At 42.1% G+C, this 72,089-nt stretch overlaps 6 non-coding genes across 6 annotated transcripts; 3 read left to right on the forward strand and 3 right to left on the reverse strand.

Moving 5' to 3' along the window:
- Positions 1–15,831: 15,831 nt before the first annotated feature.
- LOC140280507 (U2 spliceosomal RNA) lies at positions 15,832–16,022 on the forward strand. The gene has a single exon (XR_011909468.1). It is a non-coding gene; the product is annotated as a U2 spliceosomal RNA (small nuclear RNA).
- A 387-nt stretch (positions 16,023–16,409) lies between these two features.
- LOC140280730 (U5 spliceosomal RNA) lies at positions 16,410–16,523 on the forward strand. Its single transcript, XR_011909661.1, has one exon. It is a non-coding gene; the product is annotated as a U5 spliceosomal RNA (small nuclear RNA).
- A 275-nt stretch (positions 16,524–16,798) lies between these two features.
- Positions 16,799–16,984, forward strand: LOC140280551 (U2 spliceosomal RNA). The gene has a single exon (XR_011909504.1). It is a non-coding gene; the product is annotated as a U2 spliceosomal RNA (small nuclear RNA).
- A 5,582-nt stretch (positions 16,985–22,566) lies between these two features.
- Positions 22,567–22,754, reverse strand: LOC140280808 (U2 spliceosomal RNA). Its single transcript, XR_011909727.1, has one exon. It is a non-coding gene; the product is annotated as a U2 spliceosomal RNA (small nuclear RNA).
- Positions 22,755–23,029: 275 nt separating this feature from the next.
- LOC140280768 (U5 spliceosomal RNA) lies at positions 23,030–23,143 on the reverse strand. Its single transcript, XR_011909695.1, has one exon. It is a non-coding gene; the product is annotated as a U5 spliceosomal RNA (small nuclear RNA).
- A 411-nt stretch (positions 23,144–23,554) lies between these two features.
- LOC140280519 (U2 spliceosomal RNA) lies at positions 23,555–23,745 on the reverse strand. The gene has a single exon (XR_011909479.1). It is a non-coding gene; the product is annotated as a U2 spliceosomal RNA (small nuclear RNA).
- Positions 23,746–72,089: the final 48,344 nt, after the last annotated feature.

Genomic DNA, 72,089 nt, shown 5'->3' on the forward strand with positions numbered 1-72,089 from the left:
GTTAAGTGGAAACCACGTTTACTGTATGTCTGCCTCAGGCCAGGTTGTGAAGGAGAAAATGACAATGCCCATTGCGTGTTGTCACTCCCGATGAGCTCTCCTTCAAACACTCATTTTTGTTATCAGAGTTGTGTCCCATTAACCTGATGGGCTGTGATCTCATGTGTAAATTAGGCATTATTTTAACTTCTACACCAGAGGGTGTTAAGGTTATGTTACAGCCTGACAAAGTTTTCACAGCAGTGCAGTTTGATTCATCGGCACTTACATATGCTTATGAGTGGAAACTTCCCAGCTCTCCTTTTTCACAACAACTAGTGGAAGAAGCAAAAGCGTTAGTTTCACCCCTTTCTGATTTCATGCAACCTACTGATTTGCACTGCACATCACACATTTCTTCGGGGCCTGACAATGACTATGAGAAGAAGTGAAAAAATATGTGCGCCTACTTTATTGGCTGTGTCGCTCACTCCAGAGCACTTCGATTTTTTTAATGTTTGTGGTACTCGCCCTCACATTTCCTTGGCCAAACGTACACACTGGCAGTGACAAGGTGTGGGAGAGTTTGTTGCTACATGTCAGAAAGAAATGGAGTGGACCGTTTCACCTGCTGATCCAAATTTGATGTTTTCTGAACGATTGTCAGCATACAAAAAAACATTTTTGAGTACAATGCATTGTCAAAGAACTGTGGACTTAATTCCTACCACAGAATCACATTTTGAAGCATGTTTTTTATCTGAAACAGATTTGTCTTTGATACCCATGTTGGCTGAAGTGCCCAATGATCTTTGGGCTAAGAGCAAATATGATGTGGGGTTGATAAAAGGCTGTGAACCAGTAATTGTCACCCCTAAATCAGACTTTTGTCCATGTAAAAAACAATACCCTTTTAAGCCTGAAGCAATTAAAGGGATTAAACCTGTTTTTCAATCTTTTCAGAAAACAGGCGTTATTGTTCCTTTTGAAAATTCACCTGTGCTTACTCCATTGTTTCCTGTTAAAAAGATTAAAGATGCTGGCCAGCCAGATGAATGGCGTTTTGTACAGGACCTCCAAGCGGTGAATGCTGCAGTTCAGCCACATGCTCCTACTGTGCCCAACCCACACACTATTTTGTCTCAAATTACATCAGATGCACAGTTTTTCTCAGTGGTTGACTTGTCGCCAGTGCACCCTGATAGCCCATTTTGGTTTGCTTTTTAGTTTGAAGGGAGATCTTGGACTTTTACCCGGTTATGCCAGGGGTACTGTGAAAGTCCCACTATTTACAATGCTGCCCTCAAAGCTAGTCTGGATTAACTTCAATCAACCACAGGCTCTGCTCTTTTGCAGTATGTGGATGACATCCTTTTATGTGGTCCATCTAAACAACAGTGTGAAAAAGACAGTGAATCTGTTGAAACATCTTCCTTCTTATGGCCATAAAGCCAGCCTTTCTAAGTTACAGTTTGTACAGGACGAAGTCACCTTTTTGGGTCATGTGATTTTTAAGGATGGGCGCTCACTTTCTCCTAAACGTGTTGCTGCAGTTCAGATCATTCCTAAACCGGTTACTAAAAAACAGCTTATGTCATTCTTAGGTATAACATCTTACTGCAGGAACTTTATTCCTAACTATTCTTTTCTCGAAGCTCTCTTAGGTGCTCTTATCCATGGTAAAGGCAGCTGCAGTTCTGACATGCAGCTCCAGCCTTTAGTCAGCTTAAGCTGGCTCTTCAAACAGCACCAACACTTGACATTCCAGATCCTCATAAACCTTTCATACAGGCAGTTGATGAGAAGCATGGTTGTATGACATCTGTTCTTATGCAGGAACATGGGGCAGGCAAAGGCCAGTGGCTCATTTCTCAGCAAAACTGGACTCTGTGACTGCAGGCCTGCCTGGTTGTCTTCGTGCTGTTGCAGCTGCAGAGAAAGCTGTCCTGGCCTCCCAAGATATTGTGGGCTACGCTAATTTGACTGTTTTGGTTCCTCATGCTGTTGCCTTTATTCTTCTCGAGCAGAAAACTTCACATCTTTCAACTGCTCGTTGGCTCAGATACACCTCTGTGATATGCCAAATGTCACTGTTAAACGTTGTACTGTTCTGAATCCTGCTACTTTGCTTCCGACTCCTGAGGATGAGGAGCCTCATGACTGTGAAGCTGTTTTGGAACAAGTTTGTACACCCCGACCTGATCTTTTAGAGACTCCTCTTCCAAACTCTGACATGATTCTTTTTGTAGATGGATCAGCTTTGCGTGATCCAGCCACAGGTACTAACTGTGTTTGGTTTGCAGTATGTTCTTCACATGACACTTTGTTGTCTGGTTCTCTTCCTAAACATTTCTCTGCTCAAACTACTGAGCTTATTGCACTTACTGAAGCTTGTAAGTTGGCAGCTGGTAAGTCTGTCACTATTTACACAGATTCCAGATATGCTTTTGGTGTTGTTCATGACTTTGGTGCGCTGTGGAAACACAGGCATTTCCTTAAATCAGATGGTAAAACTATTCTGAACTCCAAGCAGGTTTCTGATCTTCTTGATGCGATCCTTTTGCCTACAGCAATCTCGGTCTGTAAGTGTACGGCTCACACTAACTCAGACGATCCTGTTGCTTGTGGCAATGCCAGAGCTGATGCTGCAGCTAAGCAAGCAGCTAATTTTTTCCTGTTTTCGCTTCCCTCTCTTTGCAGGCAGAAGACTCCCTCACAGATCTCCATGCTTTGCAAACTTTTGCCTCTGCAGATGAAATTTGGTCCTCTGGACGCATTTGGTCCTCTGTGGGTGCAACTCATACGGATGGTGTTTGGATGGGACCTGATGGTAAACCCTGTCTACCTAAACATTTTTTTCCTCATTTTTCAAAATTGACACATGGGTTGGACCATGTGTCAAAAGGGGGGATGCTGAATGCACTCACTGCTCAGTGGTTCACAAAAGGGTTCAGTTCATATGCGCAAAAATACTGTCAGTCATGTATGGTTTGTGCCACACATAATGTAGGAAAGGCATTACACACATCGCAAGTTGCACACCCTCCACCAGAGAAACCTTTTGAACATTTGATGATGGATTTTGTTGAACTCACACCAGCTGAAGGAAAGAAATATGCACTAGTAATAGTGGACGTGTTTAGTAAATGGGTTGAAGTTTTCCTTGCAAAACATGCAAACAGTAATGCAGTGACTAAAGCACTGCTAAACAGAAATCATTCCTAGATGGGGCATTCCAGAGAAGATCAGCAGTGATAATGGCACACATTTTGTAAACACTGCATTGACTGAGGTTGGTAAATTCCTGGGAATAACCTTGCGCACACATTGTGCTTATCATCCACAGAGTGGAGGTGCTGTGGAAAGAGAAAATGGTACATTAAAGTCCAAGTTAGCCAAATGTTGTGAAGAAACAGGTCTGCCATGGACAAAAGTATTACCTATTGTGCTTACCTACATGAGAATGAGAATCAGAGCTCAAGTGAATCTCAGCCCATTTGAAATTTTATTTGGCAGACCTCCTAACCTGGGATTGGGACCTGTAACCAGACCCCTCCCTTCCACAACTGTTTGTGATGATGCTATGTTGTCTTACTGTCGAAACCTTTCCACTGTTCTATCTCAAGTTTCACAGACAGTAAAAGCAGCCCTTCCAGCCACAGAAAACACACCACTCCAACCAGATGACAGGTGGTGAAGGAACTTCGCAGGAAACATTGGAAGTCCAAACGTTGGCAAGGCCCGTTCCAGGTGCTACTGGTCACTCATACAGCTGTTAAAGTTGCAGAGAGAGCAACCTGGATTCATGCCAGTCACTGTAAGAAGGTACCAGAACCAGTAGATGACTTCCACCCTGACATACATCAGCCTAACCAACACGCCCGGAAGGACAAAGATAAGAGTCAGCAGTAAAAGCTGTACTCCACCGGTGTGTTAAGTGCTAGTAACCTCTGACACCGAAGATTGAAACATCCTTACTGAGACCTGCGATGAAGATGATCATACACATGCTGTGAACCATGGAAGAAACTGTTTGTTGTTTGTATTTTCTTATTTGTAACCAGCATGTGCACATTGTATCTTGATTTCACAGGAAGCAATAATACAGGGCTGCTGTATTTTTCCCTGTGTGAAAGGCCTCATTGTATGTATCTCACCAAATGATTCAAATGACTCAAAGAACTTTTTTGCTTTCAAAATTTTTCCTCTAGTGACGCTGACTTAGAGAGGGATGAAGATAATCATATTTAATTGTTCATGTTTTGATTGTTTATCATTGGACCCTTTATCACTATGATGCCTGCATTTTAAACTCACGTTGTGTGCAAATGCAGGCTGATGTTTTACAGATAAAGTTATTATTTTCCTTGTTTCTTTTGGGTTGATTAATATAATGGTATTATTATAATCAAAAGGGAGGAATGTAATGGAAAATAATTCTTATATGCATTGTATTGAGTGTTACTGTGTATAACCTGCAAATGACCGAGCTGCAAGGTACCACCCTGCCCTGTTTTCTTAAATTCCTCTTTACAATGGTGGGCTTGTTATTATGAGATAGCTGCACTTTAGGGGGGACAGGGTTAGGCTGGTATTTACGAGTGTGTCTGGGTAACCTCAACTAATGGTTGGGGAGGAAAGTTAGAAGAACAATCAATTATACCCAAAAACAGATGACGTGATGAGTGGGCAATATAACTGTGTGTTTTTGCTTCAGTGGTCAGAGCAACTCTGTATTCTGTACTGTGTTGTTCTCTCTTGCAAGATATTATTATTAAAGCCTCTTATCTCCTCAAAAGAAAATAACTGACTCCCCAAGTGCAAGTGTCAGGACAAATGATCAAACTTCTCCAAGCTTCAGTCTGCAGAGAGGTACAAGACAGGGTTGCCCAATCTCGCCCTCACTTTTTGCTATTTTCATCGAACCTTTAGCAGCTGCTATCAGACAAGATAGAAATATTAAAGGCATCCAACCCCAAAATATTGAGCATAAAATAAGTCTTTATGCTGATGATGTATTACTTTTCCTTCAGAACTCACAGACGTCTCTCACTCACACGATCACACTCATAAATAAATTCTCAGCACTTTCTGACTACTCTATCAATTGGTCTAAGACCACAGTTCTGCCCATTAACTATAGGGACCAGAATATACCTTCGATCACTTTACAGTCAGGAAATATTAGATATTTAGGCATAAACATTTCCTCCAGGCTCTCAGGGCTAACAAAGCTAAATTATGTGCAATTATTAAAGACAGTAGAGGACGATCTCTCTCGTTTGAAGTCCTTACCTATATCACTTATGGGGAGAGTTACAACCATTAAAATGATGATACTACCAAAAGTTAACTATTTGTTCTCAATGATCCCCATAAAACCATCTGCTACTTGGTTTAAGTCACTAGGTTCATGCATCTCCAAATTTCTGTGGAAAAACAAACCACCACGTATTAGTTTAAAAACCCTACAGAAGACCAAGGACAGTGGTGGATTAGATTTACCTAATTTTCAGCACTATTCCTTAGCCAATAGGTTACAGTATATATCAAAATGGTTTAAACCTAGCCCAATAGATGAACCATGGATAAATATAGAACAAGCATTGTGTGATAATCTGGAAATCTCTGACCTGCCACTTATTAGTCAAAACGTAAAAAATCACAAATGTTTCAAAAGCATTAACATCAGCACCTCTCTGACAGCCTGGTAGGAATTTCTTAAAATAACAAAGTCTTCACTTGTCCCGTGTAAGCTTACACCCATCTGGAACAATCCTGACATCCTGCAAAACAAAAAAATGCTAAACTTTACTCTGTGGAAGATCAAAGGAATCAAACATCTGGAACATATAATCCAAAATGGACATTTTATTTCATTTGATGAGCTCATATCACAACATGAGATAGGCAGCAATAAATTCCTAGAATATCAACAACTTAAGTCTATAATAACAAAGAAATATATCCTCCACCAACCAGACTTACAACTCCCGATTAGGGTAGTAGAATTTCTAAGCATCTGCACCCCAAAACTACTATCAAAAATATATAAATTATTGTCTAAGATAGATGACACAATGTCTCTACCGTCCTCAAAATGGGAGGCAGATTTATCCATCAGTTCTAGTCATAGCTTCTGGCCACATATATGTTTGAACACCTTCAGAATGACTCGAAATCCTAATTTACAGCTCATACAATACAAAATTATTCATAGAACACACTATACAGGACAAAGGATGTTCAGGATGGGTCTAACACACTCAAACATCTGCTCACATTGCACAGATAACACACCTGATGATTATGCACACGCTTTGTGGTTTTGTGCGCCTGTCCAGAGGTTCTGGCTTGAAGTCTTTGCGGACCTATCAACATGACTAAAGTGTAGCATTCCTGCATGCCCCACACTGTGCATACTGGGTGACTTAGACAACATCAATGTGGAATTTAGCTTAGCACACATGATCCTCACAGTGTTATGTATAGCAAAGAAAACTATTCTCATGAACTGGAAAGCGAAGAACAATCTGTGTATTAACCAGTTTAGAAATTTTCTTTTAGATTATATTAGCATGGAAACAATGTTTGCTTCCTCAAAACATCAATTGGCTGAATTTCATTCTCTCTGGTCCCTTCTGATTAGCTTGATCACATAGTGGTGGTGGTGGGTTGCTGTCCCGTCGCTCTGGGCGGTTGGGTTTGTGCTGGGGGGGGCTGTGTGGCTTCGGGCGTCTGGTGGTCTCTCGGGTCGTGGGGAAATACAGCAGCCCTGTATTATTGCTTCCTGTGAAATCAAGATACAATGTGCACATGCTGGTTACAAATAAGAAAATACAAACAACAAACAGTTTCTTCCATGGTTCACAGCATGTGTATGATCATCTTCATCGCTGGTCTCAGTAAGGATGTTTCAATCTTCGGGGTCAGAGGTTACTAGCACTTAACACACCGGTGGAGTACAGCTTTTACTGCTGACTCTTATCTTTGTCCTTCCGGGCGTGTTGGTTAGGCTGATGTATGTCAGGGTGGAAGTCATCTACTGGTTCTGGTACCTTCTTACAGTGACTGGCATGAATCCAGGTTGCTCTCTCTGCAACTTTAACAGCTGTGTGAGTGACCAGTAGCACCTGGAACGGGCCTTGCCAACGTTTGGACTTCCAATGTTTCCTGCGAAGTTCCTTCACCACCTGTCATCTGGTTGGAGTGGTGTGTTTTCTGTGGCTGGAAGGGCTGCTTTTACTGCCTGTGAAACTTGAGATAGAACAGTGGAAAGGTTTCGACAGTAAGACAACATAGCATCATCACAAACAGTTGTGGAAGGGAGGGGTCTGGTTACAGGTCCCAATCCCAGGTTAGGAGGTCTGCCAAATAAAATTTCAAATGGGCTGAGATTCACTTGAGCTCTGATTCTCATTCTCATGTAGATAAGCACAATAGGTAATGCTTTTGTCCATGGCAGACCTGTTTCTTCACAACATTTGGCTAACTTGGACTTTAATGTACCATTTTCTCTTTCCACAGCACCTCCACTCTGTGGATGATAAGCACAATGTGTGCGCAAGGTTATTCCCAGGAATTTACCAACCTCAGTCAATGCAGTGTTTACAAAATGTGTGCCATTATCACTGCTGATCTTCTCTGGAATGCCCCATCTAGGAATGATTTCTGTTTAGCAGTGCTTTAGTCACTGCATTACTGTTTGCATGTTTTGCAGGGAAAACTTCAACCCATTTACTAAACACGTCCACTATTACTAGTGCATATTTCTTTCCTTCAGCTGGTGTGAGTTCAACAAAATCCATCATCAAATGTTCAAAAGGTTTCTCTGGTGGAGGGTGTGCAACTTGCGATGTGTGTAATGCCTTTCCTACATTATGTGTGGCACAAACCATACATGACTGACAGTATTTTTGCGCATATGAACTGAACCCTTTTGTGAACCACTGAGCAGTGAGTGCATTCAGCATCCCCCCTTTTGACACATGGTTCAACCCATGTGTCAATTTTGAAAAATGAGGAAAAAAATGTTTAGGTAGACAGGGTTTACCATCAGGTCCCATCCAAACACCATCCGTATGAGTTGCACCCACAGAGGACCAAATGCGTCCAGAGGACCAAATTTCATCTGCAGAGGCAAAAGTTTGCAAAGCATGGAGATCTGTGAGGGAGTCTTCTGCCTGCAAAGAGAGGGAAGCGAAAACAGGAAAAAAATTAGCTGCTTGCTTAGCTGCAGCATCAGCTCTGGCATTGCCACAAGCAACAGGATCGTCTGAGTTAGTGTGAGCCGTACACTTACAGACCGAGATTGCTGTAGGCAAAAGGATCGCATCAAGAAGATCAGAAACCTGCTTGGAGTTCAGAATAGTTTTACCATCTGATTTAAGGAAATGCCTGTGTTTCCACAGCGCACCAAAGTCATGAACAACACCAAAAGCATATCTGGAATCTGTGTAAATAGTGACAGACTTACCAGCTGCCAACTTACAAGCTTCAGTAAGTGCAATAAGCTCAGTAGTTTGAGCAGAGAAATGTTTAGGAAGAGAACCAGACAACAAAGTGTCATGTGAAGAACATACTGCAAACCAAACACAGTTAGTACCTGTGGCTGGATCACGCAAAGCTGATCCATCTACAAAAAGAATCATGTCAGAGTTTGGAAGAGGAGTCTCTAAAAGATCAGGTCGGGGTGTACAAACTTGTTCCAAAACAGCTTCACAGTCATGAGGCTCCCCATCCTCAGGAGTCGGAAGCAAAGTAGCAGGATTCAGAACAGTACAACGTTTAACAGTGACATTTGGCATATCACGGAGCACAGAGGTGTATCTGAGCCAACAAGCAGTTGAAAGATGTGAAGTTTTCTGCTCGAGAAGAATAATGGCAACAGCATGAGGAACCAAAACAGTCAAATTAGCGTAGCCCACAATATCTTGGGAGGCCAGGACAGCTTTCTCTGCAGCTGCAACAGCACGAAGACAACCAGGCAGGCCTGCAGCCACAGAGTCCAGTTTTGCTGAGAAATGAGCCACTGGCCTTTGCCTGCCCCATGTTCCTGCATAAGAACAGATGTCATACAACCATGCTTCTCATCAACTGCCTGTATGAAAGGTTTATGAGGATCTGGAATGCCAAGTGTTGGTGCTGTTTGAAGAGCCAGCTTAAGCTGACTAAAGGCTGATTCAGCCTCAGGAGTCCATGGAACACGATCAGCTGACTGGAGCTGCATGTCAGAACTGCAGCTGCCTTTACCATGGATAAGAGCACCTAAGAGAGCTTCGAGAAAAGAGTAGTTAGGAATAAAGTTCCTGCAGTAAGATGTTATACCTAAGAATGACATAAGCTGTTTTTTAGTAACCGGTTTAGGAATGATCTGAACTGCAGCAACATCCATCCATCCATTTTCTATACCGACAGTCCGTTAATCGGGTAGCGGGTGGGCTGGAGCCTATCCCAGCAGTCATCGGGCGAAAGGCGGGGTACACCCTGGACAGGTCGCCAGTCCATCGCAGGGCCACATAGAGACAAACGAGACAAACAACCATGCATACTCACACTCACTACGGACAATTTGGAGTCAACAATTAACCTGACATGCATGTTTTTGGATGGTGGGAGGAAGCCAGAGTACCTGGAGAGAACCCACGCATACACGGGGAGAACATGCAAACTCCACACAGAAAGGCCCCAGGCAGGGATCGAACCTGGAACCCTCTTGCTGTGAGGTGACAGTGCTAACCACCACACCACCGCGCAGCCCTGCAGCAACATGTTTAGGAGAAAGTGAGCGCCCATCCTTAGAAATCACATGACCCAAAAAGGTGACTTCGTCCTGTACAAACTGTAACTTAGAAAGGCTGGCTTTATGGCCATAAGAAGGAAGATGTTTCAACAGATTCACTGTCTTTTTCACACTGTTGTTTAGATGGACCACATAAAAGGATGTCATCCGCATACTGCAAAAGAGCAGAGCCTGTGGTTGATTGAAGTTAATCCAGACTAGCTTTGAGGGCAGCATTGTAAATAGTGGGACTTTCACAGTACCCCTGGCATAACCGGGTAAAAGTCCAAGATCTCCCTTCAAACTAAAAAGCAAACCAAAATGGGCTATCAGGGTGCACTGGCGACAAGTCAACCACTGAGAAAAACTGTGCATCTGATGTAATTTGAGACAAAATAGTGTGTGGGTTGGGCACAGTAGGAGCATGTGGCTGAACTGCAGCATTCACCGCTTGGAGGTCCTGTACAAAACGCCATTCATCTGGCTGGCCAGCATCTTTAATCTTTTTAACAGGAAACAATGGAGTAAGCACAGGTGAATTTTCAAAAGGAACAATAACGCCTGTTTTCTGAAAAGATTGAAAAACAGGTTTAATCCCTTTAATTGCTTCAGGCTTAAAAGGGTATTGTTTTTTACATGGACAAAAGTCTGATTTAGGGGTGACAATTACTGGTTCACAGCCTTTTATCAACCCCACATCATATTTGCTCTTAGCCCAAAGATCATTGGGCACTTCAGCCAACATGGGTATCGAAGACAAATCTGTTTCAGTTAAAAAACATGCTTCAAAATGTGATTCTGTGGTAGGAATTAAGTCCACAGTTCTTTGACAATGCATTGTACTCAAAAATGTTTTTTTGTATGCTGACAATCGTTCAGAAAACATCAAATTTGGATCAGCAGGTGAAACAGTCCACTCCATTTCTTTTTGACATGTAGCAACAAACTCTCCCACACCTTGTCACTGCCAGTGTGTACGTTTGGCCAAGGAAATGTGAGGGCGAGTACCACAAACATTAAAAAAATCAAAGTGCTCTGGAGTCAATAAAGTAGGCGCACATATTTTTTCACTTCTTCTCATAGTCATTGTCAGGCCCCAAAGAAATGTGTGATGTGCAGTGCAAATCAGTAGGTTGCATGAAATCAGAAAGGGGTGAAACTAACGCTTTTTCTTCTTCCACTAGTTGTTGTGAAAAAGGAGAGCTGGGAAGTTTCCACTCATAAGCATATGTAAGTGCCGATGAATCAAACTGCACTGCTGTGAAAAAAGGCTGTAACATAACCTTAACACCCTCTGGTGTAGAAGTTAAAATAATGCCTAATTTACACATGAGATCACAGCCCATCAGGTTAATGGGACACAACTCTGATAACAAAAATGAGTGTTTGAAGGAGAGCTCATCGGGAGTGACAACACGCAATGGGCATTGTCATTTTCTCCTTCACAACCTGGCCTGATGCAGACATACAGTAAACGTGGTTTCCACTTAACTTTGGAGGACAATCAAACTCCCCTGACGTCACTACTGACGAACATAAGTTCCTATATTCTGAGAGAAATATCTTTGCTCTAGGACGGAAATAGCATGCAAAACTTTACTACGTGAATCACAGTCGGCAAGCGTTGCTTCACTACACAGAGCAGGAAGAATGTGTGAGTGTGTTTGTGCTATCACCCATTAGTGGAGGCTCCGCTGCCGCGTGACGTCCAGAACCTGCCTCCCACCCTCAGTCAGCCTTTTGCCCAATTTCATCACTGTTTAGCTGTGGACAGTCCTTCTTCCAGTGTCCAGTCTGGCCACAGTAAAAACAAATATTCGGATCATAGCTCTGGCGTGGCCCATTTCGACCTCCTCTCCCACACGTCCACGTCTTCGACTTCGGCCTCGTCCTCTGTTTACACCAACTGCGTAATACATGGTCATTGTTGCCAAATGCAGCTCCTTTTCACACTTGTCCCTTTTGGTTGTCTTACGCGTCTCAACTTGGTTCTGAGCATGGCGAGCATATCGGCGAATGTCAGCCAAACGAGGACCCTCACACCATCCCACGTAAATGTTCTTTACTTCAGTGGCGACATCTATATAATATTGTCTGGGTCCCGTTAAAACATGTATTTTTCCCATCTAATTCCTTGTTTGCTTTAAGTATTCCCCATTTTCTATCCCATCAGTTGCCAACCAGTTTGTATGGAGTACACTGGAGCAACTTGACTGATCAGTAAAACACTGCTTTTGTTGTCACCGCAAGGCTTCCCCCGTCGGTTGTTTCACTGAGACACTACTGAGTAACTACAACTCAACACAGTTTATACACATAACATTCATATACATACTAACAAACAAACAAACAATAATTTATCGCAATTTTCTCATCTCTGTTTGAACGTACACCCAGGTAAATATTCCTGTAGTCTTCTCATACCGACTATGGACCCATTCATTGTTTAACTTCACTGTTTTGCAAATCCTAATTGAATATTACACATTGACATTGAACTTTACTGGATAAGCAGGTCTTCATTGCATTCAGCAGCCTATATGTGAGCATCTATGTGTAAGCTGTTCTTCTTTGCATTTATCAGCAGCAAGCAATTCTTCACTGCACATGCATATGTAAATAGTAAAACAATTCCAATGTGTTAGCGAAACCTTCTATATCACAGTGGTTTCTAAGATCTATTTTAAGTTCTTTGCCATCAGTGAGATGACATAGTTTACAAAGTGTGTCAAATTATCACTGAAGATCTTTTCAGGAATTTCAAATCTAGAAATGAGTTATTTTACGCGTGATTTTGCTACTGAGAGTGCATCTGCTTGTGCACATGGAAATATTTCAGACCATTTGGTAAAAACCTCTGTTGTCACTGAGCAGAATCGTTTCCCTTAACATTAATTTAGTTCAATGAAATCTACACAATAATGAAATAATGAAATCCAAACAAATATGTTGAAAAAGATACACTGGCTTAGGGAATTATCTTCGTTTTGGTCTTAGATTGCCCTGTGGAATGTATTTTGCACATATTTGACCTGCTAGACAAAACTTTATTCATTTATTTATTCTAAAAAAAAAAATTCAATAATTAGTAAAACCATATGCTGTAAAAACCTTGTTCATTATTGCTTCCATCCCTCCTGTTGAGACATGACATGGTCCGTGGCTCAATACTGCAGCATATTTAAACAAATTCTTTGGCAGTATGGTTTTCCTTCCGGTCATTCATACGAGTCTATTGTAGATGGCAATTGAATAACATCTAATAATGCTAAAATATTTGTAGTTTATACATTTAGCTGTGGATGTCAACATACCTGTTTTTCCAATGCTGTGTTAACACATGTACAGTTGAGAAGGCATACTGACTGTCAGTGTAAACGTTAACAACCTTTTTGTTATTTAATTTACAAGCTTCAGTTAAAGCTACCAATTTGACTGCTTGAACAGAGTAATTTTTTGGTAGTGGTTGTTTTAAGAAAACTTCAGTTTCTGTTACTACTGCAAATCCTGTAGCATTTGTGCCATCAGGGTTTTTTGCTTGACCTGTTGAATAAATATAGTTATTTCTGCATTTTCATAACGTATATCAGTTAAGTCTGGCCTGGGTAAAACACTGATGGTTATTTCTGACATGCAATCATGAGGCTTTCCATCTGTGGGGTAGGTAGCAGTGTGGATGGATTAAGTGTAGCACATCTCTCGACAACAAGGTGTGGCTGTGAAAGAAGAACTGTTATGTAGGAGAGATGTCTGGTAAAGATATTTTGTTAAGTAACCATATCACAGCCACTGCATGAGGTACCTTAAGTGTTAATGGGTGAAATAACACCATTATTGTTGATGCCTGCACTGCCAATGGCTTCTGGCCATTGATTCAAAAGTACGATCTCGTCCCTGTTTCCCCCTTTCAGTGGACACTGGCCCCTAATTACCGCAATTCAGCAGGGGGTCTTTCATTAGGAGTACTGGACTCCCCCGTGCACGGTTTCAGCTCCGAGCCTGGAAAGCGGAAAAAACGTTGAGATCTGGTTTGAGGACCCAATTGTTGAGAAAAGTCTCTCAATGAGACTCAGAGTTGCTGGAGTCAGTTAATGCAAATGTTTAATCTTGCAGCAAGTTCAAGAATGTGTGTGTGTATGGGTGTATGTGTGCGAACGTGTGTGAGTTTGTGTGTGTGAGAGTTTAAAGAACCTGTTATCCACAGGCAGGTCTTAACTAGTATGGCACAGGTCCAGCCTGTCTCATCTTTTTTGGAAGGTCCAGCGCTCGGCCGTAACCCTTCTGTCTGTTTGGACTCTCACATACATTCGGTTAATCATAGAAAAACGAGAACAAAACTTTTTAGCCCCTTAAATTCATAAAACAGACATGGTGCAGTTATTTCCATTCTAGAAAATAAGAGTAATCACCACCATTCCTATAAATTCTGGATATTCTAACAATCTGAATCTTTTTTAAATGTTCGATGAAGCCCTTTGCTGTTCTGTTTAGAGACTCAGCTGATCATAAACCAAGTTTTGCTCTTGAACCAAGCTTCTAAACTCTTCACCTTTTTCATTTCTCAGTTAGTATTCACTTTAAAACTGATTAAAAGAAAAATTAAATGAATGCCTATCAACAAATGTGGGATCTAAACTCTAGTGCTTTCTCTAAAATAATTTCCTTTCTCAATTCAGAAATGTGTGTGTGTAAGTCACAACACCCGTGACACCAAAACGGCTTTCTTTTCTCTCTTTTCTCTACACTCTGCACTGTGAGCACACACACCAAATCAGAAAGGCTTTTTTCTCTCTTTTCTACATTATGGACTGTGGGGACAGTCCATAATGTGTGCCAGGGCGTTGTCTCACGTATTAGATTATGCTTAAGATACGAATGGGTTTATCAGTCACATCAGAATCCATACATACTGATCCTCCCGTAATAAAATGGTCGGATCTTATCAAACACACTTTGTTTCTTGTGACAAGTCAGCGAAACAGCGTATACACGTCAAGACACTGAATCAAGTTTGCCACAAGAACTCATAAGTTTGGCAGTATTGCTCTGCCGTCAGCAATCATACACCCATTTTATTTTCATGAGACATGTGCAGGCACCTGTTCATCTACTGTTCTATCACTATGAATTAGTTTATCTATTATCAATAAGGATACTTCTACAACTACTATCAAAGTATGTCCAGACTTCTTATGTTGTCAGTTGCTATATATGAATAAGTGGGTTGCTACTGAAAAGCATTAAGCATGTCACACAGCCCAAACATATAACATTTCAGGACACACCACACAGTTAACAACCACAGTGAAGCGTGTCAAAGCCCAAACATGTAACATTCAACAGGACACTTACACAACACATTCAAATCAAACAGTCAGACAACATACAAGAACATATACCCCAGCCGGCATTGCTCCCTGCCTATTTTCCTACAACTCACTATGTGTGCGCACACCTTTATTCACAAACTCTTCAACTTATACTCTTTTACCGAAGCTGCTACAGCTCGATTGGCCAAATACCCTTAGATCCTATTTCGGTGAATTTGACATCTGCCTTGTATGTAACAGATTAGCGGTTTAGCAGTTTTAATTTAGTTTGAGTGAAGGAATTCATTTTATAGCAAAATCCGAAATCGTGAAGAACTCATGAAAGTAAGCTTATTCTCGGATTCCTGAAACTTTAGATTTGCTCTTTCTTTTACTGCAAAGTACAACGTTGAGCAGCACTAATGAGTTGTTTCTATTTTTGGCAGGCTTTACCTTTGCGGATGAAGCCCTTTCTGTCTGTGCAAAAGAAATCTTGTTACTGTGCAGAGTGACTTCTCTGAGTAGAGTCGCCTTACTTGTTGCGACTGTGCCGATGTTCGAAGCTGGAGTGCAAAGTTGTTGCTTGAATGGTGCTCGCTGGAGCGTGTGGTAGTGTAAAGTTATACCATTTAAAAGGGCTGAAGAGTGCTCAGTGCAGCGGGTGGGCGGAGGTGCAAAGTGACACTATGGCCATAAAAAGAACACCGCTACAAGTGCGCATTTTGCCAGGAAGGGCCCTCGGACGTGAACCAGTGGACAGTTATCGCTTCTCGGCCTTTTGGCTAAGATGAAGTGTAGTATCTGTTCTTATCAGTTTAATGTCTGATATGTCCTCTATGCGAGGACTACATATTAAATGGATTTTTATCAATAGGAGTTGAAAAAGGAGCTTGCTCCGTTCACTCCAAGCATCGACCCGGTACTGCAGTGCCGCTGGGAACGGTGCGCTCTCCTCTGCTCTTGTGAAAAAGCAAACAGCGGTGCAGGATGGAACTTTCTTTTAATCTGCTGAGAAAAGAGAGTGAATGCGAAGCAGACTTTAACACGGCTCTGGGAGCGAGCCGAGTGCGGGCTAACCGGGACAATTGCTTGAAAGAAACGCGACACCGAATGAGCAGTCAGAACAAAGCCTCAATACGGTGTTCCTGTGTTGTTTGTGGCTGCCTTGTCTTTTGCACAGAGTAAAAGACAAGGCAGCCATCGAATAGGGCCCGATTGTTCCTACTTGGTCAGCCGAGGAGCAAGGGGGGGAGCAAGCGTCTCAACCAAGCAAAGCTCACCATGGGGAAGGTGGCTATGCCAACTAGCCTGATGCCCTGCTCCCGCAGTGATGGATAATCGTACACTGGTTTCTCTTCATAATGTACAAGTCTTTCGCCTTTTACTAAAGACTTCCGTGGAGAGCAGCACTAATGAATTGTTTCTATTTTTGGCAGGCTTTACCTTTGCGGGTGAAGCCCTTTCTGTCTGTGCAAAAGAAATCTTGTTACTGTGCAGAGTGACTTCTCTGAGTAGAGTCGCCTTACTTGTTGCGACTGTGCCGATGTTGCTTGAATGGTGCTCGCTGGAGCGTGCGGTAGTGTAAAGTTATACCATTTAAAAGGGTTGAAGAGTGCTCAGTGCAGCGGGTGGGCGGAGGTGCAAAGTGACACTATGGCCATAAAACGAACACCGCTACAAGTGCGCATTGTGCCAGGAAGGGCCCTCGGACGTGAACCAGTGGACAGATATCGCTTCTCGGCCTTTTGGCTAAGATCAAGTGTAGTATCTGTACTTATCAGTTTAATATGTGATATGTCTATGCAAGGACTACATATTAAATGGATTTTTATCAATAGGATTTGAAAAAGGAACGGTGCGCTCTCCTCTGCTCTTGTGAAAAAGCAAACAGCGGTGCAGGATGGAAGTTTCTTTTAATCTGCTGAGAAAAGAGAGTGAATGCAAAGCAGACTTTAACACGGCTCTGGTAGCGAGCCGAGTGCGGGCTAACCAGGAGAATTGCTTGAAAGATACGCGACACCGAATGAGCGGTCAGAACAAAATCTCAATACGGTGTTCTTGTGGTGTTTTTATAAAATGCGGTGTAAAAAAAGGTGTGAATGCCCCATAGAAAACTAAAAGGTGGAGCGGAAGTGTTCGGCTGCAAGAAGGTGTGAATGTCCGACTATATTTGGTGAAAAGCAGGTGAAGCAAGGTCTGAATGCCCAACCTTACATCATCAAAAGCGAGATAAGAGGTTTTTGGCTGCAAGAAGGCCATAGTTTGCCAAAAGCGGGTAAGGTGCGAATGATCGGCTAAATATCAACAAAAGTGGGGGCGGAGGTCTTCGGATGCAAGTGGGTGTGAATATCCCACCATACAAGTATGGTGGAGAGGAAGCTGTGAATGGCCGACCATAGTTTGCAAAAAGCGGGTGAGAAAAGGTGCGAATGTCCAACCATACATGATCAAAACAGGGAGCGGAGGTGTTTTGCTGCGACAAGGTGTGAATGTCCACCCATAATTAATGAAAAGCGGGCAACAAGTAGGTTCGAATGCCCAACCATACATCATCAAAAGCAGGAGTGGATGTGTTCGGCTACAAGAAGGTTTGAATGTCCGAGCATAGTTTGTAAAAAGCGGGTAAGAAAAGGTTCGAATGCCCGAACATACACCATCAAAAGAGGGAGCGGAGGTGTTCCGCTGAAAGACGGTGTGAATGTCCGACCATAGTTGGTAAAAAGCGGGTAAGAAAAGGTTCGAATGCCCGAATATGTACCATCAAAACGGAAGCGGAGGTGTTCGGCTGTAAGAAGTTGTGAATGTCCGACCAAAGTTTGTAAAAAGCAGTTAAGAAAAGGTTCGAATATCCAACCAAACATAATCAAAAGTGGGAGCAGAGCTGTTCGACTGCAAGTAGGTGTGAATGTCCACCCATAATTCCTGAAAAATGGGTAAGAAAAGGTGCGAATGCCCAACCATACATCATCAAAAGAAGAAGTGGATGTGTTCTGCTACAAGAAGGTTTGAATATCCGACCATAGTTTGTAAAAAGTGGGTAAGAAAAAGTTCAAATGCCCGAACATACACCATCAAAAGAGGGAGCGGAGGTGTTCCGCTGTAAGATGCTGCGAATGTCCGACCATAGTTGGTAAAAAGCGGGTAAAAAAAGGTTAAAAAACCCGACTGTACACAATCAATAGCGGAAGCGGAGTTGTTCGGCTACAAGAAGGTGTGAAAGTCCACCAATAATTACTGAAAAATGGGTAAGAAAAGGTGTGAATGCCCAACTATACATCATCAAAAGCAGAAGTGGATGTGTTCGGCCACAAGAAGGTTTGAATGTCCGACCATAGTTTGTAAAAGGCGGGTAAGAAAAGGTTCGAATGCCCGTACATACACAATCAAAAGAGGGAGCGGAGGTGTTTCGCTGCAAGAAGGTGTGAATGTCCGAGCATAGTTTGTAAAAAGTGGGTGAGAAAAGGTTCGAATGCCAGAACATACACCATCAAAAGAGGGAGCGGAGGTGTTCCGCTGTAAGAAGGTGTGAATGTCCGACCATAGTTGGTAAAAAGCGGGTAAGAAAAGGTTCGAATGCCAAAATATACACCATCAAAAGCGGAAGCCGAGGTGTTCGGCTGCAAGTAGGTGTGAATGTCAGATCATAATTTGCAAAAAGCTGATGAGAAATGTGTGAATGACCGACAATAATTGCTGAAAAATGTGTTAGAAAAGGTAAGAATGCCGGACCATTCATCATCAAAAGCGGGAGAAGAGGTGTTCGGCTGCAAGAAGCTGTGAATGTCCAGCCATAATTACTCAAAAACGGGTAAGAAAAGGTAGTATTGCCAGACCATAAATGATCAAAAAAGGGAGCGGAGGTTTTCCGCTGTAAGAAGGTGTGAATATCCGACCATAATTGGTAAAAAGCGGGTAAGAAAAGGTGCAAATGCCCGACAATGTATGATCAAAAGAGGGAGCGGAGGTTATCGGCTGCAAGAAGGTCTAAATGTCCAACCATAATTTGTAAAAACCGGGGAAGAAAAGGCTCCGAAGCCCAACTATACACCATCAAAAGCGGGAGCGGAGGTGTTCAGCTGCAAGAAGGTCTGAATGTCCATCAATAATTGCTAGAAAACATGAAAAAAAAATTTCGAATATCCAACCGCACATGATCATAAGTGGGAGAAGAGGTGTTCAGCTGCAAGAAGGTGTGAATGTCCACCCATAATTCCTCAAAAATGGGTAAGAAAAGGTGCGAATGCCCAACCATACATCATCAAAAGAAGAAGTGGATGTGTTCTGCTACAAGAAGGTTTGAATGTCCGACCATAGTTTGTAAAAAGTGGGTAAGAAAAAGTTCGAATGCCCGAACATACACCATCAAAAGAGGGAGCGGAGGTGTTCCGCTGTAAGATGCTGCGAATGTCCGACCATAGTTGGTAAAAAGCGGGTAATAAAAGATTAAAAAAACCCGACTGTACACAATCAATAGCGGAAGCGGAGTTGTTCGGCTACAAGAAGGTGTGAAAGTCCACCAATAATTACTGAAAAATGGGTAAGAAAAGGTGTGAATGCCCAACTATACATCATCAAAAGCAGAAGTGGATGTGTTCGGCCACAAGGTTTGAATGTCCGACCATAGTTTGTGAAAAGTGGGTAAGAAAAAGTTCGAATGCCCGAACATACACCATCAAAAGAGGGAGCGGAGGTGTTCCGCTGTAAGATGCTGCGAATGTCCGACCATAGTTGGTAAAAAGCGGGTAAGAAAAGGTTAAAAAACCCGACTGTACACAATCAATAGCGGAAGCGGAGTTGTTCGGCTACAAGAAGGTGTGAAAGTCCACCAATAATTACTGAAAAATGGGTAAGAAAAGGTGTGAATGCCCAACTATACTTCATCAAAAGCAGAAGTGGATGTGTTCGGCCACAAGAAGGTTTGAATGTCCGACCATAGTTTGTAAAAGGCGGGTAAGAAAAGGTTCGAATGCCCGTACATACACAATCAAAAGAGGGAGCGGAGGTGTTTCGCTGCAAGAAGGTGTGAATGTCCAGCCATAATTACTCAAAAACGGGTAAGAAAAGGTAGTATTGCCAGACCATAAATGATCAAAAAAGGGAGCGGAGGTTTTCCGCTGTAAGAAGGTGTGAATATCCGACCATAATTGGTAAAAAGCGGGTAAGAAAAGGTGCAAATGCCCGACAATGTATGATCAAAAGAGGGAACAGAGGTTTTCGGCTGCAAGAAGGTCTAAATGTCCAACCATAATTTGTAAAAACCGGGGAAGAAAAGGCTCGGAAGCCCAACTATACACCATCAAAAGCGGGAGCGGAGGTGTTCAGCTGCAAGAAGGTCTGAATGTCCATCAATAATTGCTAGAAAACATGAAAAAATTTTTTCGAATATCCAACCGCACATGATCATAAGTGGGAGAGGAGGTGTTCAGCTGCAAGAAGGTGTGAATGTCCACCCATAATTCCTCAAAAATGGGTAAAAAAAAAGGTGCGAATGCCCAACCATACATCATCAAAAGCAGGACTGGATGTGTTCGGCTACAAGAAGGTTTGAATGTCCGAGCATAGTTTGTAAAAAGCGGGTAAGAAAAGGTTCGAATGCCCGAACATACACCATCAAAAGAGGGAGCGGAGGTGTTCCGCCATAAGAAGGTGTGAATGTCCGACCGTAGTTGGTTAAAATACCCGACTGTACACAATCAATAGCGGGAGCGAATGTGTTCGGCTACAAGAAGGTGTGAATGGCCGACCATTTTTTGTAAATAGCGGGTAAGAAAAGGTGCGAATGCCCGACAATGTATGATCAAAAGAGGGAGCGGAGGTTTTCAGCTAAAAGAAGGTCTGAATTTCCAACCATAATTTGTAAAAACCGGGGAAGAAAAGGCTCGAAAGCCCGACTATACACCATCAAAAGCGGCAGCAGAGGGGTTCAGCTGCAAGAAGGTCTGAATGTCCATCAATAATTGCTAGAAAAAATGAAAGAAAATTTTCAAATATAAAACCGCACATGATCATATGCGGGAGAGGAGGTGTTCAGCTGCAAGAAGGTGTGAATGTCCACCCATAATTCCTGAAAAATGGGTAAAAAAAGGTGCGAATGCCCAACCATACATCATCAAAAGCATGTGTGAATGTCAGATCATAATTTGCAAAAACCTGATTGTGTGCAGCTGAACACCTCTGCTCCCGCTTTTGATGGTGTATAGTCGGGCTTTCGAGGCTTTTCTTCAACGGTGTTTACAAATTATGGTTGGAAATTCAGACCTTGCAGCCGAACACCTCCGCTCCCTCTTTTGATCATACATTGTCGGGCATTCGCACCTTGTCTTACCCGCGTTTTACAAACCATGGTCGGACTTTCACACCTTCTTGTAGCTGAACAGCTCTGCTCCCACTTTTGATTATGTTTGGTTGGATATTCGCACCTTTTCTTAACTGCTTTTTACAAACTTTGGTCGGACGTTCACAACTTCTTACAGCCGAACACCTCCGCTTCCGCTTTCGATGGTATATATTCGGGCATTCGAACCTTTTCTTACCCGCTTTTTACCAACTATGGTCGGACATTCACACCGTCTTTCAGCGGAACACCTCCGCTCCCTCTTTTGATGGTGTATGTTCGGGCATTCGCACCTTTTATTACCCACTTTTTACAAACTATGGTCGTACATTCAAACCTTCTTGTAGCCGAAAACCTCCACTCCCTCTTTTGATCATACTTTGTGGGGCATTCGCACCTTTTCTTACCCGCTTTTTACAAACTATGCTCGGACATTCAAACCTTCTTGTAGCCAAACACATCCACTCCTGCTTTTGTTGATGTATGGTTGGGCATTCGAACCTACTTGTTGCCCGCTTTTCATTAATTATGGGTGGACATTCACACCTTGTCGCAGCCAAACACCTCCGCTCCCTGTTTTGATCATGTATGGTTGGACATTCGCACCTTTTCTTACCCGCTTTTTGCAAACTATGGTCGGCCATTCACAGCTTCCTCTCCACCATACTTGTATGGTGGGATATTCACACCCACTTGCATCCGAAGACCTCCGCCCCCACTTTTGTTGATATTTAGCCGATCATTCGCACCTTACCCGCTTTTGGCAAACTATGGCCTTCTTGCAGCCAAAAACCTCTGATCTCGCTTTTGATGATGTAAGGTTGGGCATTCAGACCTTGCTTCACCTGCTTTTCACCAAATATAGTCGGACATTCACACCTTCTTGCAGCCGAACACTTCCGCTCCACCTTTTAGTTTTCTATGGGGCATTCACACCTTTTTTTACACCGCATTTTATAAAAACACCACAGGAACACCGTATTGAGGCTTTGTTCTGACCGCTCATTCGGTGTCGCGTTTCTTTCAAGCAATTCTCCTGGTTAGCCCGCACTCGGCTCGCTCCCAGAGCCGTGTTAAAGTCTGCTTCGCATTCACTCTCTTTTCTCAGCAGATTAAAAGAAACTTCCATCCTGCACCGCTGTTTGCTTTTTCACAAGAGCAGAGGAGAGCGCACCGTTCCCAGCGGCACTGCAGTACCGGGTCGATGCTTGGAGTGAACGGAGCAAGCTCCTTTTTCAACTCCTATTGATAAAAATCCATTTAATATGTAGTCCTCGCATAGACATATCACATATTAAACTGATAAGTACAGATACTACACTTGATCTTAGCCAAAAGGCCGAGAAGCGATATCTGTCCACTGGTTCACGTCCGAGGGCCCTTCCTGGCACAATGCGCACTTGTAGCGGTGTTCGTTTTATGGCCATAGTGTCACTTTGCACCTCCGCCCACCCGCTGCACTGAGCACTCTTCAACCCTTTTAAATGGTATAACTTTACACTACCGCACGCTCCAGCGAGCACCATTCAAGCAACATCGGCACAGTCGCAACAAGTAAGGCGACTCTACTCAGAGAAGTCACTCTGCACAGTAACAAGATTTCTTTTGCACAGACAGAAAGGGCTTCACCCGCAAAGGTAAAGCCTGCCAAAAATAGAAACAATTCATTAGTGCTGCTCTCCACGGAAGTCTTTAGTAAAAGGCGAAGGACTTGTACATTATGAAGAGAAACCAGTGTACGATTATCCATCACTGCGGGAGCAGGGCATCAGGCTAGTTGGCATAGCCACCTTCCCCATGGTGAGCTTTGCTTGGTTGAGATGCTTGCTCCCCCCCCTTGCTCCTCGGCTGACCAAGTAGGAACAATCGGGCCCTATTTGATGGCTGCCTTGTCTTTTACTCTGTGCAAAAGACAAGGCAGCCACAAACAACACGGGAACACCGTATTGAGGCTTTGTTCTGACTGCTCATTCGGTGTCGCGTTTCTTTCAAGCAATTCTCCCGGTTAGCCCGCACTCGGCTCGCTCCCAGAGCCGTGTTAAAGTCTGCTTCGCATTCACTCTCTTTTCTCAGCAGATTAAAAGAAAGTTTCATCTTAGGCTCCCTGAAACTTCCATCCTGCACCGCTGTTTGCTTTTTCACAAGAGCAGAGGAGAGCGCACCGTTCCCAGCGGCACTGCAGTACCGGGTCGATGCTTGGAGTGAACGGAGCAAGCTCCTTTTTCAACTCCTATTGATAAAAATCCATTTAATATGTAGTCCTCGCATAGAGGACATATCAGACATTAAACTGATAAGAACAGATGTTACACTTGATCTTAGCCAAAAGGCCGAGAAGCGATAACTGTCCACTGGTTCACGTCCGAGGGCCCTTCCTGGCACAATGCGCACTTGTAGCGGTGTTCTTTTTATGGCCATAGTGTCACTTTGCACCTCCGCCCACCCGCTGCACTAAGCACTCTTCAGCCCTTTTAAATGGTATAACTTTACACTACCACACGCTCCAGTGAGCACCATTCAAGCAACAACTTTGCACTCCAGCTTCGAACATCGGCACAGTCGCAACAAGTAAGGCGACTCTACTCAGAGAAGTCACTCTGCACAGTAACAAGATTTCTTTTGCACAGACAGAAAGGGCTTCATCCGCAAAGGTAAAGCCTGCCAAAAATAGAAACAACTCATTAGTGCTGCTCAACGTTGTACTTTGCAGTAAAAGAAAGAGCAAATCTAAAGTTTCAGGAATCCGAGAATAAGCTTACTTTCATGAGTTCTTCACGATTTCGGATTTTGCTATAAAATGAATTCCTTCACTCAAACTAAATTAAAACTGCTAAACCGCTAATCTGTTACATACAAGGCAGATGTCAAATTCACCGAAATAGGATCTAAGGGTATTTGGCTTATCGAGCTGTAGCAGCTTCGGTAAAAGAGTATAAGTTGAAGAGTTTGTGAATAAAGGTGTGCGCACACATAGTGAGTTGTAGGAAAATAGGCAGGGAGCAATGCCGGCTGGGGTATATGTTCTTGTATGTTGTCTGACTGTTTGATTTGAATGTGTTGTGTAAGTGTCCTGTTGAATGTTACATGTTTGGGCTTTGACACGCTTCACTGTGGTTGTTAACTGTGTGGTGTGTCCTGAAATGTTATATGTTTGGGCTGTGTGACATGCTTAATGCTTTTCAGTAGCAACCCACTTATTCATATATAGCAACTGACAACATAAGAAGTCCGGACATACTTTGATAGTAGTTGTAGAAGTATCCTTATTGATAATAGATAAACTAATTCATAGTGATAGAACAGTAGATGAACAGGTGCCTGCACATGTCTCATGAAAATAAAATGGGTGTATGATTGCTGACGGCAGAGCAATACTGCCAAACTTATGAGTTCTTGTGGCAAACTTGATTCAGTGTCTTGACGTGTATACGCTGTTTCGCTGACTTGTCACAAGAAACAAAGTGTGTTTGATAAGATCCGACCATTTTATTATTGGAGGATCAGTATGTATGGATTCTGATGTGACTGATAAACCCATTCGTATCTTAAGCATAATCTAATACGTGAGACAACGCCCTGGCACACAATCAAAAAAAAAAGAGAGAGAGCGGTTTTGTGTCCCCACAGTCCTTTCTGATTTGGTGTGTGTGCTCACAGTGCAGAGTGTAGAGAAAAGAGAGAAAAGAAAGCCGTTTTGGTGTCACGGGTGTTGTGACTTACACACACACATTTCTGAATTGAGAAAGGAAATTATTTTAGAGAAAGCACTAGAGTTTAGATCCCACATTTGTTGATAGGCATTCATTTAATTTTTCTTTTAATCAGTTTTAAAGTGAATACTAACTGAGAAATGAAAAAGGTGAAGAGTTTAGAAGCTTGGTTCAAGAGCAAAACTTGGTTTATGATCAGCTGAGTCTCTAAACAGAACAGCAATGGGCTTCATCGAACATTTAAAAAAGATTCAGATTGTTAGAATATCCAGAATTTATAGGAATGGTGGTGATTACTCTTATTTTCTAGAATGGAAATAACTGCACCATGTCTGTTTTATGAATTTAAGGGGCTAAAAAGTTTTGTTCTCATTTTTCTATGATTAACCGAATGTATGTGAGAGTCCAAACAGACAGAAGGGTTACGGCCGAGCGCTGGACCTTCCAAAAAAGATGAGACAGGCTGGACCTGTGCCATACTAGTTAAGACCTGCCTGTGGATAACAGGTTCTTTAAACTCTCACACACACAAACTCACACACGTTCACACACATACACCCATACACACACACATTCTTGAACTTGCTGCAAGATTAAACATTTGCATTAACTGACTCCAGCAACTCTGAGTCTCATTGAGAGACTTTTCTCAACAATTGGGTCCTCAAACCAGATCTCAACGTTTTTTCCGCTTTCCAGGGTCGGAGCTGAAACCGTGCACGGGGGAGTCCAGTACTCCTAATGAAAGACCCCCTGCTGAATTGCGGTAATTAGGGGCCAGTGTCCACTGAAAGGGGGAAAAAGGGACGAGATCGTACTTTTGAATCAATGGCCAGAAGCCATTGGCAGTGCAGGCATCAACAATAATGGTGTTATTTCACCCATTAACACTTAAGGTACCTCATGCAGTGGCTGTGATATGGTTACTTAACAAAATATCTTTACCAGACATCTCTCCTACATAACAGTTCTTCTTTCACAGCCACACCTTGTTGTCGAGAGATGTGCTACACTTAATCCATCCACACTGCTACCTACCCCACAGATGGAAAGCCTCATGATTGCATGTCAGAAATAACCATCAGTGTTTTACCCAGGCCAGACTTAACTGATATACGTTATGAAAATGCAGAAATAACTATATTTATTCAACAGGTCAAGCAAAAAACCCTGATGGCACAAATGCTACAGGATTTGCAGTAGTAACAGAAACTGAAGTTTTCTTAAAACAACCACTACCAAAAAATTACTCTGTTCAAGCAGTCGAATTGGTAGCTTTAACTGAAGCTTGTAAATTAAATAACAAAAAGGTTGTTAACGTTTACACTGACAGTCAGTATGCCTTCTCAACTGTACATGTGTTAACACAGCATTGGAAAAACAGGTATGTTGACATCCACAGCTAAATGTATAAACTACAAATATTTTAGCATTATTAGATGTTATTCAATTGCCATCTACAATAGACTCGTATGAATGACCGGAAGGAAAACCATACTGCCAAAGAATTTGTTTAAATATGCTGCAGTATTGAGCCACGGACCATGTCATGTCTCAACAGGAGGGATGGAAGCAATAATGAACAAGGTTTTTACAGCATATGGTTTTACTAATTATTGAATTTTTTTTTTTAGAATAAATAAATGAATAAAGTTTTGTCTAGCAGGTCAAATATGTGCAAAATACATTCTACAGGGCAATCTAAGACCAAAACGAAGATAATTCCCTAAGCCAGTGTATCTTTTTCAACATATTTGTTTGGATTTCATTATTTCATTATTGTGTAGATTTCATTGAACTAAATTAATGTTAAGGGAAACGATTCTGCTCAGTGACAACAGAGGTTTTTACCAAATGGTCTGAAATATTTCCATGTGCACAAGCAGATGCACTCTCAGTAGCAAAATCACGCGTAAAATAACTCATTTCTAGATTTGAAATTCCTGAAAAGATCTTCAGTGATAATTTTACACACTTTGTAAACTATGTCATCTCACTGATGGCAAAGAACTTAAAATAGATCTTAGAAACCACTGTGATATAGAAGGTTTCGCTATCACATTGGAATTGTTTTACTATTTACATATGCATGTGCAGTGAAGAATTGCTTGCTGCTGATAAATGCAAAGAAGAACAGCTTACACATAGATGCTCACATATAGGCTGCTGAATGCAATGAAGACCTGCTTATCCAGTAAAGTTCAATGTCAATGTGTAATATTCAATTAGGATTTGCAAAACAGTGAAGTTAAACAATGAATGGGTCCATAGTCGGTATGAGAAGACTACAGGAATATTTACCTGGGTGTACGTTCAAATAGAGATGAGAAAATTGCGATAAATTATTGTTTGTTTGTTTGTTAGTATGTATATGAATGTTATGTGTATAAACTGTGTTGAGTTGTAGTTACTCAGTAGTGTCTCAGTGAAACAACCGACGGGGGAAGCCTTGCGGTGACAACAAAAGCAGTGTTTTACTGATCAGTCAAGTTGCTCCAGTGTACTCCATACAAACTGGTTGGCTACTGAAGGGATAGAAAATGGGGAATACTTGTTTTAAAGCAAACAAGGAATTAGATGGGAAAAATACATGTTTTAACGGGACCCAGACAATATTATATAGATGTCGCCACTGAAGTAAAGAACATTTACGTGGGATGGTGTGAGGGTCCTCGTTTGGCTGACGTTCGCCGATATGCTCGCCATGCTCAGAACCAAGTTGAGACGCGTAAGACAACCAAAAGGGACAAGTGTGAAAAGGAGCTGCATTTGGCAACCATGACCATGTATTACGCAGTTGGTGTAAACAGAGGACGAGGCCGAAGTCGAAGACGTGGACGTGTGGGAGAGGAGGTCGAAATGGGCCACGCCAGAGCTATGATCCGAATATTTGTTTTTACTGTGGCCAGACTGGACACTGGAAGAAGGACTGTCCACAGCTAAAAAGTGATGAAATTGGGCAAAAGGCTGACTGAGGGTGGGAGGCAGGTTCTGGACGTCACGCGGCAGCGGAGCCTCCACTAATGGGTGATAGCACAAACACACTCACACATTTTTCCTGCTCTGTGTAGTGAAGCAACGCTTGCCGACTGTGATTCACGTAGTAAAGTTTTGCAGGCTATTTCCGTCCTAGAGCAAAGATATTTCTCTCAGAATATAGGAATTTATGTTCATCAGTAGTGACGTCAGGGGAGTTTGATTGTCCTCCAAAGTTAAGTGGAAACCACGTTTACTGTATGTCTGCATCAGGCCAGGTTGTGAAGGAGAAAATGACAATGCCCATTGCGTGTTGTCACTCCGGATGAGCTCTCCTTCAAACACTCATTTTTGTTATCAGAGTTGTGTCCCATTAACCTGATGGGCTGTGATCTCATGTGTAAATTAGGCATTATTTTAACTTCTACACTAGAGGGTGTTAAGGTTATGTTACAGCCTGACAAAGTTTTCACAGCAGTGCAGTTTGATTCATCGGCACTTACATATGCTTATGAGTGGAAACTTCCCAGCTCTCCTTTTTCACAACAACTAGTGGAAGAAGCAAAAGTGTTAGTTTCACCCCTTTCTGATTTCATGCAACCTACTGATTTGCACTGCACATCACACATTTCTTTGGGGCCTGACAATGACTATGAGAAGAAGTGAAAAAATATGTGCGCCTACTTTATTGGCTGTGTCGCTCACTCCAGAGCACTTCGATTTTTTTAATGTTTGTGGTACTCGCCCTCACATTTCCTTGGCCAAACGTACACACTGGCAGTGACAAGGTGTGGGAGAGTTTGTTGCTACATGTCAGAAAGAAATGGAGTGGACTGTTTCACCTGCTGATCCAAATTTGATGTTTTCTGAACGATTGTCAGCATACAAAAAAACATTTTTGAGTACAATGCATTGTCAAAGAACTGTGGACTTAATTCCTACCACAGAATCACATTTTGAAGCATGTTTTTTTATCTGAAACAGATTTGTCTTCGATACTCATGTTGGCTGAAGTGCCCAATGATCTTTGGGCTAAGAGCAAATATGATGTGTACAGTTTTGGAACAACTAAACAACAGTGTGAAAAAGACAGTGAATCTGTTGAAACATCTTCATTCTTATGGCCATAAAGCCAGCCTTTCTAATTTACAGTTTGTACAGGACGAAGTCACCTTTTTGGGTCATGTGATTTCTAAGGATGGGCGCTCACTTTCTCCTAAACGTGTTGCTGCAGTTCAGATCATTCCTAAACCGGTTACTAAAAAACAGCTTATGTCATTCTTAGGTATAACATCTTACTGCAGGAACTTTATTCCTAACTACTCTTTTCTCGAAGCTCTCTTAGGTGCTCTTATCCATGGTAAAGGCCTCCAGTCAGCTGATCGTGTTCCATGGACTCCTGAGGCTGAATCAGCCTTTAGTCAGCTTAAGCTGGCTCTTCAAACAGCACCAACACTTGGCATTCCAGATCCTCATAAACCTTTCATACAGGCAGTTGATGAGAAGCATGACATCTGTTCTTATGCAGGAACATGGGGCAGGCAAAGGCCAGTGGCTCATTTCTCAGCAAAACTGGACTCTGTGGCTGCAGGCCTGCCTGGTTGTCTTCGTGTTGTTGCAGCTGCAGAGAAAGCTGTCCTGGCCTCCCAAGATATTGTGGGCTACGCTAATTTGACTGTTTTGGTTCCTCATGCTGTTGCCATTATTCTTCTCGAGCAGAAAACTTCACATCTTTCAACTGCTCGTTGGCTCAGATACACCTCTGTGATATGCCAAATGTCACTGTTAAACGTTGTACTGTTCTGAATCCTGCTACTTTGCTTCCGACTCCTGAGGATGGGGAGCCTCATGACTGTGAAGCTGTTTTGGAACAAGTTTGTACACCCCGACCTGATCTTTTAGAGACTCCTCTTCCAAACTCTGACATGATTCTTTTTGTAGATGGATCAGCTTTGCGTGATCCAGCCACAGGTACTAACTGTGTTTGGTTTGCAGTATGTTCTTCACATGACACTTTGTTGTCTGGTTCTCTTCCTAAACATTTCTCTGCTCAAACTACTGAGCTTATTGCACTTACTGAAGCTTGTAAGTTGGCAGCTGGTAAGTCTGTCACTATTTACACAGATTCCAGATATGCTTTTGGTGTTGTTCATGACTTTGGTGCGCTGTGGAAACACAGGCATTTCCTTAAATCAGATGGTAAAACTATTCTGAACTCCAAGCAGGTTTCTGATCTTCTTGATGTGATCCTTTTGCCTACAGCAATCTCGGTCTGTAAGTGTGCGGCTCACACTAACTCAGACGATCCTGTTGCTTGTGGCAATGCCAGAGCTGATGCTGCAGCTAAGCAAGCAGCTAAATCTTTTCCTGTTTTCGCTTCCCTCTCTTTGCAGGCAGAAGACTCCCTCACAGATCTCCATGCTTTGCAAACTTTTGCCTCTGCAGATGAAATTTGGTCCTCTGGACGCATTTGGTCCTCTGTGGGTGCAACTCATATGGATGGTGTTTGGATGGGACCTGATGGTAAACCCTGTCTACCTAAACATTTTTTTCCTCATTTTTCAAAATTGACACATGGGTTGGACCATGTGTCAAAAGGGGGTATGCTGAATGCACTCACTGCTCAGTGGTTCACAAAAGGGTTCAGTTCACATGCGCAAAAATACTGTCAGTCATGTATGGTTTGTGCCACACATAATGTAGGAAAGGCATTACACACATCGCAAGTTGCACACCCTCCACCAGAGAAACCTTTTGAACATTTGATGATGGATTTTGTTGAACTCACACCAGCTGAAGGAAAGAAATATGCACTAGTAATAGTGGACGTGTTTAGTAAATGGGTTGAAGTTTTCCCTGCAAAACACGCAAACAGTAATGCAGTGACTAAAGCACTGCTAAACAGAAATCATTCCTAGATGGGGCATTCCAGAGAAGATCAGCAGTGATAATGGCACACATTTTGTAAACACTGCATTGACTGAGGTTGGTAAATTCCTGGGAATAACCTTGCGCACACATTGTGCTTATCATCCACAGAGTGGAGGTGCTGTGGAAAGAGAAAATGGTACATTAAAGTCCAAGTTAGCCAAATGTTGTGAAGAAACAGGTCTGCCATGGACAAAAGTATTACCTATTGTGCTTACCTACATGAGAATGAGAATCAGAGCTCAAGTGAAACTCAGCCCATTTGAAATTTTATTTGGCAGACCTCCTAACCTGGGATTGGGACCTGTAACCAGACCCCTCCCTTCCACAACTGTTTGTGATGATGCTATGTTGTCTTACTGTTGAAACCTTTCCACTGTTCTATCTCAAGTTTCACAGACAGTAAAAGTAGCCCTTCCAGCCACAGAAAACACACCACTCCAACCAGATGACAGGTGGTGAAGGAACTTCGCAGGAAACATTGGAAGTCCAAACGTTGGCAAGGCCCGTTCCAGGTGCTACTGGTCACTCATACAGCTGTTAAAGTTGCAGAGAGAGCAACCTGGATTCATGCCAGTCACTGTAAGAAGGTACCAGAACCAGTAGATGACTTCCACCCTGACATACATCAGCCTAACCAACACGCCCGGAAGGACAAAGATAAGAGTCAGCAGTAAAAGCTGTACTCCACCGGTGTGTTAAGTGCTAGTAACCTCTGACACCGAAGATTGAAACATCCTTACTGAGACCAGCGATGAAGATGATCATACACATGCTGTGAACCATGGTTCAAACTGTTTGTTGTTTGTATTTTCTTATTTGTAACCAGCATGTGCACATTGTATCTTGATTTCACAGGAAGCAATAATACAGGGCTGCTGTATTTCCCCACGACCCGAGAGACCACCAGACGCCCGAAGCCACACAGCCCCCCCCAGCACACACCCAACCGCCCAGAGCGACGGGACAGCAACCCACCACCACCACTATGTGATCAAGCTAATCAGAAGGGACCAGAGAGAATTAAATTCAGCCAATTGATGTTTTGAGGAAGCAGACATTGTTTCCATGCTAATATAATCTAAAAGAAAATTTCTAAACTGGTTAATACACAGATTGTTCTTCGCTTTCCAGTTCATGAGAATAGTTTTCTTTGCTATACATAACACTGTGAGGATCATGTGTGCTAAGCTAAATTCCACATTGATGTTGTCTAAGTCACCCAGTATGTACCGTGTGGGGCATGCAGGAATGCTACACTTTAGTCATGTTGATAGGTCCGCAAAGACTTCAAGCCAGAACCTCTGGACAGGCGCACAAAACCACAAAGCGTGTGCATAATCATCAGGTGTGTTATCTGTGCAATGTGAGCAGATGTTTGAGTGTGTTAGACCCATCCTGAACATCCTTTGTCCTGTATAGTGTGTTCTATGAAGAATTTTGTATTGTATGAGCTGTAAATTAGGATTTCGAGTCATTCTGAAGGTGTTCAAACATATATGTGGCCAGAAGCTATGACTAGAACTGATGGATAAATCTGCCTCCCATTTTGAGGACGGTAGAGACATTGTGTCATCTATCTTAGACAATAATTTATATATTTTTGATAGTAGTTTTGGGGTGCAGATGCTTAGAAATTCTACTACCCTAATCGGGAGTTGTAAGTCTGGTTGGTGGAGGATATATTTCTTTGTTATTATAGACTTAAGTTGTTGATATTCTAGGAATTTATTGCTGCCTATCTCATGTTGTGATATGAGCTCATCAAATGAAATAAAATGTCCATTATGGATTATATGTTCCAGATGTTTGATTGCTTTGATCTTCCAGAGAGTAAAGTTTAGCATTTTTTTGTTTTGCAGGATGTCAGGATTGTTCCAGATGGGTGTAAGCTTACACGGGACAAGTGAAGACTTTGTTATTTTAAGAAATTCCCACCAGGCTGTCAGAGAGGTGCTGATGTTAATGCTCTTGAAACATTTGTGATTTTTTACGTTTTGACTAATAAGTGGCAGGTCAGAGATTTCCAGATTATCACACAATGCTTGTTCTATATTTATCCATGGTTCATCTATTGGGCTAGGTTTAAACCATTTTGATATATACTGTAACCTATTGGCTAAGGAATAGTGCTGAAAATTAGGTAAATCTAATCCACCACTGTCCTTGGTCTTCTGTAGGGTTTTTAAACTAATACGTGGTGGTTTGTTTTTCCACAGAAATTTGGAGATGCATGAACCTAGTGACTTAAACCAAGTAGCAGATGGTTTTATGGGGATCATTGAGAACAAATAGTTAACTTTTGGTAGTATCATCATTTTAATGGTTGTAACTCTCCCCATAAGTGATATAGGTAAGGACTTCAAACGAGAGAGATCGTCCTCTACTGTGTTTAATAATTGCACATAATTTAGCTTTGTTAGCTCTGAGAGCCTGGAGGAAATGTTTATGCCTAAATATCTAATATTTCCTGACTGTAAAGTGATCGCAGGTATATTCTGGTCCCTATAGTTAATGGGCAGAACTGTGGTCTTAGACCAATTGATAGAGTAGTCAGAAAGTGCTGAGAATTTATTTATGAGTGTGATCGTGTGAGTGAGAGACGTCTGTGAGTCCTGAAGGAAAAGTAATACATCATCAGCATAAAGACTTATTTTTTGCTCAATATTTTGGGGTTGGATGCCTTTAATATTTCTATCTTGTCTGATAGCAGCTGCTAAAGGTTCGATGAAAATAGCAAAAAGTGAGGGCGAAAGGGGGCAACCCTGTCTTGTACCTCTCTGCAGACTGAAGCTTGGAGAAGTTTGATCATTTGTCCTGACACTTGCACTTGGGGAGTCAGTTATTTTCTTTTGAGGAGATAAGAGGCTTTAATAATAATATCTTGCAAGAGAGAACAACACAGTACAGAATACAGAGTTGCTCTGACCACTGAAGCAAAAACACACAGTTATATTGCCCGCTCATCACGTCATCTGTTTTTGGGTATAGTTGATTGTTCTTCTAACTTTCCTCCCCAACCATTAGTTGAGGTTACCCAGACACACTCGTAAATACCAGCCTAACCCTGTCCCCCCTAAAGTGCAGCTATCTCATAATAACAAGCCCACCATTGTAAAGAGGAATTTAAGAAAACAGGGCAGGGTGGTACCTTGCAGCTCAGTCATTTGCAGGTTATACACAGTAACACTCAATACAATGCATATAAGAATTATTTTCCATTACATTCCTCCCTTTTGATTATAATAATACCATTATATTAATCAACCCAAAAGAAACAAGGAAAATAATAACTTTATCTGTAAAACATCAGCCTGCATTTGCACACAACGTGAGTTTAAAATGCAGGCATCATAGTGATAAAGGGTCCAATGATAAACAATCAAAACATGAACAATTAAATATGATTATCTTCATCCCTCTCTAAGTCAGCGTCACTAGAGGAAAAATTTTGAAAGCAAAAAAGTTCTTTGAGTCATTTGAATCATTTGGTGAGATACATACAATGAGGCCTTTCACACAGGGAAAAATACAGCAGCCCTGTATTATTGCTTCCTGTGAAATCAAGATACAATGTGCACATGCTGGTTACAAATAAGAAAATACAAACAACAAACAGTTTCTTCCATGGTTCACAGCATGTGTATGATCATCTTCATTGCAGGTCTCAGTAAGGATGTTTCAATCTTCGGTGTCAGAGGTTACTAGCACTTAACACACCGGTGGAGTACAGCTTTTACTGCTGACTCTTATCTTTGTCCTTCCGGGCGTGTTGGTTAGGCTGATGTATGTCAGGGTGGAAGTCATCTACTGGTTCTGGTACCTTCTTACAGTGACTGGCATGAATCCACGTTGCTCTCTCTGCAACTTTAACAGCTGTGTGAGTGACCAGTAGCACCTGGAACGGGCCTTGCCAACGTTTGGACTTCCAATGTTTCCTGCGAAGTTCCTTCACCACCTGTCATCTGGTTGGAGTGGTGTGTTTTCTGTGGCTGGAAGGGCTGCTTTTACTGTCTGTGAAACTTGAGATAGAACAGTGGAAAGGTTTCGACAGTAAGACAACATTAGGGGTAAGCACAATAGGTAATGCTTTTGTCCATGGCAGACCTGTTTCTTCACAACATTTGGCTAACTTGGACTTTAATGTACCATTTTCTCTTTCCACAGCACCTCCACTCTGTGGATGATAAGCACAATGTGTGCGCAAGGTTATTCCCAGGAATTTACCAACCTCAGTCAATGCAGTGTTTACAAAATGTGTGCCATTATCACTGCTGATCTTCTCTGGAATGCCCCATCTAGGAATGATTTCTGTTTAGCAGTGCTTTAGTCACTGCATTACTGTTTGCATGTTTTGCAGGGAAAACTTCAACCCATTTACTAAACACGTCCACTATTACTAGTGCATATTTCTTTCCTTCAGCTGGTGTGAGTTCAACAAAATCCATCATCAAATGTTCAAAAGGTTTCTCTGGTGGAGGGTGTGCAACTTGCGATGTGTGTAATGCCTTTCCTACATTATGTGTGGCACAAACCATACATGACTGACAGTATTTTTGCGCATATGAACTGAACCCTTTTGTGAACCACTGAGCAGTGAGTGCATTCAGCATCCCCCCTTTTGACACATGGTTCAACCCATGTGTCAATTTTGAAAAATGAGGAAAAAATGTTTAGGTAGACAGGGTTTACCATCAGGTCCCATCCAAACACCATCCGTATGAGTTGCACCCACAGAGGACCAAATGCGTCCAGAGGACCAAATTTCATCTGCAGAGGCAAAAGTTTGCAAAGCATGGAGATCTGTGAGGGAGTCTTCTGCCTGCAAAGAGAGGGAAGCGAAAACAGGAAAAAAATTAGCTGCTTGCTTAGCTGCAGCATCAGCTCTGGCATTGCCACAAGCAACAGGATCGTCTGAGTTAGTGTGAGCCGCACACTTACAGACCGAGATTGCTGTAGGCAAAAGGATCGCATCAAGAAGATCAGAAACCTGCTTGGAGTTCAGAATAGTTTTACCATCTGATTTAAGGAAATGCCTGTGTTTCCACAGCGCACCAAAGTCATGAACAACACCAAAAGCATATCTGGAATCTGTGTAAATAGTGACAGACTTACCAGCTGCCAACTTACAAGCTTCAGTAAGTGCAATAAGCTCAGTAGTTTGAGCAGAGAAATGTTTAGGAAGAGAACCAGACAACAAAGTGTCATGTGAAGAAAATACTGCAAACCAAACACAGTTAGGACCTGTGGCTGGATCACGCAAAGCTGATCCATCTACAAAAAGAATCATGTCAGAGTTTGGAAGAGGAGTCTCTAAAAGATCAGGTCGGGGTGTACAAACTTGTTCCAAAACAGTTTGACAATGCATTGTACTCAAAAATGTTTTTTTGTATGCTGACAATCGTTCAGAAAACATCAAATTTGGATCAGCAGGTGAAACGGTCCACTCCATTTCTTTCTGACATGTAGCAACAAACTCTCCCACACCTTGTCACTGCCAGTGTGTACGTTTGGCCAAGGAAATGTGAGGGCGAGTACCACAAACATTAAAAAAATCGAAGTGCTCTGGAGTGAGCGACACAGCCAATAAAGTAGGCGCACATATTTTTTCACTTCTTCTCATAGTCATTGTCAGGCCCCAAAGAAATGTGTGATGTGCAGTGCAAATCAGTAGGTTGCTTGAAATCAGAAAGGGGTGAAACTAACACTTTTGCTTCTTCCACTAGTTGTTGTGAAAAAGGAGAGCTGGGAAGTTTCCACTCATAAGCATATGTAAGTGCCGATGAATCAAACTGCACTGCTGTGAAAACTTTGTCAGGCTGTAACATAACCTTAACACCCTCTGGTGTAGAAGTTAAAATAATGCCTAATTTACACATGCGATCACAGCCCATCAGGTTAATGGGACACAACTCTGATAACAAAAATGAGTGTTTGAAGGAGAGCTCATCGGGAGTGACAACACGCAATGGGCATTGTCATTTTCTCCTTCACAACCTGGCCTGAGGCAGACATACAGTAAACGTGGTTTCCACTTAACTTTGGAGGACAATCAAACTCCCCTGACGTCACTACTGATGAACATAAGTTCCCATATTCTGAGAGAAATATCTTTGCTCTAGGACGGAAATAGCATGCAAAACTTTACTACGTGAATCACAGTCGGCAAGCGTTTCTTCACTACACAGAGCAGGAAAAATGTGTGAGTGTGTTTGTGCTATCACCCATTAGTGGAGGCTCCGCTGCCGCGTGACGTCCAGAACCTGCCTCCCACCCTCAGTTAGCCTTTTGCCCAATTTCATCACTTTTCAGCTGTGGACAGTCCTTCTTCCAGTGTCCAGTCTGGCCACAGTAAAAACAAATATTCGGATCATAGCTCTGATCCCACACGTCCACGTCTTCGACTTTGGCCTCGTCCTCTGTTTACACCAACTGCGTAATACATGGTCATGGCTGCCAAATGCAGCTCCTTTTCACACTTGTCCCTTTTGGTTGTCTTACGCGTCTCAACTTGGTTATGAGCATGGCGAGCATATCGGCGAACGTCAGCCAAACGAGGACCCTCACACCATCCCACGTAAATGTTCTTTACTTCAGTGGCGACATCTGGCATGAGGCCTTTAATTATTGCATTGCATGCAATACTCTCCCATGGTCCTGATTCATTACCCAAATCCCTTGGTCTCTGATGACCGCTGTGCTTGCTGACTTCCTCAAGGATGCTTTGTATAAAATCATCAGTCACTTCACCGGGTTTCTGTTTGCAGGTGTAAATGTGGGACATATTGATTTTGGTTGGAAATTGAGTGGTGATGGCTTGACACAGTCTTTGGTTGGCTGCTTCATATTGAGCGTTATCATTATGTCCTCGTTCACTGTTGGTAGGTCGCAAATCCAGTTGTAGCATACTGGCCTCTATTTTGCAGAGGTCGGACGGTTTGAACTTTTTTGCTAATATGCGACGCAATTCAACCCCAGTCGGGCAGAATTGTGCGCAGAAATCTCGCAACTCGTCAGCAAAATGGGGTCCAGAAATCTCTGGATCTGGTAAGCATTGTTATGCTTCCATGATGTCAGTCTCAGTCCAGGGTCGATAAACCAGTAATGGTCCAGTGGGAACTGCAACTTTAACCATAGGCATGGTTTGAATCTGGTTTTGTTTTTTCTCACGTTTAGATCTCTGAAGTCCAGATTGTGGGTAAAGGATTTTTGTCACTTGCGTTAAAAGTTCTTGGGCAGGTACGCTGGAGAACCAAACGTCTTCCTTTTCCTCATCATCAGACCTATGTAGCTGATGTTGTGAGAATGATGGAATTTCTTCCCGAGGGAGGATGGAAGAAGTCCCTTCTTCCCGAGAGCCAGAGGCTTGTGGCAGGGCTGGCTGTTGTTGTTGCAGGCGTCGTGGAGGGCAGGAGTCCAGGTCTGGATCCGGCACAGCTAATACTAAATTATTATCATCATTCCGTCATGGCATTTGTTTAACATTTTCCTTTCTTTCTCTTAATACACTTTATTTTTTCCAAAATTCTATACCTTTCTTACTTCTTATTTAAACTTAATTTTCTTTTTTTTTGCTTCATCTCTTTCTCATATTTGCAAAACTTTTCTTCTAATTTTCTTATTTCTAACATACTAAAAGAACCTTCTGGTGGAAAACCTCTGGACCATATGTCTTTTTCATTTCATCATGCTTAGGTCCCCCGGTAGGGTCAAAAGTCTGAGACCTACTGTTTCCCATTCTCAGACTTGGAATGGGGAAATATATTCCTTCACTCAAAGGACGTCTCCAATGAGGACCTTAATCTGTACTCACACTTCTTCGGAGTACTTCACACTTCTTCGGACTGCTTCAAAAGTTTCACTTACCCATGAAATCTCTGTCTCACTAATGACACAACCGGGAAACCCTCTTTTATTCAAATAAAAACTAAAAAGCAGTCCTATCGTCTCAGACTATCATATTTAAAAAAGATCGCGCTGGTATTCAAGAAAAGGACCTGCCAGTCCTCTCTCTCAGAAAAGGCCTTGGAGGTATGAGGCTGGAACAGCTACTTCAGTCCAGGCTGGCCATGCACTGCGATCCGGTCCAGAGACACCAGTCGAGGGATCCTGTTCGTGACGCCAAAATTGTGGTGGAAATTTAGTAACGCACAGAGTCAGTTATTTTCTTCTGAGGAGATAAGAGGCTTTAATAATAATATCTTGAAAGAGAGAACAACACAGTACAGAATACAGAGTTGCTCTGAAGCAAAAACACAGTTATATTGCCCGCTCATCACGTCATCTGTCTTTGGTTGATAGTTGATTGTTCTTCTAACTTTCCTCCCCAACCATCAGTTTAGGTTACCCAAAAGGAGTGTATTGCTCCATCACAAGTATGCTTCTTTTTTTTTATATTTTATATCAAAATCCGGAATTGTGTAGAACTCGTGAAAAGAAGCTTATTCTTGGATTCCTGAAAAAATTTAGTGTTGTTGTTTCCTATCCTGAAAAGTACTACGTTCGTTTTTGTTTAAAGGTATTTAGACATGGATAAATATGAAGGACAAAGCAGTTTTAACTTGGTTTGAGTGAAGGAATTAATTTTATATCAAAATCCGATATTGTGTAGAACTCGTCAAACGACGCTTATTCTCGGATTCCTGAAAAGGTTTAGTGTTGTTCTTTCCTATCCTGCAAAGTACAACGTTCTTTTTTGTTTAAAGCTATTTGGACATGGATAAATATGAAGGACAAAGCAGTTTTAACTTAGTTTGAGTGAAGGAATTCATTTTATATCAAAATCCGAAATTGTGTAGAACTCGTGAAAATAAGCTTATTCTCGGATTCCTAAAGGTTTAGTGTTGTTGTTTCCTATCCTGCAAAGTACAACGTTCTTTTTTGTTTAAAGCTATTTAGACATGGATAAATATGAAGGAAAAGCAGTTTTAACTTGGTTTGAGTGAAGGAATTCATTTTATATCAAAATCCGGAATTGTGCATTATGGCAGCAGAATTGTAGTCTGAATACCTTTATGCCAAACAGATTTGCTTTGCCAAGGGAAGTTTTATAATTGTTTATTGTTTATGTTTATAATATATAAACTAGCAGAGTAATTAATTCATCCTCCTGGTCCCTCCCACCCCGGAGAGGGCAGCCAGAGACTGGCTGCAATAGGCATCCCCGCTACCTGGGACCCAACACAGGGCAGGAGGGCCTGATGTCCACCAGGCTCGGGGCCTGCAGTCACCATATTCCGGGAGCTACTGTACCCCCAGAAGGAACCCATCCCGCCCCACCCCACTCAACCCAACCCCACCCCGGAGGACCTCTACAAAAACAAACAAACAACAACAAAAATCAAACAAACAAACAAACAAATCACCCGGTTACACCAGTCGCAGCAGCCCGGGCCTGAGACCCACCATCACCCAGGCCCCCCGAGGCCCCCCCCAACAGGGGAAAAGCACACCCCCATACAGACCCCCTCCTCCTCACCGCACGCCCCAACACCCTAAAAAAAATAACCACCTGCGGACACCTTGGAGTTCCCAGAGCAACAAGGCCGGCACCAGGACCTGCACCAACCCACGCATGCTGTGGCATGTCCAGGGCAACCCAGACCCCCCAGGCACAGGCAGGGCCCCGCCCCGGGCACAAGGCAGCGGCAAGCCACCAGGTCCAGGCCCAGCTCCACCACCCACGCCAGAGCGGCCCCGTCACCCGGTACAGAGCCAGCAGCCACCACCCCAAGGCCCCTAAGGGACCCCGCCCCACACCGCAAGACAGCCCCACCCGCAAGCCCCCAAAACTGCCCTCCAAGCCCGACACACAGTCCCCCCAGCAATGACCAACCGCCCAGAGCGACGGGACAGCAACCCACCACCAACACTATGTGATCAAGCTAATCAGAGGGGACCAGAGAGAATTAAATTCAGCCAATTGATGTTTTGAGGAGGCAGACATTGTTTCCATGCTAATATAATCTAAAAGAAAATTTCTAAACTGGTTAATACACAGATTGTTCTTCGCTTTCCAGTTCATGAGAATAGTTTTCTTTGCTATACATAACACTGTGAGGATCATGTGTGCTAAGCTAAATTCCACGTTGATGTTGTCTAAGTCACCCAGTATGCACAGTGTGGGGCATGCAGGAATGCTACACTTTAGCCATGTTGATAGGTCCGCACAGACTTCAAGCCAGAACTTCTGGACAGGCGCACAAAACCACAAAGCGTGTGCATAATCATCAGGTGTGTTATCTGTGCAATGTGAGCAGATGTTTGAGTGTGTTAGACCCTTCCTGAACATCCTTTGTCCTGTATAGTGTGTTCTATGAAGAATTTTCTATTGTGTGAGCTGTAAATTAGGATTTTGAGTCATTCTGAAGGTGTTCAAACATATTTGTGGCCAGAAGCTATAACTAGAACTGATGGATAAATCTGCCTCCCATTTTGAGGACGGTAGAGACATTGTGTCATCTATCTTAGACAATAATTTATATATTTTTGATAGTAGTTTTGGGGTGCAGATGCTTAGAAATTCTGCTACCCTAATCGGGAGTTGTAAGTCTGGTTGGTGGAGGATATATTTCTTTGTTATTATAGACTTAAGTTGTTGATTTTCTAGGAATTTATTGCTGCCTATCTCATGTTGTGATATGAGCTCATCAAATGAAATAAAATGTCCATTTTGGATTATATGTTCCAGATGTTTGATTCCTTTGATCTTCCACAGAGTAAAGTTTAGCATTTTTTTGTTTTGCAGGATGTCAGGATTGTTCCAGATGGGTGTAAGCTTACACGGGACAAGTGAAGACTTTGTTATTTTAAGAAATTCCCACCAGGCTGTCAGAGAGGTGCTGATGTTAATGCTTTTGAAACATTTGTGATTTTTTACGTTTTGACTAATAAGTGGCAGGTCAGAGATTTCCAGATTATCACACAATGCTTGTTCTATATTTATCCATGTTCATCTATTGGGCTAGGTTTAAACCATTTTGATATATACCGTAACCTATTGGCTAAGGAATAGTGCTGAAAATTAGGTAAATCTAATCCACCACTGTCCTTGGTCTTCTGTAGGGTTTTTAAACTAATACGTGGTGGTTTGTTTTTCCACAGAAATTTGGAGATGCATGAATCTAGTGACTTAAACCAAGTAGCAGGTTGGTTTTATGGGGATCATTGAGAACAAATAGTTAACTTTTGGTAGTATCATCATTTTAATGGTTGTAACTCTCCCCATAAGTGATATAGGTAAGGACTTCCAACGAGAGAGATTGTCCTCTACTGTCATTAATAATTGCACATAAATTAGCTTTGTTAGCTCTGAGAGCCTGGAGAAAATGTTTATGCCTAAATATCTAATATTTCCTGACTGTAAAGTGATCGCAGGTATATTCTGGACCCTACAGATAATGGGCAGAACTGTGGTCTTAGACAAATTGATAGAGTAGTCAGAAAGTGCTGAGAATTTATTTATGAGTGTGATCGTGTGAGTGAGAGACGTCTGTGAGTTCTGAAGGAAAAGTAATACATCATCAGCATAAAGACTTATTTTATGCTCAATATTTTGGGGTTGGATGTCTTTAATATTTCTATCTTGTCTGATAGCAGCTGCTAAAGGTTTGATGAAAATAGCAAAAAGTGAGGGAGAAAGTGAGCAACCCTGTCTTGTACCTCTCTGCAGACTGAAGCTTGGAGAAGTTTGATCATTTGTCCTGACACTTGCATTTGGGGAGTCAGTTATTTTCTTGTGAGGAGATAAGAGGCTTTAATAATAATATCTTGCAAGAGAGAACAACACAGTACAGAATACAGAGTTGCTCTGACCACTGAAGCAAAAACACACAGTTATATTGCCCGCTCATCACGTCATCTGTTTTTGGGTATAATTGATTGTTCTTCTAACTTTCCTCCCCAACCATCAGTTGAGGTTACCCAGACACACTCGTAAATACCAGCCTAACCCTGTCCCCCCTAAAGTGCAGCTATCTCATTATAACAAGCCCACCATTGTAAAGAGGAATTTAAGAAAACAGGGCAGGGTGGTACCTTGCAGCTCGGTCATTTGCAGGTTATACACAGTAACACTCAATACAATGCATATAAGAATTATTTTCCATTACATTCGTCCCTTTTGATTATAATAATACCATTATATTAATCAACCCAAAAGAAACAAGGAAAATAATAACTTTATCTGTAAAACATCAGCCTGCATTTGCACACAACGTGAGTTTAAAATGCAGGCATCATAGTAATAAAGGGTCCAATGATAAACAATCAAAACATGAACAATTAAACATGATTATCTTCATCCCTCTCTAAGTCAGCGTCACTAGAGGAAAAATTTTGAAAGCAAGAAAGTTATTTGAGTCATTTGGTCTTTTTCACACTGTTGTTTAGATGGACTACATAAAAGGATGTCATCCACATACTGCAAAAGAGCAGAGCCTGTGGTTGATTGAAGTTAATCCAGACTAGCTTTGAGGGCAGCATTGTAAATAGTGGGACTTTCATAGTACCCCTGGCATAACCGGGTAAAAGTCCAAGATCTCCCTTCAAACTAAAAAGCAAACCAAAATGGGCTATCAGGGTGCACTGGCGACAAGTCAACCACTGAGAAAAACTGTGCATCTGATGTAATTTGAGACAAAATAGTGTGTGGGTTGGGCACAGTAGGAGCATGTGGCTGAACTGCAGCATTCACCGCTTGGAGGTCCTGTACAAAACGCCATTCATCTGGCTGGCCAGCATCTTTAATCTTTTTAACAGGAAACAATGGAGTAAGCACAGGTGAATTTTCAAAAGGAACAATAACGCCTGTTTTCTGAAAAGATTGAAAAACAGGTTTAATCCCTTTAATTGCTTCAGGCTTAAAAGGGTATTGTTTTTTACATGGACAAAAGTCTGATTTAGGGGTGACAATTACTGGTTCACAGCCTTTTATCATCCCCACATCATATTTGCTCTTAGCCCAAAGATCATTGGGCACTTCAGCCAACATGGGTATCGAAGACAAATCTGTTTCAGATAAAAAACATGCTTCAAAATGTGATTCTGTGGTAGGAATTAAGTCCACAGTTCTTTGACAATGCATTGTACTCAAAAATGTTTTTTTGTATGCTGACAATCGTTCAGAAAACATCAAATTTGGATCAGCAGGTGAAACAGTCCACTCCATTTCTTTCTGACATGTAGCAACAAACTCTCCCACACCTTGTCACTGCCAGTGTGTACGTTTGGCCAAGGAAATGTGAGGGCGAGTACCACAAACATTAAAAAAATCGAAGTGCTCTGGAGTGAGCGACACAGCCAATAAAGTAGGCGCACATATTTTTTCACTTCTTCTCATAGTCATTGTCAGGCCCCAAAGAAATGTGTGATGTGCAGTGCAAATCAGTAGGTTGCATGAAATCAGAAAGGGGTGAAACTAACGCTTTTGCTTCTTCCACTAGTTGTTGTGAAAAAGGAGAGCTGGGAAGTTTCCACTCATAAGTGTGCCGATGAATCAAACTGCACTGCTGTGAAAACTTTGTCAGGCTGTAACATAACCTTAACACCCTCTGGTGTAGAAGTTAAAATAATGCCTAATTTACACATGAGATCACAGCCCATCAGGTTAATGGGACACAACTCTGATAACAAAAATGAGTGTTTGAAGGAGAGCCCATCTGGAGTGACAACACGCAATGGGCATTGTCATTTTCTCCTTCACAACCTGGCCTGATGCAGACATACAGTAAACGTGGTTTCCACTTAACTTTGGAGGACAATCAAACTCCCCTGACGTCACTACTGATGAACATAAGTTCCTATATTCTGAGAGAAATATCTTTGCTCCAGGACGGAAATAGCATGCAAAACTTTACTACGTGAATCACAGTCGGCAAGCGTTGCTTCACTACACAGAGCAGGAAAAATGTGTGAGTGTGTTTGTGCTATCACCCATTAGTGGAGGCTCCGCTGCCGCGTGACGTCCAGAACCTGCCTCCCACCCTCAGTCAGCCTTTTGCCCAATTTCATCACTTTTTAGCTGTGGACAGTCCTTCTTCCAGTGTCCAGTCTGGCCACAGTAAAAACAAATATTCGGATCATAGCTCTGGCGTGGCCCATTTCGACCTCCTCTCCCACACGTCCACGTCTTCGACTTCGGCCTCGTCCTCTGTTTACACCCACTGCGTAATACATGGTCATGGTTGCCAAATGCAGCTCCTTTTCACACTTGTCCCTTTTGGTTGTCTTACGCGTCTCAAGTTGGTTCTGAGCATGGCGAGCATATCGGCGAACGTCAGCCAAACGAGGACCCTCACACCATCCCACGTAAATGTTCTTTACTTCAGTGGCGACATCTATATAATATTTTCTGGGTCTCGTTAAAACATGTATTTTTCCCATCTAATTCCTTTTTTGCTTTAAAACAAGTATTCCCCATTTTCTATCCCTTCAGTAGCCAACCAGTTTGTATGGAGTACACTGGAGCAACTTGACTGATCAGTAAAACACTGCTTTTGTTGTCACCGCAAGGCTTCCCCCGTCGGTTGTTTCACTGAGACACTACTGAGTAACTACAACTCAACACAGTTTATACACATAACATTCATATACATACTAACAAACAAACAAACAATAATTTATCGCAATTTTCTCATCTCTGTTTGAACGTACACCCAGGTAAATATTCCTGTAGTCTTCTCATACCGACTATGGACCCATTCATTGTTTAACTTCACTGTTTTGCAAATCCTAATTGAATATTACACATTGACATTGAAATTTAGTGGTTAAGCAGGTCTTCATTGCATTCAGCAGCCTATATGTGAGCATCTATGTGTAAGCTGTTCTTCTTTGCATTTATCAGCAGCAAGCAATTCTTCACTGCACATGCATATGTAAATAGTAAAACAATTCCAATGTGTTAGCGAAACCTTCTATATCACAGTGGTTTCTAAGATCTATTTTAAGTTCTTTGCCATCAGTGAGATGACATAGTTTACAAAGTGTGTCAAATTATCACTGAAGATCTTTTCAGGAATTTCAAATCTAGAAATGAGTTATTTTACGCGTGATTTTGCTACTGAGAGTGCATCTGCTTGTGCACATGGAAATATTTCAGACCATTTGGTAAAAACCTCTGTTGTCACTGAGCAGAATCGTTTCCCTTAACATTAATTTAGTTCAATGAAATCTACACAATAATGAAATAATGAAATCCAAACAAATATGTTGAAAAAGATACACTGGCTTAGGGAATTATCTTCGTTTTGGTCTTAGATTGCCCTGTGGAATGTATTTTGCACATATTTGACCTGCTAGACAAAACTTTATTCATTTATTTATTCTAAAAAAAAAAATTCAATAATTAGTAAAACCATATGCTGTAAAAACCTTGTTCATTATTGCTTCCATCCCTCCTGTTGAGACATGACATGGTCCGTGGCTCAATACTGCAGCATATTTAAACAAATTCTTTGGCAGTATGGTTTTCCTTCCGGTCATTCATACGAGTCTATTGTAGATGGCAATTGAATAACATCTAATAATGCTAAAATATTTGTAGTTTATACATTTAGCTGTGGATGTCAACATACCTGTTTTTCCAATGCTGTGTTAACACATGTACAGTTGAGAAGGCATACTGACTGTCAGTGTAAACGTTAACAACCTTTTTGTTATTTAATTTACAAGCTTCAGTTAAAGCTACCAATTCGACTGCTTGAACAGAGTAATTTTTTGGTAGTGGTTGTTTTAAGAAAACTTCAGTTTCTGTTACTACTGCAAATCCTGTAGCATTTGTGCCATCAGGGTTTTTTGCTTGACCTGTTGAATAAATATAGTTATTTCTGCATTTTCATAACGTATATCAGTTAAGTCTGGCCTGGGTAAAACACTGATGGTTATTTCTGACATGCAATCATGAGGCTTTCCATCTGTGGGGTAGGTAGCAGTGTGGATGGATTAAGTGTAGCACATCTCTCGACAACAAGGTGTGGCTGTGAAAGAAGAACTGTTATGTAGGAGAGATGTCTGGTAAAGATATTTTGTTAAGTAACCATATCACAGCCACTGCATGAGGTACCTTAAGTGTTAATGGGTGAAATAACACCATTATTGTTGATGCCTGCACTGCCAATGGCTTCTGGCCATTGATTCAAAAGTACGATCTCGTCCCTTTTTCCCCCTTTCAGTGGACACTGGCCCCTAATTACCGCAATTCAGCAGGGGGTCTTTCATTAGGAGTACTGGACTCCCCTGTGCACGGTTTCAGCTCCGACCCTGGAAAGCGGAAAAAACGTTGAGATCTGGTTTGAGGACCCAATTGTTGAGAAAAGTCTCTCAATGAGACTCAGAGTTGCTGGAGTCAGTTAATGCAAATGTTTAATCTTGCAGCAAGTTCAAGAATGTGTGTGTATGGGTGTATGTGTGCGAACGTGTGTGAGTTTGTGTGTGTGAGAGTTTAAAGAACCTGTTATCCACAGGCAGGTCTTAACTAGTATGGCACAGGTCCAGCCTGTCTCATCTTTTTTGGAAGGTCCAGCGCTCGGCCGTAACCCTTCTGTCTGTTTGGACTCTCACATACATTCGGTTAATCATAGAAAAACGAGAACAAAACTTTTTAGCCCCTTAAATTCATAAAACAGACATGGTGCAGTTATTTCCATTCTAGAAAATAAGAGTAATCACCACCATTCCTATAAATTCTGGATATTCTAACAATCTGAATCTTTTTTAAATGTTCGATGAAGCCCTTTGCTGTTCTGTTTAGAGACTCAGCTGATCATAAACCAAGTTTTGCTCTTGAACCAAGCTTCTAAACTCTTCACCTTTTTCATTTCTCAGTTAGTATTCACTTTAAAACTGATTAAAAGAAAAATTAAATGAATGCCTATCAACAAATGTGGGATCTAAACTCTAGTGTTTTCTCTAAAATAATTTCCTTTCTCAATTCAGAAATGTGTGTGTGTAAGTCACAACACCCGTGACACCAAAACGGCTTTCTTTTCTCTCTTTTCTCTACACTCTGCACTGTGAGCACACACACCAAATCAGAAAGGCTTTTTTCTCTCTTTTCTACATTATGGACTGTGGGGACACAAAACCGCTCTCTCTCTTTTTTTTTTTGATTGTTTGCCAGGGCGTTGTCTCACGTATTAGATTATGCTTAAGATACGAATGGGTTTATTCTCTGACTCAGTCACATCAGAATCCATACATACTGATCCTCCCGTAATAAAATGGTCGGATCTTATCAAACACACTTTGTTTCTTGTGACAAGTCAGCGAAACAGCGTATACACGTCAAGACACGAAGATACGAAGGTGTGAATGTCCGACCATACTTGGTAAAAAGCGGGTAAGAAAAGGTTAAAATACCCGACTGTACACAATCAATAGCGGGAGCGGATGTGTTCGGCTACAAGAAGGTGTGACAGTCCGACCATGGTTTGTAAAAAGCGGGTAAGAAAAGGTGCGAATGTCCGACAATGTATGATCAAAAGAGAGAGCGGAGGTTTTCGGATACACGAAGGTTTGAATGTCCTACCAAAGTTTGTAAAAAGCGGGTAAGAAAAGGTTCGAATGCCCGACTATACACCATAAAAAGCGGGAGCGGAGGTGTTCCGCTGTAAGACGGTGTGAATGTCCGACCATAGTTGGTAAAAAGCGGGTAAGAAAAGGTTAAAATACCCGACTGTACACAATCAATAGCGGGAGCGGAGTTGTTCGGCTACAAGAAGGTGTGAAAGTCCGACCATGGTTTGTAAAAAGCAGTTAAGAAAAGGTTCGAATATCCAACCAAACATAATCAAAAGCGGGAGCAGAGCTGTTCGACTGCAAGTAAGTGTGAATGTCCAGCCATAATTACTCACAAACGGGGGAAGAAAAGGTAGTATTGCCAGACCATACATGATCAAAACAGGGAGCGGAGGTTCAGTGTTAACTTAGTTTGAGTGAAGGAATTCATTTTATACATAAAATCCCAAATCATGCAGAACGTATGAAAAGAAGCTTATTCTCGGATTCCTGATCCTTCAGTTTTGCTCTTTCTTCTACTGCAAAATACAATGTTGTTCTTTGTTGAAGTCGATCTAGACATTGATAAATATGAAGGAAAAAGCAGTTTTAACTTGGTTTGAGTGAATGAATTCATTTTATACATAAAATCCGAAATCGTGCAGAACTCATGAAAATAAGCTTATTCTCGGATTCCTAAAACTTTTGATTAGCTCTTTCTTTTATTGCAAAGTACGTTGTTTTTTTTGTTTAAATCTATCGAGACATTGATATATATGAAGGTAAAAGCCGTTTTAACATAGTTTGAGTGAAGGAATTAATTTTATAGATAAAATCCCAAATCATGCAGAACTCCTCAAAAGGGAGGTATGGCTTAATCACAAGTGTGGCTCTTTCTCATTCAGGGTAATATGAGGAAGTTTATGCTTGAAATATATGTAGAAATGGGTACATATGAAGGACAAAGCAGTGTTAACTTAGTTTGCATGAAGAAATTCATTTTATACATAAAATCCGAAATCGTGCAGAACTCATGAAAATAAGCTTATTCTCGGATTCCTAAAACTTTTGATTTGCACTTTCTTTTACTGCAAAGTACAACGTTGTTTTTTGTTGAAATCTATCTAGACATTGATTACATTCACACCTACTTGCAGTCGAACACCTTCTCATCCACTTATGATCATGTGCGGTTGGGCTTTCGCACCTTTTCTTACCCATTTTTCAGTAATTATGGGTGGACATTCAGACCTTCTTGCAGCCGAAAACCTCCGCTCCTCTTTTGATCATACATTGTCGGGCATTCACACCTTGTCTTACCCGCTTTTTACAAACTTTAGTCGGACATTCAAACCTTCTTGCAGCTGAACCACCTCCGCTCCCTGTTTTGATCATATATGGTCTGGCAATAGTACCTTTTCTTACCCGTTTGTGAGTAATTATGGCTGGACATTCACACCTTCTTGCAGCCGAACACAACCTCTCCCGCTTTTGATGATATATGGTCCGGCCTTCTTACCTTTTCTAACAAATTTTTCAGCAATTATGGTCGGACATTCACACCTACTCACAGACGAACACCTCCGCTCCCACATTTGATAGTGTATAGTCGGGCATTCTCACCCTTTCTCATCAGCTTTTTGCATATTATGATCTGATATTCACACCTACTTGAAGTCGAACAGCTCTGCTCCCGCTTTTGATTATGTTTGGTTGGATATTCGAACATTTTCTTAATGCTTTTTACAAACTTTGGTCGGACGTTCACACCGTCTTGCAGCCGAACACCTCCGCTTCCGCTTTTGATGGTGTATAGTCGGGCATTCGAGCCTTTTCTTACCCACCTATTACTTACTATGGTTGGACATTCAAACCTTCTTGTAGCCGAACACATCCGCTCCTGCTTTTGATGATATATGATTTGGCATTCGCACCTTTTCTTACCCATTTTTCAGTAATTATTGGTCGGACATTCAGACCTTCTTGCACCTGAACACCTCTGCTCCCGCTTTTGATGGTGTATAGTCGGGCTTTCGAGCCTTTTCTTCCCCGATTTTTACAAATTATGGTTGGACATTCAGACCTTGCAGCCGAAAACCTCCGCTCCCTCTTTTGATCATAAATTGTCGGGCATTCGCCCCTTGTCTTACACGGTTTTTACAAACTTTAGTCAGACATTCACACCTTGCAGCTGAACCACCTCCATTCCCTGTTTTGATCATGTGTGGTCTGGAAATACTACCTTTTCTTCCCCCGTTTGTGAGTAATTATGGCTGGACATTCACACCTACTTGCAGCCGAAAAACCACCTCTCCCGCTTTTGTTGATGTATTGTCCGGCATTCTAGTCTTTTCTATCACATTTTTCAGCAATTATGATCTGACATTCACACCTACTTGAGAATGCCCGACTATACACCATCAAATGCGGGAGCGGAGTTGTTCGGCTGTGAGTAGGTGTGAATCTCCGACCATAATTGCTGAAAAATGTGTTAGAAAAGGTAAGAATGCCGGTCCATACATCATCAAAAGCGAGAGAGGTTGTGTTCGGCTGCAAGTAGGTGTGACTGTTCGACTAAAGTTTGTAAAAAGTGGGTAAGACAAGGTGCGAATGCCTGACAATGTATGATCAAAAGCGGGAGCGGAGGTGTTCAGCTGCTAATCAGTTTTAAAGTGAATACTAACTGAGAAATGAAAAAGGTGAAGAGTTTAGAAGCTTGGTTCAAGAGCAAAACTTGGTTTATGATCAGCTGAGTCTCTAAACAGAACAGCAAAGGGCTTCATCGAACATTTAAAAAAGATTCAGATTGTTAGAATATCCAGAATTTATAGGAATGGTGGTGATTACTCTTATTTTCTAGAATGGAAATAACTGCACCATGTCTGTTTTATGAATTTAAGGGGCTAAAAAGTTTTGTTCTCGTTTTTCTATGATTAACCGAATGTATGTGAGAGTCCAAACAGACAGAAGGGTTACGGCCGAGCGCTGGACCTTCCAAAAAAGATGAGACAGGCTGGACCTGTGCCATACTAGTTAAGACCTGCCTGTGGATAACAGGTTCTTTAAACTCTCACACACACAAACTCACACACGTTCGCACACATACACCCATACACACACATTCTTGAACTTGCTGCAAGATTAAACATTTGCATTAACTGACTCCAGCAACTCTGAGTCTCATTGAGAGACTTTTCTCAACAATTGGGTCCTCAAACCAGATCTCAACGTTTTTTCCGCTTTCCAGGGTCGGAGCTGAAACCGTGCACAGGGGAGTCCAGTACTCCTAATGAAAGACCCCCTGCTGAATTGCGGTAATTAGGGGCCAGTGTCCACTGAAAGGGGGAAAAAGGGACGAGATCGTACTTTTGAATCAATGGCCAGAAGCCATTGGCAGTGCAGGCATCAACAATAATGGTGTTATTTCACCCATTAACACTTAAGGTACCTCATGCAGTGGCTGTGATATGGTTACTTAACAAAATATCTTTACCAGACATCTCTCCTACATAACAGTTCTTCTTTCACAGCCACACCTTGTTGTCGAGAGATGTGCTACACTTAATCCATCCACACTGCTACCTACCCCACAGATGGAAAGCCTCATGATTGCATGTCAGAAATAACCATCAGTGTTTTACCCAGGCCAGACTTAACTGATATACGTTATGAAAATGCAGAAATAACTATATTTATTCAACAGGTCAAGCAAAAAACCCTGATGGCACAAATGCTACAGGATTTGCAGTAGTAACAGAAACTGAAGTTTTCTTAAAACAACCACTACCAAAAAATTACTCTGTTCAAGCAGTCGAATTGGTAGCTTTAACTGAAGCTTGTAAATTAAATAACAAAAAGGTTGTTAACGTTTACACTGACAGTCAGTATGCCTTCTCAACTGTACATGTGTTAACACAGCATTGGAAAAACAGGTATGTTGACATCCACAGCTAAATGTATAAACTACAAATATTTTAGCATTATTAGATGTTATTCAATTGCCATCTATAATAGACTCGTATGAATGACCGGAAGGAAAACCATACTGCCAAAGAATTTGTTTAAATATGCTGCAGTATTGAGCCACGGACCATGTCATGTCTCAACAGGAGGGATGGAAGCAATAATGAACAAGGTTTTTACAGCATATGGTTTTACTAATTATTGAATTTTTTTTTTTAGAATAAATAAATGAATAAAGTTTTGTCTAGCAGGTCAAATATGTGCAAAATACATTCCACAGGGCAATCTAAGACCAAAACGAAGATAATTCCCTAAGCCAGTGTATCTTTTTCAACATATTTGTTTGTATTTCATTATTTCATTATTGTGTAGATTTCATTGAACTAAATTAATGTTAAGGGAAACGATTCTGCTCAGTGACAACAGAGGTTTTTACCAAATGGTCTGAAATATTTCCATGTGCACAAGCAGATGCACTCTCAGTAGCAAAATCACGCGTAAAATAACTCATTTCTAGATTTGAAATTCCTGAAAAGATCTTCAGTGATAATTTGACACACTTTGTAAACTATGTCATCTCACTGATGGCAAAGAACTTAAAATAGATCTTAGAAACCACTGTGATATAGAAGGTTTCGCTAACACATTGGAATTGTTTTACTATTTACATATGCATGTGCAGTGAAGAATTGCTTGCTGCTGATAAATGCAAAGAAGAACAGCTTACACATAGATGCTCACATATAGGCTGCTGAATGCAATGAAGACCTGCTTAACCACTAAATTTCAATGTCAATGTGTAATATTCAATTAGGATTTGCAAAACAGTGAAGTTAAACAATGAATGGGTCCATAGTCGGTATGAGAAGACTACAGGAATATTTACCTGGGTGTACGTTCAAACAGAGATGAGAAAATTGCGATAAATTATTGTTTGTTTGTTTGTTAGTATGTATATGAATGTTATGTGTATAAACTGTGTTGAGTTGTAGTTACTCAGTAGTGTCTCAGTGAAACAACCGACGGGGGAAGCCTTGCGGTGACAACAAAAGCAGTGTTTTACTGATCAGTCAAGTTGCTCCAGTGTACTCCATACAAACTGGTTGGCTACTGAAGGGATAGAAAATGGGGAATACTTGTTTTAAAGCAAAAAAGGAATTAGATGGGAAAAATACATGTTTTAACGGGACCCAGAAAATATTATATAGATGTCGCCACTGAAGTAAAGAACATTTACGTGGGATGGTGTGAGGGTCCTCGTTTGGCTGACGTTCGCCGATATGCTCGCCATGCTCAGAACCAACTTGAGACGCGTAAGACAACCAAAAGGGACAAGTGTGAAAAGGAGCTGCATTTGGCAACCATGACCATGTATTACGCAGTGGGTGTAAACAGAGGACGAGGCCGAAGTCGAAGATGTGGACGTGTGGGAGAGGAGGTCGAAATGGGCCACGCCAGAGCTATGATCCGAATATTTGTTTTTACTGTGGCCAGACTGGACACTGGAAGAAGGACTGTCCACAGCTAAAAAGTGATGAAATTGGGCAAAAGGCTGACTGAGGGTGGGAGGCAGGTTCTGGACGTCACGCGGCAGCGGAGCCTCCACTAATGGGTGATAGCACAAACACACTCACACATTTTTCCTGCTCTGTGTAGTGAAGCAACGCTTGCCGACTGTGATTCACGTAGTAAAGTTTTGCATGCTATTTCAGTCCTGGAGCAAAGATATTTCTCTCAGAATATAGGAACTTATGTTCATCAGTAGTGACGTCAGGGGAGTTTGATTGTCCTCCAAAGTTAAGTGGAAACCACGTTTACTGTATGTCTGCATCAGGCCAGGTTGTGAAGGAGAAAATGACAATGCCCATTGCGTGTTGTCACTCCAGATGGGCTCTCCTTCAAACACTCATTTTTGTTATCAGAGTTGTGTCCCATTAACCTGATGGGCTGTGATCTCATGTGTAAATTAGGCATTATTTTAACTTCTACACCAGAGGGTGTTAAGGTTATGTTACAGCCTGACAAAGTTTTCACAGCAGTGCAGTTTGATTCATCGGCACACTTATGAGTGGAAACTTCCCAGCTCTCCTTTTTCACAACAACTAGTGGAAGAAGCAAAAGCGTTAGTTTCACCCCTTTCTGATTTCATGCAACCTACTGATTTGCACTGCACATCACACATTTCTTTGGGGCCTGACAATGACTATGAGAAGAAGTGAAAAAATATGTGCGCCTACTTTATTGGCTGTGTCGCTCACTCCAGAGCACTTCGATTTTTTTAATGTTTGTGGTACTCGCCCTCACATTTCCTTGGCCAAACGTACACACTGGCAGTGACAAGGTGTGGGAGAGTTTGTTGCTACATGTCAGAAAGAAATGGAGTGGACTGTTTCACCTGCTGATCCAAATTTGATGTTTTCTGAACGATTGTCAGCATACAAAAAAACATTTTTGAGTACAATGCATTGTCAAAGAACTGTGGACTTAATTCCTACCACAGAATCACATTTTGAAGCATGTTTTTTATCTGAAACAGATTTGTCTTCGATACCCATGTTGGCTGAAGTGCCCAATGATCTTTGGGCTAAGAGCAAATATGATGTGGGGTTGATAAAAGGCTGTGAACCAGTAATTGTCACCCCTAAATCAGACTTTTGTCCATGTAAAAAACAATACCCTTTTAAGCCTGAAGCAATTAAAGGGATTAAACCTGTTTTTCAATCTTTTCAGAAAACAGGCGTTATTGTTCCTTTTGAAAATTCACCTGTGCTTACTCCATTGTTTCCTGTTAAAAAGATTAAAGATGCTGGCCAGCCAGATGAATGGCGTTTTGTACAGGACCTCCAAGCGGTGAATGCTGCAGTTCAGCCACATGCTCCTACTGTGCCCAACCCACACACTATTTTGTCTCAAATTACATCAGATGCACAGTTTTTCTCAGTGGTTGACTTGTCGCCAGTGCACCCTGATAGCCCATTTTGGTTTGCTTTTTAGTTTGAAGGGAGATCTTGGACTTTTACCCGGTTATGCCAGGGGTACTATGAAAGTCCCACTATTTACAATGCTGCCCTCAAAGCTAGTCTGGATTAACTTCAATCAACCACAGGCTCTGCTCTTTTGCAGTATGTGGATGACATCCTTTTATGTAGTCCATCTAAACAACAGTGTGAAAAAGACCAAATGACTCAAATAACTTTCTTGCTTTCAAAATTTTTCCTCTAGTGACGCTGACTTAGAGAGGGATGAAGATAATCATGTTTAATTGTTCATGTTTTGATTGTTTATCATTGGACCCTTTATTACTATGATGCCTGCATTTTAAACTCACGTTGTGTGCAAATGCAGGCTGATGTTTTACAGATAAAGTTATTATTTTCCTTGTTTCTTTTGGGTTGATTAATATAATGGTATTATTATAATCAAAAGGGAGGAATGTAATGGAAAATAATTCTTATATGCATTGTATTGAGTGTTACTGTGTATAACCTGCAAATGACCGAGCTGCAAGGTACCACCCTGCCCTGTTTTCTTAAATTCCTCTTTACAATGGTGGGCTTGTTATAATGAGATAGCTGCACTTTAGGGGGGACAGGGTTAGGCTGGTATTTACGAGTGTGTCTGGGTAACCTCAACTAATGGTTGGGGAGGAAAGTTAGAAGAACAATCAATTATACCCAAAAACAGATGACGTGATGAGCGGGCAATATAACTGTGTGTTTTTGCTTCAGTGGTCAGAGCAACTCTGTATTCTGTACTGTGTTGTTCTCTCTTGCAAGATATTATTATTAAAGCCTCTTATCTCCTCACAAGAAAATAACTGACTCCCCAAATGCAAGTGTCAGGACAAATGATCAAACTTCTCCAAGCTTCAGTCTGCAGAGAGGTACAAGACAGGGTTGCTCACTTTCTCCCTCACTTTTTGCTATTTTCATCAAACCTTTAGCAGCTGCTATCAGACAAGATAGAAATATTAAAGACATCCAACCCCAAAATATTGAGCATAAAATAAGTCTTTATGCTGATGATGTATTACTTTTCCTTCAGAACTCACAGACGTCTCTCACTCACACGATCACACTCATAAATAAATTCTCAGCACTTTCTGACTACTCTATCAATTTGTCTAAGACCACAGTTCTGCCCATTATCTGTAGGGTCCAGAATATACCTGCGATCACTTTACAGTCAGGAAATATTAGATATTTAGGCATAAACATTTCCTCCAGGCTCTCAGAGCTAACAAAGCTAATTTATGTGCAATTATTAATGACAGTAGAGGACAATCTCTCTCGTTGGAAGTCCTTACCTATATCACTTATGGGGAGAGTTACAACCATTAAAATGATGATACTACCAAAAGTTAACTATTTGTTCTCAATGATCCCCATAAAACCAACCTGCTACTTGGTTTAAGTCACTAGATTCATGCATCTCCAAATTTCTGTGGAAAAACAAACCACCACGTATTAGTTTAAAAACCCTACAGAAGACCAAGGACAGTGGTGGATTAGATTTACCTAATTTTCAGCACTATTCCTTAGCCAATAGGTTACGGTATATATCAAAATGGTTTAAACCTAGCCCAATAGATGAACATGGATAAACATAGAACAAGCATTGTGTGATAATCTGGAAATCTCTGACCTGCCACTTATTAGTCAAAACGTAAAAAATCACAAATGTTTCAAAAGCATTAACATCAGCACCTCTCTGACAGCCTGGTGGGAATTTCTTAAAATAACAAAGTCTTCACTTGTCCCGTGTAAGCTTACACCCATCTGGAACAATCCTGACATCCTGCAAAACAAAAAAATGCTAAACTTTACTCTGTGGAAGATCAAAGGAATCAAACATCTGGAACATATAATCCAAAATGGACATTTTATTTCATTTGATGAGCTCATATCACAACATGAGATAGGCAGCAATAAATTCCTAGAAAATCAACAACTTAAGTCTATAATAACAAAGAAATATATCCTCCACCAACCAGACTTACAACTCCCGATTAGGGTAGCAGAATTTCTAAGCATCTGCACCCCAAAACTACTATCAAAAATATATAAATTATTGTCTAAGATAGATGACACAATGTCTCTACCGTCCTCAAAATGGGAGGCAGATTTATCCATCAGTTCTAGTTATAGCTTCTGGCCACAAATATGTTTGAACACCTTCAGAATGACTCAAAATCCTAATTTACAGCTCACACAATACAAAATTCTTCATAGAACACACTATACAGGACAAAGGATGTTCAGGATGGGTCTAACACACTCAAACATCTGCTCACATTGCACAGATAACACACCTGATGATTATGCACACGCTTTGTGGTTTTGTGCGCCTGTCCAGAAGTTCTGGCTTGAAGTCTGTGCGGACCTATCAACATGGCTAAAGTGTAGCATTCCTGCATGCCCCACACTGTGCATACTGGGTGACTTAGACAACATCAACGTGGAATTTAGCTTAGCACACATGATCCTCACAGTGTTATGTATAGCAAAGAAAACTATTCTCATGAACTGGAAAGCGAAGAACAATCTGTGTATTAACCAGTTTAGAAATTTTCTTTTAGATTATATTAGCATGGAAACAATGTCTGCCTCCTCAAAACATCAATTGGCTGAATTTAATTCTCTCTGGTCCCCTCTGATTAGCTTGATCACATAGTGTTGGTGGTGGGTTGCTGTCCCGTCGCTCTGGGCGGTTGGGTGTGTGCTGAGGGGGGCTGTGTGGCTTCGGGCGTCTGGTGGTCTCTCGGGTCGTGGGGAGCGGGTTGGTCATTGCTGGGGGGGACTGTGTGTCGGGCTTGGAGGGCAGTTTTGGGGGCTTGCGGGTGGGGCTGTCTTGCGGTGTGGGGCGGGGTCCCTTAGGGGCCTTGGGGTGGTGGCTGCTGGCTCTGTACCGGGTGACCGGGCCGCTCTGGCGTGGGTGGTGGAGCTGGGCCTGGACCTGGTGGCTTGCCGCTGCCTTGCGCCCGGGGCGGGGCCCTGCCTGTGCCTGGGGGGTCTGGGTTGCCCTGGACATGCCACAGTATGCGTGGGTTGGTGCAGGTCCTGGTGCCGGCCTTGTTGCTCTGGGAACTCCAAGGTGTCCGCAGGTGGTTATTTTTTTTAGGGTGTTGGGGCGTGCGGTGAGGGGGAAGGGGTCTGTGTGGGGGTGTGCTTTTCCCCTGTTGGGGGGGGCCTGGGGGGGCCTGGGTGATGGTGGGTCTCGCTGCTGCGACTGGTGTGACCGGGTGATTTGTTTGTTTGTTTGTTTGATTTTTGTTGTTGTTTGTTTGTTTTTGTAGAGGTCCTCCGGGGTGGGGTTGGGTTCAGTGGGGTGGGGCGGGATGGGTTCCTTCTGGGGGTACAGTAGCTCCCGGAATATGGTGACTGCAGGCCCCGAGCCTGGTGGACATCAGGCCCTCCTGCCCTGTGTTGGGTCCCAGGTAGCGGGGATGCCTATTGCAGCCAGTCTCTGGCTGCCCTCTCCGGGGTGGGAGGGACCAGGAGGATGAATTAATTATTCTGCTAGTTTATATATTGTAAACATAAACAATAAACATTTATAAAACTTCCCTTGGCAAAGCAAATCTGTTTGGCATAAAGGTATTCAGACTACAATTCTGCTGACATAATGCACAATTCCGGATTTTGATATAAAATGAATTCCTTCACTCAAACCAAGTTAAAACTGCTTTTTCCTTCATATTTATCCATGTCTAAATAGCTTTAAACAAAAAAGAACGTTGTACTTTGCAGGATAGGAAACAACAACACTAAACCTTTAGGAATCCGAGAATAAGCTTATTTTCACGAGTTCTACACAATTTCGGATTTTGATATAAAATGAATTCCTTCACTCAAACCAAGTTAAAACTGCTTTGTCCTTCATATTTATCCATGTCTAAATAGCTTTAAACAAAAACGAACGTAGTAATTTTCAGGATAGGAAACAACAACACTAAATTTTTTCAGGAATCCAAGAATAAGCTTCTTTTCACGAGTTCTACACAATTCCGGATTTTGATATAAAATTAATTCCTTCACTCAAACCAAGTTAAAACGGCTTTGTCCTTCATATTTATCCATGTCTAAATAGCTTTAAACAAAAAAGAACGTTGTACTTTGCAGGATAGGAAAGAACAACACTAAACCTTTAGGAATCCGAGAATAAACTTATTTTGACGAGTTCTACACAATTTCAGATTTTGTTATAAAATGAATTCCTTCACTCAAACCAAGTTAAAACTGCTTTGTCCTTCATATTTTTGCATGTCTAAATAGGTTTCAGGCATAAAATTCTTCATATTACCCTGTATGTGAAAGAAGCATACTTGTGATGGAGCAATACACTCCTTTTGGGTAACCTAAACTGATGGTTGGGGAGGAAAGTTAGAAGAACAATCAACTATCAACCAAAGACAGATGACGTGATGAGCGGGCAATATAACTGTGTGTTTTTGCTTCAGTGGTCAGAGCAACTCTGTATTCTGTACTGTGTTGTTCTCTCTTTCAAGATATTATTATTAAAGCCTCTTATCTCCTCAGAAGAAAATAACTGACTCTGTGCGTTACTAAATTTCCACCACAATTTTGGCGTCACGAACAGGATCCCTCGACTGGTGTCTCTGGACCGGATCGCAGTGCATGGCCAGCCTGGACTGAAGTAGCTGTTCCAGCCTCATACCTCCAAGGCCTTTTCTGAGAGAGAGGACTGGCAGGTCCTTTTCTTGAATACCAGCGCTGGGATCATTTTTGAAATATGATAGTCTGAGACGATAGGACTGCTTTTTAGTTTTTATTTGAATAAAAGAGGGTTTCCCGGTTGTGTCATTAGTGAGACAGAGATTTCATGGGTAAGTGAAACTTTTGAAGCAGTCCGAAGAAGTGTGAAGTACTCCGAAGAAGTGTGAGTACAGATTAAGGTCCTCATTGGAGACGTCCTTTGAGTGAAGGAATATATTTCCCCATTCCAAGTCTGAGAATGGGAAACAGTAGGTCTCAGACTTTTGACCCTACAGGGGGACCTAAGCATGATGAAATGAAAAAGACATATGGTCCAGAGGTTTTCCACCTGAAGGTTCTTTTAGTATGTTAGAAATAAGAAAATTAGAAGAAAAGTTTTGCAAATATGAGAAAGAGATGAAGCAAAAAAAAAGAAAATTAAGTTTAAATAAGAAGTAAGAAAGGTATAGAATTTTGGAAAAATAAAGTGTATTAAGAGAAAGAAAGGAAAATGTTAAACAAATGCCATGACGGAATGATGATAATAATTTAGTATTAGCTGTGCCGGATCCAGACCTGGACTCCTGCCCTCCACGACGCCTGCAACAACAACAGCCAGCCCTGCCACAAGCCTCTGGCTCTCGGGAAGAAGGGACTTCTTCCATCCTCCCTCGGGAAGAAATTCCATCATTCTCACAACATCAGTTACATAGGTCTGATGATGAGGAAAAGGAAGACGTTTGGTTCTCCAGCGTACCTGCCCAAGAACTTTTAACGCAAGTGACAAAAATCCTTTACCCACAATCTGGACTTCAGAGATCTAAACGTGAGAAAAAACAAAACCAGATTCAAACCATGCCTATGGTTAAAGTTGCAGTTCCCACTGGACCATTACTGGTTTATCGACCCTGGACTGAGACTGACATCATGGAAGCATAACAATGCTTACCAGATCCAGAGATTTCTGGACCCCATTTTGCTGACGAGTTGCGAGATTTCTGCACACAATCTGCCCGACTGGGGTTGAATTGCGTCGCATATTGGCAAAAAAGTTCAAACCGACCGACCTCTGCAAAATAGAGGCCAGTATGCTACAACTGGATTTGCGACCTACCAACAGTGAACGAGGACATAATGATAACGCTCAATATGAAGCAGCCATCCAAAGACTGTGTCAAGCCATCACCACTCAATTTCCAACCAAAATCAATATGTCCCACATTTACACCTGCAAACAGAAACCCGGTGAAGGGACTGATGATTTTGTACACTGCATCCTTGAGGAAGTCAGCAAGCACAGCGGTCATCAGAGACCAAGGGATTTGGGTAATGAATCAGGACCATGGGAGAGTATTGCATGCAATGCAATAATTAAAGGCCTCATGCCAGATGTCGCCACTGAAGTAAAGAACATTTACGTCGGATGGTGTGAGGGTCCTCGTTTGGCTGACGTTCGCCGATATGTTTGCCATGCTCATAACCAAGTTGAGACGCGTAAGACAACCAAAAGGGACAAGTGTGAAAAGGAGCTGCATTTGGCAGCCATGACCATGTATTACGCAGTTGGTGTAAAAAGAGGACGAGGCCGAAGTTGAAGACGTGGACGTGTGGGAGAGGAGGTCGAAATGGGCCACGCCAGAGCTATGATCCGAATATTTGTTTTTACTGTGGCCAGACTGGACACTGGAAGAAGGACTGTCCACAGCTGAAAAGTGATGAAATTGGGCAAAAGGCTGACTGAGGGTGGGAGGCAGGTTCTGGACGTCACGCGGGAGCGGAGCCTCCACTGATGGGTGATAGCACAAACACACTCACACATTTTTCCTGCTCTGTGTAGTGAAGAAACGCTTGCCGACTGTGATTCACGTAGTAAAGTTTTGCATGCTATTTCCGTCCTAGAGCAAAGATATTTCTTTCAGAATATAGGAACTTATGTTCATCAGTAGTGACGTCAGGGGAGTTTGATTGTCCTCCAAAGTTAAGTGGAAACCACGTTTACTGTATGTCTGCCTCAGGCCAGGTTGTGAAAGAGAAAATGACAATGCCCATTGCGTGTTGTCACTCCCGATGAGCTCTCCTTCAAACACTCATTTTTGTTATCAGAGTTGTGTCCCATTAACCTGATGGGCTGTGATCTCATGTGTAAATTAGGCATTATTTTAACTTCTACACCAGAGGGTGTTAAGGTTATGTTACAGCCTGACAAAGTTTTCACAGCAGTGCAGTTTGATTCATCGGCACTTACATATGCTTATGAGTGGAAACTTCCCAGCTCTCCTTTTTCACAACAACTAGTGGAAGAAGCAAAAGCGTTAGTTTCACCCCTTTCTGATTTCATGCAACCTACTGATTTGCACTGCACATCACACATTTCTTCGGGGCCTGACAATGACTATGAGAAGAAGTGAAAAAATATGTGCGCCTACTTTATTGGCTGTGTCGCTCACTCCAGAGCACTTCGATTTTTTTAATGTTTGTGGTACTCGCCCTCACATTTCCTTGGCCAAACGTACACACTGGCAGTGACAAGGTGTGGGAGAGTTTGTTGCTACATGTCAGAAAGAAATGGAGTGGACCGTTTCACCTGCTGATCCAAATTTGATGTTTTCTGAACGATTGTCAGCATACAAAAAAACATTTTTGAGTACAATGCATTGTCAAAGAACTGTGGACTTAATTCCTACCACAGAATCACATTTTGAAGCATGTTTTTTTATCTGAAACAGATTTGTCTTCGATACCCATGTTGGCTGAAGTGCCCAATGATCTTTGGGCTAAGAGCAAATATGATGTGGGGTTGATAAAAGGCTGTGAACCAGTAATTGTCACCCCTAAATCAGACTTTTGTCCATGTAAAAAACAATACCCTTTTAAGCCTGAAGCAATTAAAGGGATTAAACCTGTTTTTCAATCTTTTCAGAAAACAGGCGTTATTGTTCCTTTTGAAAATTCACCTGTGCTTACTCCATTGTTTCCTGTTAAAAAGATTAAAGATGCTGGCCAGCCAGATGAATGGCGTTTTGTACAGGACCTCCAAGCGGTGAATACTGCAGTTCAGCCACATGCTCCTACTGTGCCCAACCCACACACTATTTTGTCTCAAATTACATCAGATGCACAGTTTTTCTCAGTGGTTGACTTGTCGCCAGTGCACCCTGATAGCCCATTTTGGTTTGCTTTTTAGTTTGAAGGGAGATCTTGGACTTTTACCCGGTTATGCCAGGGGTACTGTGAAAGTCCCACTATTTACAATGCTGCCCTCAAAGCTAGTCTGGATTAACTTCAATCAACCACAGGCTCTGCTCTTTTGCAGTATGTGGATGACATCCTTTTATGTAGTCCATCTAAACAACAGTGTGAAAAAGACCAAATAACTCAAATAACTTTCTTGCTTTCAAAATTTTTCCTCTAGTGACGCTGACTTAGAGAGGGATGAAGATAATCATATTTAATTGTTCATGTTTTGATTGTTTATCTTTGGACCCTTTATCACTATGATGCCTGCATTCTAAACTCACGTTGTGTGCAAATGCAGGCTGATGTTTTACAGATAAAGTTATTATTTTCCTTGTTTCTTTTGGGTTGATTAATATAATGGTATTATTATAATCAAAAGGGAGGAATGTAATGGAAAATAATTCTTATATGCATTGTATTGAGTGTTACTGTGTATAACCTGCAAATGACTGAGCTGCAAGGTACCACCCTGCCCTGTTTTCTTAAATTCCTCTTTACAATGGTGGGCTTGTTAATATGAGATAGCTGCACTTTAGGGGGGACAGGGTTAGGCTGGTATTTACGAGTGTGTCTGGGTAACCTCAACTAATGGTTGGGGAGGAAAGTTAGAAGAACAATCAACTATACCCAAAAACAGATGACGTGATGAGCGGGCAATATAACTGTGTGTTTTTGCTTCAGTGGTCAGAGCAACTCTGTATTCTGTACTGTGTTGTTCTCTCTTGCAAGATATTATTATTAAAGCCTCTTATCTCCTCAAAAGAAAATAACTGACTCCCCAAGTGCAAGTGTCAGGACAAATGATCAAACTTCTCCAAGCTTCAGTCTGCAGAGAGGTACAAGACTGGGTTGCCCACTTTCGCCCTCACTTTTTGCTATTTTCATCGAACCTTTAGCAGCTGCTATCAGACAAGATAGAAATATTAAAGGCATCCAACCCCAAAATATTGAGCATAAAATAAGTCTTTATGCTGATGATGTATTACTTTTCCTTCAGAACTCACAGACGTCTCTCACTCACACGATCACACTCATAAATAAATTCTCAGCACTTTCTGACTACTCTATCAATTGGTCTAAGACCACAGTTCTGCCCATTAACTATAGGGACCAGAATATACCTGCGATCACTTTACAGTCAGGAAATATTAGATATTTAGGCATAAACATTTCCTCCAGGCTCTCAGAGCTAACAAAGCTAAATTATGTGCAATTATTAAAGACAATAGAGGACGATCTCTCTCGTTTGAAGTCCTTACCTATATCACTTATGGGGAGAGTTACAACCATTAAAATGATGATACTACCAAAAGTTAACTATTTGTTCTCAATGATCCCCATAAAACCATCTGCTACTTGGTTTAAGTCACTAGGTTCATGCATCTCCAAATTTCTGTGGAAAAACAAACCACCACGTATTAGTTTAAAAACCCTACAGAAGACCAAGGACAGTGGTGGATTAGATTTACCTAATTTTCAGCACTATTCCTTAGCCAATAGGTTACAGTATATATCAAAATGGTTTAAACCTAGCCCAATAGATGAACCATGGATAAATATAGAACAAGCATTGTGTGATAATCTGGAAATCTCTGACCTGCCACTTATTAGTCAAAACGTAAAAAATCACAAATGTTTCAAAAGCATTAACATCAGCACCTCTCTGACAGCCTGGTGGGAATTTCTTAAAATAACAAAGTCTTCACTTGTCCCGTGTAAGCTTACACCCATCTGGAACAATCCTGACATCCTGCAAAACAAAAAAATGCTAAACTTTACTCTGTGGAAGATCAAAGGAATCAAACATCTGGAACATATAATCCAAAATGGACATTTTATTTCATTTGATGAGCTCATATCACAACATGAGATAGGCAGCAATAAATTCCTAGAATATCAACAACTTAAGTCTATAATAACAAAGAAATATATCCTCCACCAACCAGACTTACAACTCCCGATTAGGGTAGTAGAATTTCTAAGCATCTGCACCCCAAAACTACTATCAAAAATATATAAATTATTGTCTAAGATAGATGACACAATGTCTCTACCGTCCTCAAAATGGGAGGCAGATTTATCCATCAGTTCTAGTCATAGCTTCTGGCCACATATATGTTTGAACACCTTCAGAATGACTCAAAATCCTAATTTAGAGCTCATACAATACAAAATTCTTCATAGAACACACTATACAGGACAAAGGATGTTCAGGATGGGTCTAACACACTCAAACATCTGCTCACATTGCACAGATAACACACCTGATGATTATGCACACGCTTTGTGGTTTCGTGCGCCTGTCCAGAGGTTCTGGCTTGAAGTCTGTGCGGACCTATCAACATGACTAAAGTGTAGCATTCCTGCATGCCCCACACTGTGCATACTGGGTGACTTAGACAACATCAATGTGGAATTTAGCTTAGCACACATGATCCTCACAGTGTTATGTATAGCAAAGAAAACTATTCTCATGAACTGGAAAGCGAAGAACAATCTGTGTATTAACCAGTTTAGAAATTTTCTTTTAGATTATATTAGCATGGAAACAATGTCTGCTTCCTCAAAACATCAATTGGCTGAATTTAATTCTCTCTGGTCCCTTCTGATTAGCTTGATCACATAGTGGTGGTGGTGGGTTGCTGTCCCGTCGCTCTGGGCGGTTGGGTGTGTGCTGGGGGGGGCTGTGTGGCTTCGGGCGTCTGGTGGTCTCTCGGGTCGTGGGGAAATACAGCAGCCCTGTATTATTGCTTCCTGTGAAATCAAGATACAATGTGCACATGCTGGTTACAAATAAGAAAATACAAACAACAAACAGTTTCTTCCATGGTTCACAGCATGTGTATGATCATCTTCATCGCTGGTCCCAGTAAGGATGTTTCAATCTTCGGTGTCAGAGGTTACTAGCACTTAACACACCGTTGGAGTACAGCTTTTACTGCTGACTCTTATCTTTGTCCTTCCGGGCGTGTTGGTTAGGCTGATGTATTTCAGGGTGGAAGTCATCTACTGGTTCTGGTACCTTCTTACAGTGACTGGCATGAATCCAGGTTGCTCTCTCTGCAACTTTAACAGCTGTGTGAGTGACCAGTAGCACCTGGAACGGGCCTTGCCAACGTTTGGACTTCCAATGTTTCCTGCGAAGTTCCTTCACCACCTGTCATCTGGTTGGAGTGGTGTGTTTTCTGTGGCTGGAAGGGCTGCTTTTACTGTCTGTGAAACTTGAGATAGAACAGTGGAAAGGTTTCGACAGTAAGACAACATAGCATCATCACAAACAGTTGTGGAAGGGAGGGGTCTGGTTACAGGTCCCAATCCCAGGTTAGGAGGTCTACCAAATAAAATTTCAAATGGGCTAAGATTCACTTGAGCTCTGATTCTCATTCTCATGTAGGTAAGCACAATAGGTAATGCTTTTGTCCATGGCAGACCTGTTTCTTCACAACATTTGGCTAACTTGGACTTTAATGTACCATTTTCTCTTTCCACAGCACCTCCACTCTGTGGATGATAAGCACAATGTGTGCGCAAGGTTATTCCCAGGAATTTACCAACCTCAGTCAATGCAGTGTTTACAAAATGTGTGCCATTATCACTGCTGATCTTCTCTGGAATGCCCCATCTAGGAATGATTTCTGTTTAGCAGTGCTTTAGTCACTGCATTACTGTTTGCATGTTTTGCAGGGAAAACTTCAACCCATTTACTAAACACGTCCACTATTACTAGTGCATATTTCTTTCCTTCAGCTGGTGTGAGTTCAACAAAATCCATCATCAAATGTTCAAAAGGTTTCTCTGTTGGAGGGTGTGCAACTTGCGATGTGTGTAATGCCTTTCCTACATTATGTGTGGCACAAACCATACATGACTGACAGTATTTTTGCGCATATGAACTGAACCCTTTTGTGAACCACTGAGCAGTGAGTGCATTCAGCATCCCCCCTTTTGACACATGGTTCAACCCATGTGTCAATTTTGAAAAATGAGGAAAAAAATGTTTAGGTAGACAGGGTTTACCATCAGGTCCCATCCAAACACCATCCGTATGAGTTGCACCCACAGAGGACCAAATGCGTCCAGAGGACCAAATTTCATCTGCAGAGGCAAAAGTTTGCAAAGCATGGAGATCTGTGAGGGAGTCTTCTGCCTGCAAAGAGAGGGAAGCGAAAACAGGAAAAAAATTAGCTGCTTGCTTAGCTGCAGCATCAGCTCTGGCATTGCCACAAGCAACAGGATCGTCTGAGTTAGTGTGAGCCGCACACTTACAGACCGAGATTGCTGTAGGCAAAAGGATCACATCAAGAAGATCAGAAACCTGCTTGGAGTTCAGAATAGTTTTACCATCTGATTTAAGGAAATGCCTGTGTTTCCACAGCGCACCAAAGTCATGAACAACACCAAAAGCATATCTGGAATCTGTGTAAATAGTGACAGACTTACCAGCTGCCAACTTACAAGCTTCAGTAAGTGCAATAAGCTCAGTAGTTTGAGCAGAGAAATGTTTAGGAAGAGAACCAGACAACAAAGTGTCATGTGAAGAACATACTGCAAACCAAACACAGTTAGTACCTGTGGCTGGATCACGCAAAGCTGATCCATCTACAAAAAGAATCAAGTCAGAGTTTGGAAGAGGAGTCTCTAAAAGATCAGGTCGGGGTGTACAAACTTGTTCCAAAACAGCTTCACAGTCATGAGGCTCCCCATCCTCAGGAGTCGGAAGCAAAGTAGCAGGATTCAGAACAGTACAACGTTTAACAGTGACATTTGGCATATCACGGAGCACAGAGGTGTATCTGAGCCAACAAGCAGTTGAAAGATGTGAAGTTTTCTGCTCGAGAAGAATAATGGCAACAGCATGAGGAACCAAAACAGTCAAATTAGCGTAGCCCACAATATCTTGGGAGGCCAGGACAGCTTTCTCTGCAGCTGCAACAGCACGAAGACAACCAGGCAGGCCTGCAGCCACAGAGTCCAGTTTTGCTGAGAAATGAGCCACTGGCCTTTGCCTGCCCCATGTTCCTGCATAAGAACAGATGTCATACAACCATGCTTCTCATCAACTGCCTGTATGAAAGGTTTATGAGGATCTGGAATGCCAAGTGTTGGTGCTGTTTGAAGAGCCAGCTTAAGCTGACTAAAGGCTGATTCAGCCTCAGGAGTCCATGGAACACGATCAGCTGACTGGAGCTGCATGTCAGAACTGCAGCTGCCTTTACCATGGATAAGAGCACCTAAGAGAGCTTCGAGAAAAGAGTAGTTAGGAATAAAGTTCCTGCAGTAAGATGTTATACCTAAGAATGACATAAGCTGTTTTTTAGTAACCGGTTTAGGAATGATCTGAACTGCAGCAACATGTTTAGGAGAAAGTGAGCGCCCATCCTTAGAAATCACATGACCCAAAAAGGTGACTTCGTCCTGTACAAACTGTAACTTAGAAAGGCTGGCTTTATGGCCATAAGAAGGAAGATGTTTCAACAGATTCACTGTCTTTTTCACACTGTTGTTTAGATGGACCACATAAAAGGATGTCATCCACATACTGCAAAAGAGCAGAGCCTGTGGTTGATTGAAGTTAATCCAGACTAGCTTTGAGGGCAGCATTGTAAATAGTGGGACTTTCACAGTACCCCTGGCATAACCGGGTAAAAGTCCAAGATCTCCCTTCAAACTAAAAAGCAAACCAAAATGGGCTATCAGGGTGCACTGGCGACAAGTCAACCACTGAGAAAAACTGTGCATCTGATGTAATTTGAGACAAAATAGTGTGTGGGTTGGGCACAGTAGGAGCATGTGGCTGAACTGCAGCATTCACCGCTTGAAGGTCCTGTACAAAACGCCATTCATCTGGCTGGCCAGCATCTTTAATCTTTTTAACAGGAAACAGTGGAGTAAGCACAGGTGAATTTTCAAAAGGAACAATAACGCCTGTTTTCTGAAAAGATTGAAAAACAGGTTTAATCCCTTTAATTGCTTCAGGCTTAAAAGGGTATTGTTTTTTACATGGACAAAAGTCTGATTTAGGGGTGACAATTACTGGTTCACAGCCTTTTATCAACCCCACATCATATTTGCTCTTAGCCCAAAGATCATTGGGCACTTCAGCCAACATGGGTATCGAAGACAAATCTGTTTCAGATAAAAAACTTGCTTCAAAATGTGATTCTGTGGTAGGAATTAAGTCCACAGTTCTTTGACAATGCATTGTACTCAAAAATGTTTTTTTGTATGCTGACAATCGTTCAGAAAACATCAAATTTGGATCAGCAGGTGAAACGGTCCACTCCATTTCTTTCTGACATGTAGCAACAAACTCTTCCACACCTTGTCACTGCCAGTGTGTACGTTTGGCCAAGGAAATGTGAGGGCGAGTACCACAAACATTAAAAAATCGAAGTGCTCTGGAGTGAGCGACACAGCCAATAAAGTAGGCGCACATATTTTTTCACTTCTTCTCATAGCCCCAAAGAAATGTGTGATGTGCAGTGCAAATCAGTAGGTTGCATGAAATCAGAAAGGGGTGAAACTAACGCTTTTGCTTCTTCCACTAGTTGTTGTGAAAAAGGAGAGCTGGGAAGTTTCCACTCATAAGCATATGTAAGTGCCGATGAATCAAACTGCACTGCTGTGAAAACTTTGTCAGGCTGTAACATAACCTTAACACCCTCTGGTGTAGAAGTTAAAATAATGCCTAATTTACACATGAGATCACAGCCCATCAGGTTAATGGGACACAACTCTGATAACAAAAATGAGTGTTTGAAGGAGAGCTCATCGGGAGTGACAACACGCAATGGGCATTGTCATTTTCTCCTTCACAACCTGGCCTGATGCAGACATACAGTAAACGTGGTTTCCACTTAACTTTGGAGGACAATCAAACTCCCCTGACGTCACTACTGATGAACATAATTTCCTATATTCTGAGAGAAATATCTTTGCTCTAGGACGGAAATAGCATGCAAAACTTTACTACGTGAATCACAGTCGGCAAGCGTTTCTTCACTACACAGAGCAGGAAAAATGTGTGAGTGTGTTTGTGCTATCACCCATTAGTGGAGGCTCCGCTGCCGCGTGACGTCCAGAACCTGCCTCCCACCCTCAGTCAGCCTTTTGCCCAATTTCATCACTTTTCAGCTGTGGACAGTCCTTCTTCCAGTGTCCAGTCTGGCCACAGTAAAAACAAATATTCGGATCATAGCTCTGGCGTGGCCCATTTCGACCTCCTCTCCCACACGTCCACGTCTTCGACTTCGGCCTCGTCCTCTGTTTACACACACTGCGTAATACATGGTCATGGCTGCCAAATGCAGCTCCTTTTCACACTTGTCCCTTTTGGTTGTCTTACGCGTCTCAACTTGGTTATGAGCATGGCGAGCATATTGGCGAACGTCAGCCAAACGAGGACCCTCACACCATCCCACGTAAATATTCTTTACTTCAGTGGCGACATCTGGCATGAGGCCTTTAATTATTGCATCGCAAACTGTGGCCTTCTCTCAGCCAAACACCTCTGATCTCGCTTTTCATGATGTAAGTTCCTGCGTATGCTGCCGCTTACCTGGATGACGTCATCATCCATAGCAACAGCTGGGCGGAGCATGTTCAGCAGATGGCGGCAGTGCTGGAGTCACTGCGGCAGGCGGGGCTCACGGCCAACCCAAAGAAGTGTGCAGTTGGATGGAGGGAGGTACGGTATCTGGGGTACCACTTGGGCGGCGGACAGGTGCGTCCACAGGTAGACAAGACAGCAGCGATTGCAGCCTGCCCAAAACCTAAGATCAAGAAAGAGGTGAGGCGGTTTTTGGGGCTGGCCGGATATTACCGGCGATTTATTCCCAACTTCGCGAAAAGGTGCATCTGATCCGGTCCGGTGGACGAAGCAGTGCCAGGTGTCACTTGAGAGGGTAAAGCAGACCCTCTGTGGGGAGCCTCTTCTCCACACACCTAACTCCTTTCTCCCATTTGTCCTGCAGACTGATGCATCGGGAAGGGGGTCGGGGGCTGTTCTGTCCCAGCAGGTGCGGGGCGTTCACCGCCCAGTGCTTTACATCAGCCAGAAACTATCTGAGAGGGAGACCAGATACAACACGGTGGAGAGGGAGTGCCTGGCCATCCGGTGGGTGGTCGGTGCTCTGCGGTATTACTTGCTGGGGCGCCCATTCACCCTTTGCTCGGACCTTGCTCCCCTCCAGTGGCTCCATCGAATGAAAAATGTCAATGCACGGATCACCCGCTGGTATCTGGCACTACAGCCTTTTAAATTCAAAGTGGTCCATAGGCCGGGGGCACCGATTAGCGGTAGCCGACTTCCTTTACAGCTCGCATGGCGAGGTGGGGGGGGGAGAGAGTAGGTTAGGCCGGACCGCTCCCCGGCCAAGGTCAGGCGGTGGAGGTATGTGGAGGGGGCGTGGTGCATCAGCTGCAGGAGAGAGCTGTGGAGAGAGCTCTGGGGAGCAGGACTAGGTGAGTGATTAGTACACCGGCAGTCACTTGTCTAATCACTCTCCTCTTTAAAAAACTCAGAGCTGTAAGGAGGATTGAAGTGGAGTCGGCAGCACGAACCGGGAGGGAAGGCCTGCGAACGACTCCACATTCATGAAAAAGGGTTAAATAAACTATACGTTGAACCGTCCTCTGTCTCTGTGTCTCTCTGAAAGAACC

This window comes from Leuresthes tenuis, unplaced genomic scaffold (genome assembly GCF_036924035.1).
Source record: "Leuresthes tenuis unplaced genomic scaffold, fLeuTen1.0.hap1 SCAF_21, whole genome shotgun sequence".
Classification (NCBI taxonomy): domain Eukaryota; kingdom Metazoa; phylum Chordata; class Actinopteri; order Atheriniformes; family Atherinopsidae; genus Leuresthes; species Leuresthes tenuis.